The sequence below is a fragment of the Adiantum capillus-veneris genome, chromosome 19 (genome assembly GCF_014529385.1).
Source record: "Adiantum capillus-veneris isolate H3 chromosome 19, ASM1452938v2, whole genome shotgun sequence".
NCBI classification, from domain to species: domain Eukaryota; kingdom Viridiplantae; phylum Streptophyta; class Polypodiopsida; order Polypodiales; family Pteridaceae; genus Adiantum; species Adiantum capillus-veneris.
The window spans coordinates 111,984,393-112,056,481 of record NC_140949.1 but is presented as its reverse complement, the minus strand read 5'-3'; the positions used below and the strand labels follow the sequence as shown (position 1 = coordinate 112,056,481).

At 42.2% G+C, this 72,089-nt stretch overlaps 1 protein-coding gene across 2 annotated transcripts; it reads right to left on the bottom strand.

Moving 5' to 3' along the window:
• Positions 1–29,739: 29,739 nt before the first annotated feature.
• TPR7 (Tetratricopeptide repeat (TPR)-like superfamily protein) lies at positions 29,740–69,548 on the bottom strand. Of its 2 annotated transcripts, XM_086491119.1 has the most exons (12): positions 69,287–69,548; positions 32,779–33,009; positions 32,621–32,677; positions 32,385–32,513; positions 32,236–32,313; positions 32,017–32,087; positions 31,875–31,939; positions 31,610–31,805; positions 30,554–30,932; positions 30,327–30,470; positions 30,056–30,211; positions 29,740–29,914 (listed from the first exon to the last, which is right to left on the bottom strand). In XM_086491119.1, the coding sequence occupies exons 1-11, from the start codon at positions 69,368–69,370 to the stop codon at positions 30,065–30,067; spliced, it is 1,581 nt and encodes a 526-aa protein (XP_086347245.1). In that variant the 5' UTR covers positions 69,371–69,548; the 3' UTR covers positions 29,740–29,914; positions 30,056–30,064. The 2 variants fall into 2 exon arrangements, with proteins under 2 accessions (XP_086347245.1, XP_086347246.1); XM_086491120.1 differs by having other exon boundaries at positions 29,740–30,211; positions 69,287–69,543.
• Positions 69,549–72,089: the final 2,541 nt, after the last annotated feature.

Sequence of the window (72,089 nt, the reverse complement as noted above, 5' to 3'; positions counted from 1 at the left end):
CTTAAGTAATCTTTGAACAATCCCAATTTGCTAAACTAATTGTGTAAATCTCTTACATGTGGCTAGGCCAAAGAACCCCTAAAAAAATGTTGTGGTAAGAGCTAAGTCGCATCAAGGATAAGAGGTGAGTGGGAAGAAAGCAAGGCTTTAGGGTAGAGGAGCCAGTAGGGGGACGGGTAACTTGGGGAGCTTGAATCTCTCTCCTCCGAGCTCATTTTTTTGCGTTGAGTAGCTCAATTTAATCGCCTTTTCACAAGCTTTCAGAAAAAATAATTTGGGATTCGTCGGGTTTGAGAGTCGATAATCGCGGCGTGATTTTTGGAATCAAGTGTATCAAAAATCGGCATGAATAAGAACACCAATGGGGGCCAAAAGAGGTAAATTGTAGCCACAACGTCTTGAACCCAGGCCCTAACCAATGAGAAGGCTTTATTTCGAATGAACTAGCCGTTTCAACTCCACTTTTTTGTGCTTCTTTTGGTCCCCAAACATATTAAAATTAGGGGTTCATGTGTCTTTTCACTGGGGGCCATACCACAACTGGCCCCTCTACCCTAGGTCGCACTCTTTGAATCAAAAAGGAAAGGTTCAGCTGTGAGAAAAACATGGAGGAAAGGTGGCAAGACTATTGGTTCTCTCATTTCACGAGCTAAGGAGAGAAATGAGTGAATGTACAAATAGCATAATCCCTCCAATTTCACTCAGGCTAGTGGGGTTTCTATTTTCATGGAAAGTGTTGGAAACTTTACTTTTCTCCCTTTACTCCCCCTAAGTGTGACTCGGCCCTAATGTATCCTCAATCACACCAACCCACCAACCTCAATCACACCAACCCACCAATCGTACAAGTGAGCCTATAAAACGATGTCAAGTTGAGACAAATCTCACATGAGAATATACGTTACTTTAGTCGGGGCCTCTGGTTACACAAAATGTGAGAGACAAAAAAACCAAGTATGTGTGCCCAATCTTTGCAAGCAGCTCACATTACCTGGAATCTGAGAAGATGCTGTGATGCGTACGAAGGAAAAAAAAGGGAATGGTGCACGTGGAGGAGAGAGGGGGAGAGAGAGGAGTGGAGTGACACTAGTATGGCGGCGGACGATGATTTTTTTTTAATTTTGTGTAGGCTAGCACTGACACGCCGAATCTTTGTCTCTCTCTCTCTCTCTTTGACAAGGAACTTTGCACTCTTGAAATCCTAAAAACATTGTGCGTTCAATAAAATAAAACACAAATACAACACTATTCCTCGCTTGCTTGGGTTTTCTCTTAGTGGCTCTTTTCTATCTTGCCAAAATTCCCTTCAAAATACCCACATTGACTTCGAGCTTCCTCTTCTGTTGAGAGTGCTTCCTCTTCTGTTGAGAGTGCCCTTCATACTGACCACATGGATTTTGAGTTTCCTCTCCTATTGAGAGTGCCCTTCAAAATCTTCCCCACATAGGCCTTGACTGCCCTCGTTTGTCTTGGAAGCCCACTTGTGCTTGATTCCGGCTTGAGAGCTTTTAACCTTTGAATTTCACATTACCCACCTCTTATGGCTCCAACACCAAGTGCCCAAGAGATTTGTCGATAGAGAAAATGGGGTGCCCAAGAGCTGGTGCCCACAAGTTGGTCCTCAGCCCAAATGGCCAAAGTATAAGCTCCAAGGTAGTGTTTTGAAAAAATGCTTTATCTCAACAAACACAAATCCCTTTAAGGCAATCCCAAATGGGATTTTTTTAAACACTTTTTTTTTTACAAAATTCAAACAAAATTTCCTCCTCAATTTTCGTTAAACTACCTGTAATAAATTCCTATCTAGCTCAAGGCTGAGCTAAGACATGTTTCCCCCGAACACTAGTCACAATAGTCCTTAAATGCCCTCATCTAGCTTGGAAGCTCACTAGAAAGACCTGCTACTCTGTGTTTGATTCCCTCACTCTTTAATTCTCTACTTCCCAATTTTATACCTCCACTTCATCCCCAGGTTCTTCCTTCCTTCATGCTTGGTCATTAGCTTGGTGCTCTCTTTCTTCGCTTCTTGCTTGTTATGAGTGTATTATGTTAAGTATGGAGCCTGATTTAGCCCTTGTAATTTTTTGTATTAAAAACGCACATTTGTAAGGCCCCCGTTATGAGGAGAAGCCATCGTGAGTGAAGAAAAAATCGCTCGCCAAAAATAAGAAACACTCGTCGAAAACCAAAATTTTCACGACCAACCTCGAGCAAAGCTCGAGATTGGCTCCGCCGGAATATTATGGCCGGACGACGATCGAAGAGTGGTCGGAAAACGATCGATCAGTTGGCCGGTGGTGGCCGGTAGTCAATGGCCAATGGCCGGTGGTTGGAAGTCAATGGCCGGTGGCCGATGGCCGAATTTAATGACCGGTGGCCGAATTCAAAAGCGGACTTATCTTCTCAAGGGCAGCCACACATGGGTGGATTGGAGGGTCCGATTTGGACTTATCTACACAAGGGCGGCTACACATGGCTGCCTCTGATAAGAGAGGGCAACCCTTTTGGCCTATAAAAGGAGGCCTCTTCTACACACAAATGGATTGTGAAGCATTGTGGTGCATTGTGAAGTTGGTGTGAGGTGGTGAGAGTGAAGCAAGACGGGAGCTCTATTAAGGGTATAATCCCTTTGTAACCTACTTCTTGTTTGAAGTACTAAAACCATTGAGTGGTTGCTTTCCTGTGGATGCAGCCCACATTGGGTGAACCATGTATATATGTGCTCTCTCTCTCTCTCTCTCTCTCTCTCTCTCTCTCTCTCTCTCTCTCTCTCTCTCTCTCTTCTCTATAATCTCTCGTGTGTGAAAATTTATCTCTCCCCGTTAAGTAATCTACTCAAATATTTATTTAGCTACATTATATTTCCTAACAATTGGTATCAAATCAAGGTTTTTTCGTAGCTAAATTATCTCAAGGAAAGGATTCCTTGAATTGAGTGGGAGTTATGGCGGAGGAAGGGAAGCTCAAGATTGAGAAGTTCAACGAAAAAAACTACCAACATTGGAAGATGCAGATTGAAGACTATCTCTACCAGAAGGACCTCTATTTGCCACTAGGAGGTCTTGCAAAGAAGCCCGCAACGATGGAAGATGAAGCATGGATTGTCCTTGATCGAAAGGCACAAGGAACAAGCCGATTAAGCTTGGCGTCAACGGTGGTCTTCAATGTTTTGGAGATGAAGACCACGGAGGACTTGATGAAGTCACTTGACGACTTCTACGAGAAACCATCGGCATCCAATAAGATATTTCTCATGAAGCGCTTGTTCAATCTAAAGATGGCAGACAATGATTCAGTTGCAAAACACCTAAATGACTTTAACACAAACATAACTCAACTTTGATCGGTGAACATCAATTTCGATGACGAAGTGGGAGCTCTCCGTATACTATCATCTCTACCGGATAGTTGGGACAGCCTTGTGATGGCTGTAAGTAATTCTATCTCTGGCATAAATACTCTTAAGTTTGATGATGTTGTGGGTGTTCCTAAGCGAAGAAATACGAAGGAGAAGCACAAGAGAATCATCAAGTGTTGCACTATCAGTGGAAACAAGAGGAAGGCATAAGGAGAGGTTTAAAAACCAAAAGGGTCATGATCGCTCAAGACAGAGCAAGTCACGCACAAAGTCAGTTCTTGAATGTTGGAATTGCGGCAAGAAGGGCCGTCAAGAAGGATTGTTGGTCCAAGAAGAGGAAGGAGTCAGAGTATCAAGACAACAAGCCAACATCTGAAGCCAATGTGGTAGGTAAAGTAGAGCAAGATGCTCTAATTCTTTCATTAGACAATGTGTCTAATTCCTAGATAGTGGATTACGGGGCTTCATTCCATGCGACACCACACAAGCAACATTTCCAAGATTACACTAAAGGTAATTTTGGGTATGTATACTTGGGAGATGATGAAGCTTGTGAAATTGTCAGAAAAGGTACAATTTGTGTCAAAACTGCTAATGGAAATGAATGGAAGCTTAAAGATGTTAGGCATGTTCCTTGTCTTCGCAAAAATTTGATCTCTACAGGACAATTAGACGATGAAGGTCACAACATTGCATTCGGAAACAAATGGTGGAAGATCTCAAAGGGATCTTTGGTGGTTTCCAAGGGAAAAAAGGTCGGTACACTTTACTTGTGTACTGTTAGCACACAATCTTCAACTTGTGCAATAGCTACGAAAGTCGACAGTGCAGTGTGGCACTATCGGCTTGGGCACATGAGTGCCAAAGGAATGCAAATCCTTCAAACAAAGAAACTTCTACCAGGTTTGAAAGAAGTGGACTTAGAGTTCTGTGAAGATTTTGTTTATGGTAAACAAAAGAGAGTAAAATTTCAAAAATCAAGAAATGAAAGAAAAAATAAAAACTTGAGTTGGTTCATTCTGATGTTTGGGGTCCTGCGAGTACATCATTACTTGGTGGCTCATTGTACTATGTAACATTCATAGATGATGTGACTAGGAAAACATGGGTTTATGTAATGAAGAATAAATCCGATGTGTTTTCCATATTTCAAAGGTGGAAAGCCTTTATGGAGAATGAAGCAAGTACCAAGGTTAAGCGACAATGGAGGCAAATAGTGCAGCCAAGCGTTTGTGCTAGCAATGGCATTTGGAGGCAAAGGACAACCCCAAGGACATCTCAACAAAATGGGATTTTGGAAAGGATGAACGGTACAATCATGGAGCGAGCACGAAGCATGTGACTACATGTAGGCCTACCGCTTGAGCTTTGGGCGGAAGCAGTAAGTACGTATGTGTACTTAATCGACCGATCACCCTCAACGGCATTGGATAGGGGGGTTCCAGAGGAGGCGTGGACATGTAAAGCGGTGAACTATTCATTTCTCAAAGTGTTTGGGTGTGAGGCTTTCATACACATAGTTAGAAGTCTAAGGTCAAAGCTAGATGCAAAGTCCAGTAAGTGTTTCTTCATCGGCTATGGAGAAGGTGACTTTGGGTATCACCTATGGAATCCTGAAGATGGTAAAATCTTTAGAAGTAGGGATGTAATTTTCAAATGAACAATATATGTACAAAGATTACTTGGAAAGAAAACAAACAGAAGAAACAGGTGATGAGTACATGGAGCTTGAGGACGGTGAAGACTCAAGGAGTGCAAATGGTGACAACGTGCAACAACGTCAACCAAAAGAGGAGCCTTAACCTATTCCCCGAAGATCCACAAGAGCAAGTAGACCTCCAGGAAGGTTTGTTCCTCCCTTCAACCTCTCTTGATCTCAGATTCCGGAGAGTCAGAATCATACGAAGGAGCTATGCATCATGAATCCAAAGAAGAATGGATGGAGAGCATGCAAGTGGAGATAGACTCACTACATTGCAAACCAAACATGGACTTGGTTGAGTTGCCTAAAGGTAAGCGGGAACTTCAAAACAAATGGGTGTACAAGCTGAAGGAAGAAGAAGGTGGGAAGAAAAGGTACAAGTCTAAGCTTGTGGTAAAAGGGTTTCCTCAAAAGAAAGGTATTGACTTCAATGAAATGTTTTCTCTTGTTGTAAAAATGAACTCAATTAGACTTGTCTTAATCCTTGTGGCTGCTCATGATTTAAATCTCGAGCAAATGGATGTAAATACAGTATTCCCTCACGGTGACTTAGAGGAGGAAATCTACATACTTCAACCAAAGGGGTATGAAGTAAAAGGTAAGAAGAAAATGGTTTGCAGATTAAAGAAGAGCTTGTATGGTTTAAAGCAAGCATCCAGACAATGGTACTTGAAGTTTGATCGATGGATGTTGGATCATGGATTCACAAAATGCAACTCGGATCACTGTGTCTACACGAAGAATTTGGGAGATGGGAAGTTCATCATCCTAATGTTGTATGTTGATGACATGCTGATTGCAAGTGCTAACATGCAGGACATTAAAGACCTAAAAGAGGAGTTGTCTAAATCTTTTTCAATGAAAGATTTAGGTGCTGCAAAGAGGATACTTGGTATGAGAATATCAAGGGACAGGACGAAGAAGACAATAAAGCTATCTCAAGAGGATTACATCAAGAAGGTACTAGAAAGGTTTGTAATGCAAAATGCAAAAACGGTTTCTACACCTTTGGCTGGTCACTTTAAACTAACCAAGGATATGTGTCCAACGACACAAGAGGAGATAGCCTATATGTCTAAAGTTCCATATGCTGCAGTGGTAGGTTCTCTAATGTATGCTATGGTCTAGACAAGGCCAGATATTGCACATGCAGTGGGAGTTGTGAGTAGGTTCATGGACAACCCATGTAAAGAGCATTGGCAAGCTGTGAAGTGGATACTTAGGTATCTAAAAGGGACAACAACAAATGCTTTGTATTTTGGAGGAACTGATATTTCTCTTCAAGGGTATGTTGATGCAGATATGGCAAGTGACAAAGATATTTGAAGGAGCACTACTGGCTATGTCTTCACATGGTTGGAGGCACAGCAATAAGCAGGGCTTCAAAGCTGTAGAAAGTGGTCTCACTTTTTACCATGGAAGTAGAGTATGTTGCAATGACGGAGGCAAGTAAAGAAATTATGTGGCTTCACAGATTCTTAGAAGAGCTTGGATTCAAACAAAACAATTGTGTCTTGTATAGTGATAGCCAAAGCGCTATCCATCTTGCAAAGAACTTAGTCTTTCACTCAAGGATAAAGCACATTGAGGTGAGATATCACTTCATACGCAATCTTTTGGAAGAGGGACAGCTAAAGCTAGGAAAGGTGCATACAAGTGAAAATCCTGCAGACATGTTTACAAAGGTGGTCAACAAGGAGAAGTTGAGCTTTTGCTCATCTTCAATCAGCATTCAAGGATAAGAAGCCAGGATGGAAAGCAGTCATAGGTTTGGTTTGGAGATCAGTCTCCAAGTGGGAGATTGTTAAGTATGGTGCCTCATTTAGCCCTTGTAATTTTTTGTATTAAAAACGCACATTTGTAAGGCCCCCGTTATGAGGAGAAGACATCGTGCGTGAAGAAAAATCACTCACCGAAAATAAAAATCGCTCGCTCGAAACCAAAATTTTCACGGCCAATCTCGAGCTTTGCTCGAGATTGGCTCCGCCGAAATATTATGGCCGGACGGCGGCCGAAAATGGTCGAAAAATGACCGATTGGTTGGCCGATTTGCCGGTGGTGGCCGGCGGTCGAAACTCAGTGGCGGTGGCCGGTGGCCGAATTCGAAAGCGGACTTGTCTTCTCAAGGGAGGCCACACATGGGCGGATTGGAGGGTCTAATTTGGACTTATCTACACAAGGGTGGCTACACATGGCTGCCTCTAAGAGAGGCTGGCCCTTTTGGTCTATAAAAGGAGGCCTCTTCTACACACAAAATGGATTGTGAAGCATTGTGGTGCATTGTGAAGTTGGTTTGAGGTGGTGAGAGTGAAGCAAGGTGGGAGCTCTATTAAGGGTATAATCCCTTTGTAACGTACTTCTTATTTGAAGTACTAAAACCATTGAGTGGCTATTTTCTCGTGGAAGTAGCCCACATTGGGTGAACCACATATATCGTGCTCTCTCTCTCTCTCTCTCTCTCTCTCTCTCTCTCTCTCTCTCTCTCTTCTATAATCTCTCGTGTGTGAAAATTTCTCTCTCCCCATTACATAAGCTACTCAAATATTTATTTGGCTACATCATATTTCCTAACATATTAGTGGATTTAGCTTCTTCCAAACTCTTGGAAATTTTTCTCGTTAGTTTCATACGTCTTCGTTTTATGAAATTCTTTCTAAATAAATGTTATGCTTCTCACATAATCATTCAAGGACTCCATTTGATTTTTTTTGCATGTGATAATCAAATGCTTTATATTCTCTTTTGTTGATGCACCAATGGCCGGTGCCATGCCTGAGAAGGTCTTTGTGCATTTATAGCTACAAGGGTTTTGTCTAGTTCCACATGTAAATATATTACATTCATGAGGACTATAGATCTCATAATAGGTCCTATATGAGCTTGCATGAATAGACAGACACATAGATGACAAAAACATTATGGACAACAAAAAAGGGCCTTTGTTTATGAACAAGTCCAACACGAGGTTCTAAATTTGTGCAAATACGCGTCTTGAACCTTTGATTGCTCACTTTTTAATAAATCAAGCTACAAATTGGAATGAGAAACTAGATAAAGTGAATTTGTAGTGGTTTTCATGCAGTTTACAAAAATAAACTACAACACAGAATGGAGGGTAGATTAGAGGAGCAACTTGCAAAAACGATCTACAAAAGAGTCCATGTATAAATATTTCCTTGTAATTATTTTATATCTCCACATTGTGGTATCACATTGCTAGAGGACACGATATAAGTTCCAAATTGTAATATCACTACCACATTATAAGCCACAATTATTTCTATAGAACATGTTTTAGCTCAAAGTCCTTGAGTGACTGGTTCTTGCTAAATATAAATGGAAAGTGATGAATTATGAAGGGTAAATGGAAGTATGAACCCTAGGATCTTGTGAGCTTGTGCCTATTAAGTCATCCATATTCTTCCTACTATCCACTTTTTATTAACACTAACAATCTAGGTTTACCTATTACTTGAAAAGTAAGTGTGTGTGTGTGTGTGTGTGTGTTTGTTTTTCTGTTTTTTTTTATTGTATTAAGATATTACTTATACACAAAAGAACATTTTGTTCAAAAGACAACTGGCTTTAAACATTAGAAAGGTGGTTTGCACAAAAACGATTCTACATTCGACTCGTTTTTGTACAATATAATCAGAATGAAATAACATTCCAATTATCATATACATTAGGACTAAACCAGTAAATGAGGATGAAATATGCCTTCATCTCCAAGGTTGGACTGCAACAACGCTAAACCTTTTTAAGCAAAGATAGAATTCTCACCTGCATCCATATAGTCAAGAACACAGATTTTGTTACATATGGCATGTGTGAAAGAACCTATCCATTATTCTCCATGTCCTACTTAAAAAATATTAGACTAGCTACTGTTCTAAAAATGCAGAAGTAATTCAAGTACACATTTTTTTATTGAAAAATTTGCCAAGCATCACTTTACTTTAAAAGTATTATTTCATTTTAAATCCTTTTTACCAGCCACAGTCTGTTATAAAAATCCAATGAGTTCATGCTTGAACGATACCAAAAATACATCAACCAAGACCAACTAGGGACTGACCATACCAAGAAACTTGGGATTTGTTTATGCAACTCACCATAGAGTCTTAAATGTTTCAAATCCCATACATTGCTAGTGATTTAAATCCAAATCATCCACTAGCTAGTCACCTTATGCAAAGCATTAGTCTATCAATAAGTAGTTAAAATGTGACCAAAGACTCTCCATTCAAGGGCCATAGCCAAAAAGTAGAAACTATAGATCAAAATTCCTTTCAGTAACAATCTAAAGTACTAGGTTTCAGAGGAGCCTTAAGTAGACAACCTGTATGTAATCACTAGGAATAACATCATTTGTAAGCATAAAAATGCAGGTAGGTATTTGGATAAGACATAAGATAGATTAATGCCAAGCACCATCCTCATTAGGTGAAAATCCTTAATAGTATGCACATAATTTAAACCAGATACATGATCCAATTAGGTGTTAACCAGTATCCACCTAGTCCAAAATCTAGAGCCATTTAGTGAATTGGGAACCACTACCATCTAGGTAATGTCTATTAACTCAAAAATACCAAATCCAAGAGAAAACCACCAATCCACAAGCTTGGTATTAATATAATTCAAGATTGCAAAGAGTGAGATATATGCAATCAAGTTAGTATAGATCCAAGAGCACGTTAGGATAATCTCATAGCATAATTAAAGAAAAAAAGGAGTCAAAATAATTGAGCCTATAATCATACCTTTTTCTCGGCTTGAACCATAATAGGTAACACAACAAGGATTAAATTCCATCACAAAACTATCATAATGCAAAACCAATCAAAAAGAGAACAACCATCTTCGGCTAAATCATCTAGATGACCACTACCTTAGGTAGACCTTATGAGAGTAAATGTTCAAGCTATGCCAGAGTACAAAACTAGCAAAATAAAGAAGAATATGCCAAAAATTTCATTAGAGGGCATATCATTTATAAAAATTTTAAGATCAGAATAACATATCAGTGCCAGTAAGAGTGGTAGAAAGGTCAATATCTAGTACACTACTCTATAAAGCCTCCCTCTTCATCAAGAACTGTAGCAAAAAGATAACAGATAGATCAATAACCAGTTAGGCATTAGAACTCAAATAGTAGTACAAGCCACAACTTTTAGTTTTTATAAAAATCTGAGTCCATCCCTAATATTTCAAAAAAATAATTAGAGTGCTAGGACAAAGTTAGTAAAGATCATTTTTTGGTTTGTAGATCTTCATTCAAAACATGTCATAAAGTCGTAGTATAGCATTGGACTTACTAAGAACAAACCCCTAACTTTAACAATCAAAGCCACCATAATAGGAAGAGTTAGCAGGAATAGACAACCAGTTTTCGTAACCTTGCATGGACACCCAGCACCATATGAAAGCACCAATATCCAAACAATTCCTTTTTATGTAGTAGGAAACTTAGGTAGGTAATGAAGACACAACCCTTTAATTTTATTCTTTAAGAAACTCAGATGAACAAAAGTCAGACAACTTCAAGGTCAGCCACAGATTGTCAGTAATAAAATGCAGAAACTAGACTCAAAGGACCATTGAATGCCCGAGGCAAACCATAATCCCAAACACTATCAGATCAATTCAACAAAGTATAGAGAATATCCAACCCGAGCACAACTATGAGTGTGTAAAAAAGAAGCCACCAAGGCAAGTAGAATCCATCAGTCAACCAAAATCTTACATCTTTAGAAGTGTCGATCAAAATAAGAGAATACCGGATTCATAAGTTAACCATTCCAAATGAGACCAAACAATATTCAATCCTCAATTTTCTCAAGTGTAGGACTTTTGAAGCAAAATGAACAAATAATAGAGAACTAGTGAAGAAGAGGTATTCTTAATAATTTCCAGGGCAGCAAGGGAGAGCAAGGGAGAGCAAGCCCTCAACACTCCATAAAAATTAAAACTTCTCACAACTCTCTTCCATAGACCAGACAGTGTAACCAAGACTGTTAGCAGTGGCTAACACAAGCTACACCAATTATGCACCAAGCTGTGGATGTGCTATAGAGCACAATATTTCCTTTTCATTGTATAGGGCCTTGGGCTCATTTAGGAGTTCCAAAGTTGTATGAGTCTAGGCCAAAGAGCTCAACTTTATCCCATAGGTGAAGGGTTTGAGGCCCAAAGCTATAAAAGAACCCTATGCTTAATGAGAAGTCATTCTTGGGTGAGTTTTCCTCTTTGTAGAGTGGATGGTCATGAGGCTCATGGGCTTTCCCATGTAGCTCTTTATTTCTAATAATCAATTACACTTTCTTCCTTATTAGTATTCTTTGTTTCATTATGTGGAATGAGATTGTAGTAGTGTGATGGTAGATCTCCTAATCCCTTTTTTGAGTTAATCTATTATGTCCACACCATTGGCCATGGTGTGTGAGGGCTATGCCTTCCTTCTCTTCATATCTCTCTACAAGGTGTGCGGTTAGTGTATGTGCATACATAGTCGCATTGAGGGGTTGTGCCGGAATGGACACACTAATGTGGAGTAGGTATGTTAATTGCATGCTTGTGTAGTTGTGTGATTAAGAGTTGTGAATAGAGTGATTGATGTGAGAGGTTAATTTCAACCACATGATTGTGTGCAAGTGATTGGTAAGTAGGAATGTGTGGTTGATTAGAGGAAGCCCTTTCCATGGCTTCTCTCTATGATGAGTAGAAGGATCCCTTGAATCCTCTATGTCTATACATCCTAGGCTCGTGCTTCCATGCCCTAGCCGGGTTACCGATCCACGAATTGACAATTTTGTGGGTTGCGATTAGGTCGTGCTACAACACCTTTCCACATTTGGCGCCGTTGCCAGGAATCGATAACCTAAGCTAGTGAGTTTAGGATGTGTAGAATAGAGTAATTTCATTACTAATTTCTCGGTTTTTGAGTTTGTGTAACTTAATTTTGGTGTGATTTGATGATTATTGTGCAATAAATTGATGCTAATGTTGAATTATGAATATCCCAAACCCCTAATTTCACTAATTTCATGCTAACCCTTGCTAATTCGCTTCTTTCCACGCTAATTTTACTAATTTTATGCTAATTTCTACTAATTTTGACTAACCTTGCTAACCTAACCACTAACATTTGAAGTGTAAATTATGTGAAATCCCCTTGCAAGAGGTGGAATCATCACCCTAATCAAGTTAATTGTACCAATTTATGCTTAATTTGATGATTTGGGTGTTTGATTTTGACCTACAAATGGTCAATTTTGGAGCCGATTTGATGGTGCACACACTTGTGTGTGCAATGATGCGACTTCACGTGGAGCAAAGGAATAGCTTGGAGTGTAATTACGATGTAAGTGCACTCACTTGTTATGTCAATTCTTGATTGATTAATGAAATTCAATGTTGTTAATCATTTACTAAAATTAAGTGTGTAACACAAATTGACCTACACTTTGCACCTAATTTGATACACTTGGAATGAAATTGATAGTCAAATTATGAACTTTGTGTGTATCCAAATAATGCTTAATTCTCATCAAAAATTCACGTGTGTGCATAAAAATCATTGTGTGTGTGCACACAATGATTGTGTGTGTGTTCCCTCTTTGGTGTGTGTGCACACACCAAAGAGGGAAAAAACTGTCAAAAATTTCAAGTGTGTGTGCACCTAATTTTTAGTGTGTGTATGCATATAAAGTGATGGAATTGATGATACATGAGTATTCAATCATGTAAATGATGTGTATGTTAGGCTAATTCAAACATTGCATAAGCTTAATTGCCAAAAAAATGGGCAAAGATTGAGTGTGTGCGCCCATCCAAAACCACTTGATTTTCAATGATTGATGGTCAATTGGGGCACCAAAATGATTTTTGATTGTGAATTTTGCATGAAAAGTGTGTGCAATCATTAGGTATAAGCTTAAATTCATTTCCAATTGAACCAAATTTGATCTTTTGTGCTTAATTTTTAAGTGTGTGCATTGTTTGATTGGGTCAAAATAGTGTTAATTTTTTAGAAATTGAGCATGCATGCATTCACTTATGCTTTATTGAGTTTGTAATTTGAGCATTGCAATGAGGAATTGATGTAATTTTTTCATAAAATTTTAGCCTAAATTTGGGTGTGTGCGCCTACTCAATGGCATGTGCAATCCGGTGCTTCAATGAATAATTGGTATTTTTACCAATTACGATGATTAATTTGGTCAAATAATTGAAATGTGTGTCACAATTGGTTTGAAGATTGAGATAAAATTCACTCAATTGATGCTAAATTGTGTAGATTTTTAGTGTATTTTCATGCTAATGATTGATAATTTAATGAACATGGAAAAAATCCACTAATGTGTGTGCCTATGCAATGGCGTGATCTACCAAATGAGAAAGTGAATGATTGGTGCCACTACTTTCATGATGATTGAAAGACCTAAAAGGTTGATGTGTATGATCAAATGACTTGGTATGACTCAATTGTATACAATTGAGGATGATTTTATTACTATTGCTACATATGCTAATTGGATATGCTACTTTATGCATGCCATATAAATCGAAAGTGTGTAGCAATGTGATGACAAACCAACTTAGGTTTGGATGATTGTTATATGGGATATGAGCAACTTAAGGTTGCAATGATTGAAAAAAATCGGATTTGAATGAGCCAAAGAAGATTTGATTACTCATCTTGTGTATGAATTGATGTATTGAGAATCAATTTTAAGCATAAATGGAAAAATGGGCGAGAGTGGATTGATAGCGTGTACAAATTGATGAGAATTTTGACTATTTTTTACATAAAATACGTTTTGCAATACCAAATTGATTGGACATGGACACTCACCACTCAATAAAGTCAAGAGAGGATCAATTACCAAGGGATTAATGTGCGTGTACAATTGGAATTGATTGGAAACATAAAGTATGTATGAATTCGATTAGGTCAATTTTTGCGTATCATTCTTTTTAATGATTTGTTCTCGAACTCACATACATGCATACTTAATTGCTAGTGAAAAAAAACTCACACTATCCCTCTACCTCTCTCTCTTGTGACTTTCAATCTCTCTTTTCGAGTGAGGACGCCAGAACCCTCTCATAAGGGATTTTTTCCGGAAAAAAAAATTACTCGTAATTTGGCCTTTGTGGCTCGCTACAGTCCACAGCCCACCGAATATGGCACATGACTCACGACACCCCACTTGCCTGGCAGCTCGGCGCTTGCGACCCTACACACACACAACTTGGCTCGGTCGTGTGCATACCACCACACTCAACACACACACACCCGCTGCTTCAGGCCGACTCCCACACGCAGAAAGCTACATTTGCTAATTTTGGCCCATGAGCGCGCGCACACACACTATGCGTTGCCTAGCTGGGATCCACTTTCCCTGGCTCGCCGTGTAAAGGCCTATTTTGGTGCAAGTAAAAGTGTCAAACATGATGCAAGTTGATGCAACACCTATTATCTAGGCAGCATCAGCCCGTTTCGCAATAACTTTGATATGCTATCCTGGACCTAGACATGTGGATCACCATGTTTGGCAGCTAGCATATGGATTGCATAAAGACGCCACTGATTTCCTCACACACCCATTTGCATCATTTGTCCCCACTCCGCCTGCCAACCAAAAGTACCTTACAGGTAGTTCACAGGTGGAAACTGTCTTAAACTATGTAGGAAACAAGGACTTCTAAAAGTTGTTGTATGCCAGCCCAAAGTACCTTATAGGTAGTCCTCAGGTGGTTTTTGTACATAAAAATCTGTTAAGTTTTTGTATGCCAACCCAAAGTACCTTACATTGTAATTGTCTTAAATTGGGAAACAATAACAGAATCAAAAAAATAACACTTCAATGCTTGGACACTTAAACAGTCTTAAACTACTTGAATCAGAAAAATAACACTTCAATGCTGGGACACAAAGAAAACGCATCCAACCAGTTGGAATATATTACATCTTCATCAATTTGACATCAAGTCATTACATGAGTTACAATGGCAATCAAAATGAAGCCAAAAACTGGTTTCCACATGGAAAGTAGCATATAAATATACAAGGTTCTGGCACGGGTTTAGTTTAGTTACAAAAGGTACATAAAGGATCTGTCATCCTAAAAAAAGCAAGGGATGTCATCGTCGCTTGCACTCTATGGGCATCAGTTGTGGCCCACATAAGTACGCATCATGTTAGAAAATAAGACGTAGCTAAATAGATTTTTGAGTAGATTACTTAATGGAGAGAGATAGATTTCACACACAAGAGATTATAGAGTAGAGAGAGAGAGAGAGAGAGAGAGTACACACGATATACGTGGTTCACCCAATGTGGGCTACGTCCACGGGAAAGCAGCCACTCAATGGCTTTAGCACTTCAAAAGAAGAAGTAGTTTACAAAGGGATTAAACCCTTGATAGAGCTCCCGCCTTGCTTCACTCCCACCACCTCACACTCACCTTGTTGCATCAACTTCACACTATGAAATGTGTGTAGAAATGGCCTCCTTTTATAGGCCAAAAGGGCTGCCCTCTCTTATGAGAGACAGCCATGTGTAGCCGCCCTTGTGCGAATAAGTCCAAATCGGACCCTCCAATCCGCCCATGTGTGGCCGCCCTTGAGAAGACAAGTCCGCTTTTGAATTCGGCCACCGGCCACCGGCCATTGACTTCCGACCACCGGCCACCAGCCATTGACTTCCGACCACCGGCCATCGGCCATTGACTACAGGCCACCGGCCAACCGACCGGTTGTTTTCCGACCACTTTCCGGCCGCCGGCCGGCCATAATATTCCGGCGAAAAGGAATATTCCGGCCCTGATTCTTGTCCGTCAAAATTTTGGTTTCCGGTGAGTGATTTTCCTTCACGCACGATGGCTTCTCCTCATAATGGGGGCCTTACAAATGTGCACTTTTACCACAGAAAATTACAAGGGTAAATCAGGCTCCATACTTAACAATCTCCCACTTGGAGACTGATCTCCAAACCAAACCTGTGATTGCTTTCCATTCTGGCTTCTTATCCTTGAATGCCGATTGAAGATGAGCAAAAGCTCAACTTCTCCTTGTTGACCACCTTTGTAAACATGTCTGCAGGATTTTCACTTGTATGCACCTTTCCTAGCTTTAGCTGTCCCTCTTCCAAAAGAGTGCGTATGAAGTGATATCTCACCTCAATGTGCTTTGTCCTTGAATGAAAGGCTGAGTTCTTCGCAAGATGGATAGCGCTTTGGCTATCACTGTACAAGACATAATTGTCTTGTTTGAATCCAAGCTCTTCTAAGAATCTGTGAAGCCACAGAATTTCTTTGCGTGCCTCCGTCATTGCTACATACTCTGCTTCCGTGGTAGAAAGTGAAACCACTTTCTGCAGCTTTGAAGCCCAGCTTACTGTTGTGCCTCCAACCGTGAACACATAGCCAGTAGTGCTCCTTAGAGTATCTTTGTCACCTACCATATATGCATCAGCATACCCTTCTAGAAAAATATCAGTTCCTCCAAAATACAAAGCATTTGTTGTTGTCTCTTTTAGATACCTAAGTATCCACTTCACAGCTTGCCAATGCTCTTTACCTGGGTTGTTCATGAACCTACTCACAACTCCCACTGCATGTGCAATGTCTGGCCTTGTCCAGACCATAGCATACATTAGAGAACCTACCGCTGCAGCATATGGAACTTTAGACATATAGGCTATCTTCTCTTGTGTCTTTGGACACATATCCTTCGTTAGTTTAAAATGACCAGCCAAAGGTGTAGAAACTGGTTTTGCATTTTGCATTGCAAACCTTTCTAGTACCTTCTTGATGTAATCTTCTTGAGATAGCTTTATTGTCTTCTTCATCCTGTCCCTTGATATTTTCATACCAAGTATCCTCTTTGCAGCACCTAAATCTTTCATTGAAAAATATTTAGACAACTCCTCTTTTAAGTCTTTGATGTCCTGCATGTTAGCACTTGCAATCAACATGTCATCAACATACAACATTAGGATGATGAATTTCCCATCTCCCAAATTCTTCGTGTAGACGCAGTGATCCGAGTTGCATCTTGTGAATCCATGATCCAACATCCATCGATCAAACTTCAAGTACCATTGTCTTGATGCTTGCTTTAAACTATACAAGCTCTTCTTTAATCTGCAAACCATTTTCTCCTTACCTTTTACTTCATACCCCTTTGGTTGAAGCATGTAGATTTCCTCCTCTAAGTCACCGTGAGGGAATGCCGTATTTACATCCATTTGCTCGAGATTTAGATCATGAGCAGCCACAAGGCTTAAGACAAGCCTAATTGAGTTCATTTTTACAACAGGAGAAAATATTTCATTGAAGTCAATACCTTTCTTTTAAGAAAAACCTTTTACCACAAGCCTAGACTTGTACCTTTTCTTCCCACCTTCTTCTTCCTTTAGCTTGTACACCCATTTGTTTTGAAGTGCCCTCTTACCTTTAGGCAACTCAACCAACTCCCATGTTTGGTTGCGATGTAGTGAGTCCATCTCCACTTGCATGCTCTTCGTCCATTCTTCTTTGGATTCATGTTGCATAGCTTCTTCGTATGATTCCGGCTCTCCAGAATCTGAGATCAAGAGATGGTTGAAGGAAGGAACAAACCTTTCTGGAGGTCTACTTGCTCTTGTAGATCTTCGGGGAATAGGTTGAGGCTCCTCATTTGGTTGACGTTGTTGCACATTGTCACCGTTTGCAGTCCTTGAGTCTTCACCGTCCTCAAGCTCCATGTACTCATCACCTGTTTCTTTTGTTTGTTTTCTTTCCAAGTAATCTTTGTACATATTTTGTTCGTTAAAAATTACATCCCTACTCCTTAAGATTTTACCATCTTCAGGATTCCATAGGCGATACCCAAAGTCTCCTTCTCCATAGCCAATGAAGAAACACTTTTTGGACTTTGCATCTAGCTTTGATCTTAGGCTTCTATATATGTGCATGAAAGCCTCACACCCAAACACTTTGAGAAATGCATAATTCAACGGTTTACCTATCCATGCCTCTTTATGAACTCCCCCATCCAATGCCGTTGAGGGTGATCAATTGATTAAGTACACAGACGTACTTACAGCTTCCGCCCAAAGCTCAAGCGGTAGGCTTGCATGTAGCCGCATGCTTCGTGCTCGTTCCATGATTGTCATGTTCATCCTTTCCGAAATCCCATTTTGTTGAGGTGTCCTTGGGGTTGTCCTTTGCCTCCGAATGCCATTGCTAGCACAAAAGCTTTTAAAAGCTTGGCTGCAATATTCGCCTCCATTGTCGGATCTGAGGCATTTAACCTTGGTACCTGTTTCATTCTCCACAAAGGCTTTCCACCTTTGAAATATGGAAAATACATCGGATTTATTCTTCATGACATAAACCCATGTTTTTCTAGTCGCATCGTCTATAAATGTTACATAGTACAATGAGCCACCAAGTGATGGTGTACTTGCAGGACCCCAAACATCAGAATGAACCAACTCAAGTTTTTTATTTTTTCTTTCATTTCCTGATTTTTGAAATTTTACCCTCTTTTGTTACCATAAACACAATCTTCACAGAACTCTAAGTCCACTTCTTTCAAACCTGGTAGAAGCTTCTTTGTTTGAAAGATTTGCATTCCTGTGGCACTCATATGCCCAAGTCGGTAGTGCCACACCGCACTGTCAACTTCTGTAGTTACTGCACAAGCTGAAGGTTGCGTGCTAACAGTACACAAGTAAAGTGTACCGACTTTTTCACCCTTGGCAACCACCAAAGATCCCTTTGAGATCTTCCACCGTTTGTTTCCGAATGCAATGTTGTGACCTTCATCGTCCAATTATCCTGTAGAGATCAATTTTTTGCGAAGAGAAGGAACATGCCTAACATCTTTAAGCTTCCATTCATTTCCGTTAGCAGTTTTGATAGAAACTGTACCTTTGCCGACAATCTCACAAGCTTCATCATCTCCCAAGTATACATACCCAAAATTACCTTTGGTGTAGTCTTGGAAATGTTGCTTGTGTGGTGTCGCATGGAATGAAGCCCCGGAATCTACTATCCAGGAATTAGACACATTGTCTAATGAGAGAATTAGAGCATCTTGCTCTACTTTACCTGCCACATTGGCCTCCGATGTTGGCTTGTTGTCTTGAGACTTTGTCTCCTTCTTCTTCTTGGACTAGCAATCCTTATTGACATGGACCTTCTTGCCGCAGTTCCAACATTCAAGAACTGACTTTGTGCGTGACTTGCTTCGCCTTGAGCGATCACGACCCTTTTGGTTTTTGAACCTCTCCTTAGGCCTTCCTCTTGTTTCCACTGATAGTGCAGCACTTGATGATTCTCATGTGCTTCTCCTTCGCATTTCCTCGCTTAGGAGAACACCCACAACATCATCAAACTTAAGAGTATTTGTGCCAGAGATAGAATTACTTACAACCATCACAAGGCTGTCCCAACTATCCGGTAGAGATGATAGTATAAGGAGAGCTCGCACTTCGTCATCGAAATTGATTTTCACTGATCGAAGTTGACTTATGTTTGTGTTAAATTCATTTAGGTGTTCTGAAACTGAACCATTCTCTGCCATCTTTAGATTGAACAAGCGCTTCATAAGAAATACCTTATTGGATGCCGATGGTTTCTCATAGAAGTCGTCAAGTGACTTCATCAAGTCCTCCGTGGTCTTCATCTCCGAAACATTGAAGGCCACCGTTGACACCAAGCTTAACCGGATTGTTCCCAGTGCCTTTCGATCAAGGACAATCCATGCTTCATCTACCATTGTTGCGGGCTTCTTCGCAAGACCGCCTAGTGGCAAATAGAGGTCCTTCTGGTAGAGATAGTCTTCAATCTGCATCTTCCAATGTTGGTAGTTTTTGCCGTTGAACTTCTCAATCTTGAGCTTCCCTTCCTCTGCCATAACTCCACTCAATTCAAGGAATCCTTTCCCTGAGATAATTTAGCTACGAGCAAACCTTGCTCTGATACCAGTTGTTAGAAAATAAGACGTAGCTAAATATATTTTTGAGTAGATTACTTAATGGAGAGAGATAGATTTCATACACAAGAGATTATAAAGTAGAGAGAGAGAGAGAGAGAGTACACACGATATACGTGGTTCACCCAATGTGGGCTACGTCCACGGGAAAGTAGCCACTCAATGGCTTTAGCACTTCAAAAGAAGAAGTAGTTTACAAAGGGATTAAACCCTTGATAGAGCTCCCGTCTTGCTTCACTCTCACCACCTCACACTCACCTTGTTGCATCAACTTCACACTATGAAATGTGTGTAGAAATGGCCTCCTTTTATAGGCCAAAAGGGCTGCCCTCTCTTATGAGAGACAGCCATGTGTAGCCGTCCTTGTGCGAATAAGTCCAAATCGGACCCTCCAATCCGCCCATGTGTGGCCGCCCTTGAAAAGACAAGTCCGCTTTTGAATTCGGCCACCGGCCATTGACTTCCGACCACCGACCACCGGCCATTGACTTCCGACCACCGGCCATCGGCCATTGACTACCGGCCACCGGCCAACCGACCGGTTGTTTTCCGACCACTTTCCGGCCGCCTGCCGGTCATAATATTCCGGCGAAAAGGAATATTCCGGCGAAAAAAAAAGTCTCAGGGGCCTCCGCCCCCAAGGCCTCTAAAGTTGCCCCTGATTCTTGTCCGTCAAAATTTTGGTTTCCAGTGAGTGATTTTCCTTCACGCACGATGTCTTCTCCTCATAATGGGGGCCTTACAAATGTGCGCTTTTACCATAGAAAATTACAAGGGTAAATCAGGCTCCATACTTAACACATCATACGATGTCTTTTCAAACCCTTTTGCAATTGTTGTGAATACATACTTGTCGTCATCAGTAGGTTTTGATTTGCTGAATGTGTCTGCCAAGGCGCGGCAATCTGTAGCATGCTGCCACCCTTCTAGCCAGGCCTTTAGATCTTTTGACAAGTATTGGCTAGAGCAGTGCTCAATACTAGGCACTATGATGTAAGTACCACAGGGATTATAATGACATTTATAGGAACTGTTGTCAATTAAAAGGACATTGCAGGTATCATACCGCTGCAACTTCGCCAAAAACATAGAGGCCGACAAAAACATAGACACTGCGCTTATGAAACATAAAATCGACAAAAACATAGAGGCCGACAAAAAAGTTTCTTTTGCATTCAAAATCAAGAATCACAGATTCTTGTATTACAATTGAAGAGTCACAATTTCTTGCAAACTCGAAGCTTGGGGGGGTGGGTAACATTAGAAGGATTGAGGAGGGGAGTACTCTATCTGGGAGTCTTCTTCACGGCAGGAGGTGATCTAGGTGATTCCCTCTCTCCCATATCTCCATCTGCATGCTGAGCATGCTGCTTTGAACGTCTGGACTCCGAAGGTCTATGCTTTTTGGGACAAGATTTTGGACTTTTTAGCTTGTACAGTGTTAGAACAACATAATACAAGGCCATTGGTCAAAATTTGGGTTCCATTGGGTCCAAATTGGTACATGATAACTCAATTTTCAGGTTGCCAATTAGTCTATAGCTCTTTGCAAGGGTAGAAGCCAGAAATCTCATTTGCTGACTCACTTAGCTCAGATTGAAGTGATATACACAGACCAATCACAATAGTTAGCAAAAAATTGAGCAGTTTGAGCGAACGATCAAAAACTTGTCAAAATGGGATCGAGCATATAAAAGTGCAGTTCAAAACGGATTTTTAGTAAAATCAAGCCATTATCGTCGTTTCACACATGGAACTTGCGAACCGGGACACAAATCACATTGGATTGCAGGTTAGGTTATTCAAGGCCTAGATTTTCATCATTTCAAGGTTGAAATCAATTCTGACACTCTTGAGCTAGAGTTTATCAACTCTTGTGTGTCTAAGAGCAATCAGCTGCCAAAAGTACTTTGGCAAAAGTAAACTTATCAAACTCGAGCAGGAGTAATTCTGCTAATCAATATCAAGATCTGCTAAGAGATAGTTCTTAGAGACCAAGACAACATGGAGTCAAGTCGAGCCAAGGGTTCAAATGCACAAGAACCAAAGCTAACCAGTAGCAGTAGCAACACATGCACAACTGCAACAGAGCGAATTTTACAGCTATATGGCTACATTGGAGATAAGTTTTTGTATACAGATTCGAAAGGCCAAGATCCTATTGATCAAAGTGAAGCCAGATTCAGAAAACTCCTAGATGCTCACAGATTTCAGTGGAGCCAAGTATTGCAAGCTCAAAGATGAAGTGCAGATAGAAGTGCAAAAGATTGATCAAGTGGTTATCCAACAACCTGCACAAGCCAGCAAAGAATCCATTTAGTGCATATGCAATCAGGGTCATTGTACATGGATTACAGTGGTCAGATCTATTGTCAAAACTTCAAGTCAGTTGCTGACCCAGCTGAAACCTCTAAGGAGACACCCAGAAAAGAAAAGATATTTCAGCCAAAGTACTCAAGAAAGCAAAAGATAGTCAAGCAAGTGTTTGTTCCGAGCAATTTAGTCAAAATCAATGATCCGGTTTGGATTAAGGACACGGACTCAACACATAAAGACAAACACATAGGATGGATAGCATCACAATGGAGCTTAAAAGAACCGGAGTACTATAGAGATAATAGACATATATGGGTACCAAAACCTCAGGTAAGGGGATATGAAGTAACATCAAGTCCCTCCCAAGAAATAAGTCCCATAAGGTATCAACCTCGACAATATCCTAGGATACCTAAGCAGCAGGTATACAACAAAAAAACATCAAAAGTCTACCACAACTCTCAAGAGGATACAAAACAAAGACGGATCTCAAAGAATCTTCCTCTTGGACAAGGATTCTATACAGGTTATAGAGAGGTTTGGCTACCAGTCAAACACAAGCCAATTGCAACTACACCAGACCTGCATGAAGATCTCAAGAACTCAACAAAACCTAGAGTGAAGCAAAGTCAACAAAGGAGTTACAAAGGTCCTCAAGAGATTTGGATTCCTAAGTCTTTCAATGCTCCTAGTCAAAAGACAAATGCCAACAGTGAACAGAGGCCTAAAACAATTTCAAAGACTCCTATCAATAGGTCTAATTGGAGAATCAAACAGATAATGGAGTCTTCACAGTCAAAGAAGGACAACCCAACCAACACACGTTCAGATTTGAAGAAGATAAAACAGGTATGGCAAAAGAAATCTTCAAGGCCAGCTTGGTCATTCATTAATCCTCTTTTTGAGGATTCAAGCTTATTTTTACCTGAAGAAATTTTTGTAGTAAGCACAAGAATGTAAAAAGTCAAGTCGCCAGCATGCAAAAAACACTCTTTGGCAGTCAGAGTCGGGTTGCTGAGCCATAAAATGAGCAAAGCATTAGTCCCAAAGCTTCATGTCTTAATAAACTTTGTGCTAAGAGTCGTAGTTATTAGGCTTACGCTCAAGCTAGAAGAGATGAGCATATCTAAGTCGTGATGCTCATGCTAGATGAGATGAGTATAAGAGTCGAAGTCTATTAACTTACAATTGGTGGAGTGTCGTAGAGTCCAACACTCACGTACAATCCACAATAAGATGAGAGCACATATCCTCAACAACGAAAACCCTTCCTAAAGGGGTGCCAGCTTGTAAAGCCGCGTCATATGCTTCTATAGCTACACAATCTTTTTGAAGAACCCCTCAAAATCTTTCTTGCACATCATATTGTTTCCCATGCATTTCTATGAATGTATATAGGATGTCCCATCATTGGACATATGCATTAGACACTCTTTTTTTCTTCCACCTATGCACCTTGAGTGGACTACAGTAGGCAAACCAATGTTCCATCATGCTACCTTCATATATTTGCTGCCCTCTTATTTTAATATCTATTAGCAAATAATCCCTTAAGTATTTTATTAATATTTTCCATGTTAATCAGTACTTCATAATGCGCGTATCCCAAAGGCACTTTTTTTCACTAGGTTTTTTTCCTTTGGTCATCCAAGTATTAAACCCTAATTTAGAACCTCATCATTCTACTCTCTTTGTACATACTTTTCATAAATAAACAGCAGCCTCATCATTATGATATTACAATGGACAAATGCGACATCATCTTTCACACCAATGAAGATGCTACAGCAAATTGAACCTCTTCAACAAATTCAACGGCAAATAAAAACAATCAGGCCATCAACAACCAATGAAAACCTTCCATTGCCTCCACGGACACTTCTCAACAGTGTCCGAGGACGGGCACTAAAATTGGAAGGGAGGAAGATGTCAGTTAACAGGAGCTGCTAAAGATCAAAGCCTTATGAATGCACATCGAAGATGAATATGAAGAAGCAATGAAGATTGGAGTTACACATTTTTCACATTTTTTTCAAAATGGCCATGTATTGTAATTTCTCAATTTATTTAGCCATTGTGATAATTTTAATGTGTTACGGGTTCAATGGGAGTTCCAAGCTGTAAAGAACAAGTAAGTTAGTGTACCTAGGTTGCAGATACAATAAGTGTGGAGCCTCAAAGGTCTTGAGCACTGGACATTAGTCATTTTAGACCTTGGCTAAGGTATAAAAGCCAACTTTGTAAGGTTTTGATTAAGTTTTGGATAAGAAATACACAGTGTGAGCTAACCGCACTCACTTCTCTTCTTCTCATGCTTCCTACTCCCACGTCGGTTGTCACATTGCAGTGTCGTCTGTTGCGTTGCAACCGCAGGTAAGAGCTCTACGCATTGACGTAAACATATCATGGTAAATTGTAGCTTATGGCGTCGCCAACCTGCGGCCTAATTTCATCATAATTAGGAATTTAAGCTAAAAAATCACAAAGTAAGCATAGACAGGATATTGGGGCATTATTGCTGAACATTTAGATGCATTCGGGGTCAAAAACGACTAGTCACAAACTATCTGTTAATAATCGCAATTTTTTCACTTCATCAAAGGTGAGGTTTGATACTACAAGTATGTGTGCTTAAAGTCTTATATACTTGTCCTAAAAATTTCGTAACATTCAGATGTCGTTTGATACTGTAACGGTCATGTTTTGTTTGTCGATTAATGACTAGCTTTTGATGACTTTGGTCATTTGAGTGTAATTTGTGTTAGATGTGAGTTGTCTGTTGTTTTCCAAGAGATTGACACCCTCTTGTAGTTTCTATGCACTAGTCGAGTCAGCTTCGTCGTATGGATTGACAATTATGTTCATGGTGCTTGCTATGTCTCCAATAAGATAAAAGTGAAGTTAGAAACCCATCCCACATGGGTGCATATGTGTTGCCAGCAACTTACATTTAGATGCTCAAATAGCATGTACTCATAAGGGTGAATCCAAAAAAATTGTGTGTGTGTGTGTGTGTGGACACGCACACGCATGCACGTGCAAAGAGTATGGATATGAATGTTTGCAGTTCGACCTATGTGAGCGCTTATATTAATAGCAAAGGGGGAATAATATAAAAGCTCACATAGGTATGATATTAGATCTTTGATTTATAGTCTTAGCAAGAACAACAAGGTAAGAGGCTAAAGACTTTTGAAGAAGGGATTTTTTTTTAAGAAAAAAAGAAAGAAATTTTAACTTATAGTCTCAACAATAAAGGACTTTAATAGAAGGGTCTTACCCAGATCCCTTAAGCATCCAACTATACTAGGCGAACGAGATGATATTAATCATGTCAAAGAGAATGTGTGTGTGTGTGTGTGTGAATTGACGCTAATTTACACCAACCAGAGTTAGGTTAAAAGGAGGAATTCACATCCATAATATTATGAGGCACGGAATTGTGTGAGTAAATTCTATCATACAATCGATGGTCTACGAGGCAAATGTGTTAGAAGTGGTAGGGACCCGAGTCCTCATAAGGGTAGACGTATTGGGAAACAAACCCAATAGCCAATGACAGGGAGATAATTTATAGAGGGTAAGCTCATTAAGAGTGACATGCATTAGCAAAGGAAACACAAATTGATGCTTAGCTTACTTGTTCATGAAAGAATGTAAAGAATGAACAGACAGTTGAAGATAATTTCCCTCATTGATTTGTGAGTAGCGGGCCAAAAATGAGAATAAACCGCTTGTAATCACAGTGAAATATCATGCATATGTATCCAAGGGGGTCATGTGAGGTTGATTGTTAGTGAGGACTATCATCCTCACTATGTGATTTATATCACCTAAGCTAGAAAATTTGTTGGAGTGGGGTACAAGCATTCTTATTTAGCTTAAGGAAAAATTCTTTAGAAAAACCACTTATAATGGCAAATTCTATCATTGAGAATGTGTGTGTGTGTGTGTGTGTGTGTGTGTGTGTATTTTCATGGATTGTAATAACATATGTGTATGTGTGTTCATGAATTGTAATGATGTGTGTGCTTGTTTCAAGTTCTATATATGGACCTTAAAATCCTATGCTAGGAATTATGCTTATAGAATGCATCATTGGAACATCTCTGTTTTTTTTTATGTGTGAATGTTTTTGTGTATGGTGACTTTACCTTATTCTATTCCAAAGTAAGGATTCAACTACAAATTCAACAGCAACTAAAGCATTGAAAGAATTGCAATATCAATACACTCTTGTTTTGAAAACAAATTAAAACTTAATGTAAAAAAACAAAAGGGAAAAAAATGAGTTTTTCATCCTATCAAAGTAAAAAAGAACCTGGTGAGGAGCAGTCATTGCCAATGTAGTTGTGAGTATAAGCGGCCCAATGTTGGCACACCAAAGATGGTGCATAAACAAGAAATGCACAATTTACTAATCACACAATTGTGCTAATGAAAATATGATTAAGGATTCGAATGATGGAGAACAAACTGTTAAAGAGAGGAACATGGCTTAAGTATATTTTTGATTTTTGGAAGAGAAGGGGGAAGAGGGAGGGAGGGACATAAAAGAATACATTGTTTAGAATGTTCATTGAGAGAGGCTTATACATGGTTTTATACATTTGTGGTTTTGAAAAGGGGGATGGTGTTAATTATTGAGAGTCTTCATTGAGAGATGGTGTTGTAGCTTTCATTGTTTCAATGTGTGAGTGTGTGTAACAAAAATCAAGCAACAAAAGAGGATAAAGTGCCAAAATTAGTTCTATTTTCATGGGTGTGCAAGCCTTTTTTTCTTGTATGTGCACCTTGCACTTCATTACTTTCCACATGTGTCCAAAATGAAACCTAACATTTTGACCATCTTCAAGACATCCACGATTCTGTTTATTTGCTGAGAAAACCATGTGGACTATAAATTCTATAGCATTACTTTTGAGATATATTTTAATGCTCACCAGGTTTTGTTACTTTGTTTTTACTTTTGGAGAGTTATGTGAAGGCTAAGGGATAGTTTGCCCAATGGAGAATTTTTTGGATAATGAGGTTCACCCAAGAGTGAAAACTAAACTTTGTGCTTTCCATCATTTTGACAAAAGTGAAAATGTGCACGCTCATATGCGTGCAAGATCATGTGAGTGCAAGCACATCTACCTGTGCAATCCCTCTTTGACTCTTGCCAAATTTTAAAGTTTTGTTTGATTGAGTAACTAGGAGTAGCTATAGACTAGCTCTCATAGATGACATCTAAGATTAGCCTCGGAGTAAATATGTGCGCATGCCTAAGTCAAACACGTGGGGCTCCTTGTCCAAAGCCAAATCCATTGTCTAAAACTTGAAGGTTATGTGTATCAGCATTAACAGAGGCCATTATAGAAGATGCAGGCATGAACCCATGTACGAAACTGAAATCGGCCTAAAGCCGTATCTCGGTGAGAAAAGGGTATGAAGTTGTGAGGGAGAGTGAAGCTATCTGAGAGAATGAGGCACTAGTTTTTGTCCATGTAGATGCGTGCGTGTGCGTGTGTGTGTGTGTGTGTGTGAGAGAGAGAGAGAGAGAGAGAGAGAGAGTAGTGTTGAGCTATGCATGTTGCTTCTTGTAGCTATGCATGTTATAAATTCCATACATGTGTGCTTGTAGGTAAGTTGCAAGAGTACCCTAACGCTATGTGTGTGTACCATATAAATTAGTAGGTGGAATAGAAGGATGACATTCCCAGAAATTTCTTGTTTCATAAAGTCTACTTTGGATTTTTCGATCTACATAACTCTCTCAATTTACGTGAGATGCCATTGTGCCTTGGCAAGGTCAATATGGCTTTTTAAATTGACAATTTAATGTTAATCTCTATGTAGCATTCGATGCGCTACGATAAACACCATTTTTTGCAATGTTGAGGAAGGTATAGCCTTTGCTATGAAGCTGTTTGGAGTCTAGGTAAGTTTCTAAGTTCACCAACTTTTCTTCTAATTATAAGCTTTGCAAGCTTTCATGTTATCTAAGCTTGAATAAAGAACAATTAGATAGAGTAGTCACTTTGAAATGGTTTGTGAACTTTGACTAACTCAATGCGTTTGCTAGCCAAAATATCCCATACCACATGATACCTGACCTATATGTGTTTCGGCTTGATTTCTCTTTTTTATTAGGCTTAACACTTCACTAATTTAACATTACATTTTGATAATTTTGCATTCACTTCATACTAAACAGTGCTTATTATTTAGCGATTTTCAAAAGCTTAAACATAGACATGTGCATCAATATATTCATTCTTTTGCATTTTGATCATGGTTTCTTGCACGAGCTATTTTCTTGTGTCAATTAGGCCAAAATAAAGAAATCTAGACAAGGTGAGTACTCGCAAAAGCATCCTCCTCAAGCACACCATGCCATGTAGTTAACAAGGGGATTATTGCACTCAAAGACTGTTCAGAGGGTAGGGTCTTCCTCACTAATGCAAGCCCTCCACGACACAGACTATGCACATCACTACAATTGCATTGAAGCTTGTGGTCGACATCATCATGACATGTGCTACATGGATTGTGCTGCATCTTTGCACAAAAACATCAGCATATATGGGCCACTATCAGTGGGCAAAAAAGGAGCACCTCGGTTATTTCTAATTAGATCATGCCAAATATGATGCAATTTCTTCACTCATCTTTTTCCATATGAATGCACAGTTTCAGCAAGGGTTTTTGCGTCATTAGCGACTTTTTTCCCCTATTCTAAAGTGCAGAGTCCTCCAAGTTTCAACAAAACGAAAATAATAGCTGCAAAGAGTTTTGTAGGGTGCAACGTCAAGGATGTATGCATCACTATGGATTTAGCTATCAACTGTTTGTAACTAGTTTGAAATTTTCAATACCAAGTTTGTTTAGTCTTGCAATATATACATACATATTTATATGCAATACTACTGATTACATGACCGATATATTTGCAAAAATGTTGCATTCATCCACAATTCTGGTTTTTCTAAAAATGGTGCGTACAGATACATACCTTGAAATCTTTCCACTTTATTCACTCCTTTGTTTTGGTTGAGGGAGGGGGGTTCGACAGTTCAAAAATGCTTCATGTTAGCAGTTTCCATAATGGTACTGTTTCATGAGTGTGAACCAAACCCTGGGTGTCATTAGTGCACACGTGACGAGACAAACGGATTACACACAAGGATTTCGTATCTCAACTTCAAACATTGCTACCAAAAATGGATGCCATATAACAGTGGATTTCACTGGGTGCCCATTTTCAAAATCTTTCTGACATGCATGCTTCTATGGCTCGAAACTTGCATGGAGGCCTTTCAGATTAAGCAGATAAACCTACCTTTGCAATGCAATAAAGTTGTGGTTAAACAATTTGACATGAATGTCAGCGAAAAAAGACTCTTACACATTGCAACCAGAATTGTTAACGCTTTACCCACGAGCGGTGCGATCGATTAAAGCCTCCCAAGCTATTTATAGAAAAAGTCCGGACCTTAGTTTGGGAGTGGCAATACCAAAGCAACATAGCACTTGCTCTATCCCTTTTTACATTTGAGAGCCTGCAATACATATATATTTGAGAGCCGGAGTAAACAGGGCTAAGCTCACTGGATGGATCAATATGGACGCCCTTTCTTTTTTCAAAAGATGGATATAAAAAAGATGGATGCAGCAAGGCACAAGCAAAACAGAGTGCGCACCCATCACAACTAGCCACCAATGATACCGAAATAGTGCAATAGCACAGCAACGATCAGCACCGCTATCGCTAGTACTAGCCCTGCCTTTCCAAGAAGAAAGTTTTTCCCTCTCTTAGCAATTTGTGCCGCTTGTTGAGCTCTATCAGCCCACTTCATCTGGAAAAACATGAGATACACAGATAAGCAATACAACGGGCCTGAATACTTTCCTTTCTGACCCACCCAAAATATAAAAATAAATAAATAGGATTGAAAATCTAAACATGCATACCATCTTCTCCAGGACATCGGGACTCAAATTAGAGAGAGCTGTCTGCGCTTTCTCAGCTTCCTCCCGCGAAAGCTTGTAGCCCATTTGCTCACTCATTGCCACCATGCTTTCAGGTGACATGTTTTGGAGCATTGAGGCCATCATCTGCCATACCATCATAGACCAAAAACAATTAGCAAATTCCCACTTCTTACTCTCGGTAGGATAATGATCTTGTCAAATCAAACCTGCTTCATTGCAGGATCCTTCATTGTCTGTCGCATTTGTTCTTGCATCTCTGGAGAAATACTTGGGTAATTTTGACCTCGCATAGAATCTGAGCTACTAGAACCCTCCGTAGATTCTGCAGCAGAGCTTTGAGTTCTCTCCAGCTCAGACCTTGAGGCTGATGGATCGCGACTCAAAGATGGAGGTGGAAAAGGTGTAGGGATACTACCCTCATCTTGCTTCCGAGAAGGCATCATATCTAACATTCTTTGCATGTCCTCTGGAGACATGTTCTTAACCATATTTGATGCCATCTTCACCATTTCAGGAGTCATCTGGCCACCACTCATGGAAGCTATGTGCTCTGGGTTCATGTTGCTCATCATTGAATGCATGGTTCTGCATACAACGAATTAGAAGACTTGATAAAGGCTTTTAAGCAAGTATGGCTGCTAAACAGCTTATTAAGACAATTCCAAAAATTCAAGTCATATGGAGGCCCAACATAAAAAAAGCAATGCAGAGGGCCCTTAAATGATTTCATGTAGCTAAAGCCCCAACCTAATTAAAGTAAGTGAGATGCAAAATGATGCATGTTGCATGACTGATATCTTTTGCCTCAGCGTAATGCAAAATATGCACCCTAAAATTAAGAGAAAACCAAAACAACAGACTTCTAAATTGATCTGACATTCGCATCAATGAGGTGACTCCTTGTCAATACAACTCCATCCATTTACTCTTTTTTTTACTTTTTTGGCACCTATCTATTTATTGCAGCCTTTTCCAGAAAGTCATAAAGATGTGTACTTGCAACAGAAAGATACAGAAACAAGACAACAAGAATTCATCTATCACAAAGAGGATAAAATGACATAAACAAACAAAGAAACTCAAATTCATAAATGAGACAGCATTGACTTCAAAAACCAATCCCGCCATCTGTCTACAAACACCAAATACTCAAGAAGCCAAGAAAAGCAAATCCTCAAGCAACATTAGGAACAATTACAGCACATAGATTTGCAACTTCAAAACGCTTCCTACTCAATGACATCTTCAGGCTCAAGGGATACCTCATCATTTCTGGATTCTGCTTCAAGCTATCTATGGTTTGAGACAAACCAGAAGTATCAGGAAAAACTGGTGTCTGCTGCTCAGCTTCAGACAATGGCTGCAACGAAATTTCATCTTCAATGCCTTTCCTAGTATCAGACGTTGATGCATTCAAAGCTTCTGCCTCCTCATCAGTAATCTCTTCAATAACAGGACCTACAATGTCATAATGTCAACTCAAATGCAAGGCTGAAAATTTACCAATACTACAGTTCATCTGCGTACCATTTGCCAGAGTAAATTCCTCTTCAACTTCTTCTCCGTCCTTTTCCAGCTGCTCTTCAATTTGCCTGCACATCTTTCACCATGTCAAAAGAGGGCTATCCAGAAGACAGCACAACGCATCATCTTCCTTACTAAACTTTACCGTAAGACTTCTTTGACATGGGCGTCATCAGGATCAACTTTCGTAGCTTTCTTCATATCCCGAAAAGCTAACTGCTCAAAACAAAATTAGGTGTTCAAAAACCCATTGGAAGGCTTTTGCAGGAGCTGCATATTGCAATAATGCTACATGTAGGAGGCCTATCCTGTCTCCAACATCAAAGCAACACAACGAATGTTATCTTGCAGTAAAGGTACTCACTCTAAGCTTGCCAAGTTCTCTATATGCTTGACCCCGCCGATACAAGGCCTTTAAATTGTTTGCATCATTCCGTAAGACCTGCAAAAGGAGGTTTGAATAACATAATTCGTAAGTGCTTAAATGAACCACCACAAGAGAGCCATAATCACCTCTGTGCCTTCTGCAACTGCTTTGTCAAACTCCCCAGTCTTCAAATAGCATGACATCAAGTTCAATGAGCAAGCAAGCAGCAAGGCAGCAGCCTCTGGTGTTGTAACTCTCAGGAGATTCTCTTTACCCTGTAGCGATAGCTTGTAAGAAAGTATTCACATGCAAAGCCTTGGAAACTGGCAGAACAACTCATGCCCAAAAATATATATATATATTGTTTGTAAATCACACATACTCGAGAATACTTTTCTATTGCCTCCTTGTAATTTCCCTGTCCATGCAACTGATTCCCCTGTCAAAATTCAGTATGAATTATTACCATTCAATATTGAACACCCAACCCACTTGCACACAAGAAGTGAGCGTCCTTGAATCCAACTGCCCACTACTCACTTGATTTTTTAAACTTCTGGCTCCCTGTAGCTCATATGTGCGCTGAGCATCTGCCTGTACTCTCATTGATGCCAACTCTTCAGGAGATGCACTTGCCAGCCGAGAGCTCATTTCAACCATCTCCTCAGGCCTGATGTTTTTCATCTGTTGAGCAGCCATACGTAAATCATCGGATCTGAGGTTTTTCATACCTTCGCTGGCCATACGTATCAAATCTGGATTGCTCATCATCTGACAACAGGGTAAATCAAAAGAGAAACAAATCAAAACTGTTGCCATGATGTGCAAAAATAAGTACACAACCACAAAGAATGTTGATCAAGCATTCAACATATGTAGTGCACTGTACTGTTTTGCTTACATTACAAAACCAGAGCAAGCCAGTATCAATGAATGAGCGCTTTCAAGCTTTAAAATCACGATACTAAAACCTGAATATCCCCTTCTCCTCCAGATGTTGGGTGTAACAAGAAAGGGTGTGACGACCTGATGATGTGGCAGATGCTGACATGGCTATGCTGACATGGAAACGTACGGACATGATGACATGACAGTGCTGACATGGAAACATACGGAATTGCTGACACAGCCCTCCAACCCATGCTGGCTTATTTAAAAGCCCCAAGTGTCTACTTTTTTAAGCAGAGTGGCTGTTGTAGTAATCAGTCCTACTGGCAGTGCTTTTGGGGTTGTTTCTTGGCAACCAAGTATCATTAAGGATGTGGCCAGGCATCAGCTGGAAAACAACTTATGTGAGGGGGCTCGCAGAGCAATCGTATGCACAGTTCTTCAATACTGCCAAGGACGCCCAACTTGAGGACCTATCAAAGAGGAACTCGGTCTCTCTATGGACTTGGAGCACAATTTTTCCTAGTGTTAAGGTCGTGTTTCAGTTCAAGTTCTCTAATGTTGTAATTGAAGTTAGTTTTCAGTCCAGCTTCTAGTCAGTTTCCCTCGATCACAGCCTGGCACGTGGTGCCAACCAGTTACGAAGGGAAGGGAACAGAACAGGGAACAGCACCAACGTTACAAAACGGAAACAGGGCAAAATCTCACAAAGTGATGATGTGGCCCCAACATATAGAGGCGGCACACACACACAGAGAAGAAGAAGAAGAGAATTTTAACGTCGTAGGAAACTATCCCAAGAGACCTCAAAGATCTATCCAACGAGAGTTGAACTCGAGGCCTGTTATTCAAGAGGGAAATGAAATAACCAATCTACCACACTTGGGTGATAGATTGAGATGAAATGAAATGAAATGATATATTAACGTCTTCAAGAGGAAGCCGTTACAAACCGGTGAATCTGATACCATGTCTGGGTACAAAAAAATAAAATGAAACTGGAAGTACTACTAGCTGGAACTGTGTGGGGTATGAGTGATCACTAAATCCATCCTCATCTGCACTCTGCAAGTTTGTGATAGTGCGCGTGTGCGGAAGCGTGAGAGAAGAAGAAGAAGAAGAGAATTTTTAACGTCGTGGGAAACTATTCCAAGAGACCTCAAAGATCTATCCGACGAAAGTTGAACGAGAGAGAGAGAGAGAGAGAGAGAGAGAGAGAGAGAGAGAGAGAGAGAGAGAGAGAGACCACAATACGTAGGTGTAGGGAAGAGGGAGCGATCAGCTCCCCATGACTACCAGAACACAAGACCCGTACAATGCCAGATGATATCCAATGGGTACCCCCTGGCCCCATATATATGAGCGCCAAGGGAGTCCATACTGGGCGGGCGGCCGCCCCAAATCTGGACGGCCGGACAAAAGTGCAGCCTATACATAGATGGCCAGCCTGGAGACATACTAGCCGTACAAGTATGTCGTAGACCTATGTGAAGCAGCAGAGTGGTGTAAATCTAACACCCCCTCTCAGCAACTGATGCTGAACAAACCACATGATGCCGAAGATGTGAGGCAAATGATGAATATGTCTGCTGCGATGCCCACTGAAGGACAATACTCAGCGAGTGTAGCAGCAGTCTGGGGTGTTCCGACCGCCAAGAAATCTCCATGGAAAGATGACGTCACGGGCAATGTAGCAAACTGCTGTACTTAGCATATACATGGTGAAGATATTGCTTGAAGGTCTCGAACTGAGTGTGAAAACAACTCCTTGTCGTAAAAGAAGTGCCAATAGACCTACAAGTGTCCTGTCTGATAGGATCATACCAGATATAATACGCATATTTTATTTAGAATATGGGACATATCGTATTGAAACGTACAGTACGTCTCATAACGTTTTCTATTCTAGCGTTTTTTTCTCAAAACATATTCTATTCTAAAGTCTTTTGCTAGTTGATCAAGTGTGTTTGAGAGCTTCATGGTGCTTGTTTATGTATGCTATGATTAAACATATTGAGGGGGTGCATGACCTACTTCATTTGTCCTTATTAAAGTATCATATCTAAAAAACTTGACATATTTTATATTTGATTCTCAAAAATACGTCTAGTACACGTATTGTACACCACGTATTAACACTAGTTTGGAACCAAAAGGGACACTTTAGCGTCCCTTTTTCTTAATTTTCAAAAAAATCCCATGTGCTTGAAAAAAAGAATCTATACAATTCCGTTTTAAGAAGCATTTGTACACTAGTAATAGAGATCTTAAAAATGATCTCCTTACATATTTGAACCTACCAGGATAACCAAATTAACCCATAATTATAGTCGCACAAATCTGCATTCAAATTTTGCAAAGAATAGGCACCATAAGCGTCAGAAAAAAATCAAAGTCCTAGGAGAAAATTTTAGATTGCTCCTATATACCAATGCTATGTAATTATGTAGGCTTTTACCCAAAGAAAAAAAGTTTACATTTGTATTTAATTATGCCTAGCTATGTGGGTCAAACAGGCATGTTTTATAAACTGGGTCATATACAAAGTAAAACACATTATATACGTGCATTAAAGTCTTGACTGTGTTATATATACATGTATGATTCTAAATTCCAAGGGAGATTATAATTAAAGAGAGTTGAAGAAACTAAATGAGGTACTTTTCCTTTACTGTAACACTGCACAGCGAGCTAGAAACTCCATGTAATACTTGAAAATTGTTAGTCACTGTTCAGCAAGCTTCCTTCCGTAGAAGATTTATTGTGTCTCCTCTCTCAGGATGTGATATGATTTTGGGCATTCGATGGTTTCGTGAACATAACCCTCTCATTGATTTTGCAGACAATACGCTTACTCTAAATGCCAAAAGTGACTCTCCCATAATCATTCATGGTGAGGAGGGTCTTCATTCTTTACCTCTCATTTCTCATGTGCAAGCAAAGTGTGAATTATGAAGAGGAGCACAAGCGGCATTCATTTATGCCTCTCCAGTCACTCTGAAACTCAAGGCTCCAGAAAGGTATTCAAGTAGGTTTACCAACTATGAGCACCTCTTTTTGTAGGATGATCTTCCACCCCATCTCCCTCTTGAGTGGCCGGAGGACCATCGCATAGAACTCACGGAGGGGACACAGCCAGTTAGTATGGCTCCCTACCGTTTGAACAAGACTCAAGAAGAAGAGTTAGAGCAGCAACTCACAGAGTTGGTGGCCAAAGGATTCATATGTCCTAGTGTAAGTCCTTTTGTTGCTCCTATTTTGTTTGTCCGCAAGAAGGATGGTTCGTCTTGTTTGTGTGTTGATTACAAGGCTTAGAACAAGATGACCGTTGTTGCTAAATTGGCTTTATCTTACAGAAAAATAATTCTAAATGAATTATTGGATTTATAAGTGAGAGGGTTTTCTCGCTTGGAACACCAAGGAAAAATAATTCTAAATGAATTATTGGAATTTTAAGTGAGAGGGATTTTCTCACTGGAGACATCCGAGTACAGAGTATTCCTAGTGCGTCATTCAAAGTAATGACGGGAGCACTGAGAACGGGAATATCTGTAAGGCCACCAGGAACAAGTACTTCTGATGCGTCACATCGGATGGGTGACGGGGAGCATCGGAAAGAAGTATCCAACCATCCGGGAACGGACATCTCTGATGCGTCATAGGATGAGTGACATAGAGCATCGTGAAGGAGATTGTACCGTAAGTTCGGTAGGAAAGGACTAGGTGATGGGTATTCCTGATGCGTCACAAGGTGGGTGACGGGTGCATCGGAAAGGGAATATCCATAGTCGGGAGGAAATTCCGAACTGTGTTAGAATTGTGCACAAGGAAAAGCAAGCACTTGAATGAAGATGGGTTCATAGGAAACTTTGAGGAAAAACAAATGCTTTCTGAGAAAGCGGGATTGCTTTTCGGGAAAGCAGATGCTTTCCCGCGAGGAAGTCTATGTCTGCATTGCAACTGTGCATGTGATTAATTCCAGGGACGCCTAGGAAGTACTGTGAAAGCATTGTTTTTAACTTATAAGGTTTTATTGAGTTTTTGGGCAGGTTCATACTATTTTCAAAATAAGCCGGCCGCCCACTTAATAAGTGGACAGCCATCTGATAAATAAGGCAACAGATCAGCCAACGTTTTCTCTCTCTCTTTTTCTGGCAGAACAGATAAAAAAATATTTATTATTAAAATTTATTTATTTTTTTTAAAAAAAACGACCGCGATCTCTACGCGAGCAACTTTTTGTGCCCGTGGCTAGGAGCTATAAAAGCATCACATGCCCTCACTCAGAGGGGAGGACCAATCTTTGCAAGGAGGAGATGCTGCTGCAGATTTCAGCCGTAAAGAAGACGTTGCCGGTGATGCCCATGGCTGCCCCAAGTGTACCAGATGTCGCCAAGACCCAGTGCGCGAGTTCCCTCGCGAAGAAGTGCCTACGAAGCGTGTTTCCATCGCGACAAGTTGCTGTTTTTCTCTGTTTTCAGCCCATACACATCGTAGACGGGGCTGATTTACGAGAAGGAAACCGAGAACACACCTCTTTTGTGTGTAGGATTGGAAGAGAGGATTTTCTATGGAGAGATCTCTTCCGGGGAATTGCTTTTCGAGAACGAAGTTGCGTTTCGAGCGTCGAGACTTTGAAGGTAACGATTTTCATGTTATGAACTCTGAGTATTTGTTTGCAGGTGTACTTCCTCTTAGTGAGGGAGTAGGAGCAGAGGAAGGTATGAGCCTCTGCAGGAGAAAAGCGCTCTGAGGAACTAGAGCCAGATCAGCCCAAGGGTTTCGTACCCAAGTTTGGGAAGTAGATCCACGGATCGGAGAGAGGTAGTCTCTCAAGTTGTGATCCGGAAGTTGGGATTCCCAAGTAAGGACTTCGTGTCCGGGAAAGCAAAGTTGTTCTGCGGGAAGAGGACTCTGGAAAGAGAGTTGGAAAAGAGTTGCAGGGATGCCATGCCCTGAGTCTGGAAGGTGAGATCCAGAGGCGAGAACCTTGATTCTCGAGGAATTGGAATAAGGAACGGAAGTTCCTTGGAATAGGGTTTTGCCCTAGGAATCAGAAGCTGAGGCTTCCAGGAACCATCAAGTCTTATTCTAGAACGAACGTGGTAATACGTTCGGTTCAAGTGCTTGTATAGACTTCTCCTCAGTATAAAGATACTATTACGGGGGGGGGGACCAGCCCATCTTTTGGTCCCCAGTACTGTGTCGATCTTCTCACTCTCTATCTCTCTCTCTATTTATTTCTCTCTATATCCTCTGGCTTCAGTAATAAGTGATAAATCCTATTTATCCGAATGTATTTTATATTGTTATGCGCTCCCGTTTGTGACAGTGGTATCAGAGCATGGTCTCCTCTCTTTCTCTATAAAGGAGGACGACTCTGGGAAGATACGGGAAGAAGCCATGACAAGCCAAGAGAGAAGTAAGTAGACGGAACCCTAAGTCCTGCAAGGAAAAGCTCACAGAGTTGGAAAAAAAAATTTCTCTCATCAAGACGTCGACACAAGGCTTGGGATTCTCTGAGAAGGCGACAAGAGCATGATGCTCAAGAACCTCGAGAATCCAAGAAGCGGAATGCTCGAGATTCTTCAGAATCCAGAAAATATCCATGAACGTCAATCCAGAACTATAGCCATGAAATCCCGTCATTCCGGGAAGGATATGAAGAAGGTCTTTAGACCTCAGAACACTCCGGTCAAGTTTGATACTTTTGACGGATGGGAAGATGTCCCAAAAGCTAACGCTTTCATTTGACAGTTTGAAGTTGCCTTTGCAAACGGCAATTTTTGAAAAAGCGTCGAAGATGAGGCATGTGATTGAACACCTCAAGGGGATTGCAAGTACTTGGTGGTATACCAAAGCTCTGCAAGGAACTTACAACAAGACTTGGATTCAATTCAAGGCTGAATTTTTTTGACAAATTTTTTTCCTCTATGCTTTGAGGAAGGCATCCAAGAAGATTGGGATCGCTTTGCCCAATAGGAACACGAGTGAGTCAAAGCAAGTAGTGGTTCACTCTTGCCAAGGTAGCTCCATTCTTGATCCTCTCTGAGGAAGGAAAGATGAACAAATTTAACGAAGGACTTTTGCCCGAATTTGTAAACCCATCTGCAAGATACTTTGCAGCAGATGGTGGAGTCAGCAATACAAAGCTAAAAGTGTACACCTTAGTGTACATAGAATCCAATCCCCGTGGTGGGACGGGAAACATTGAACACAAAAAGTTTGGAGTAAGGGAATTAAATCTAACTCCTGAGTTCTTGAATAGCAGACCCTTGAACTTTAAGTGAGAGGGCAGGTTTTTAATCAAAGTTACATCTTTGAGGAAATCATATAGTGCATTATGCTTGTTTGCTCTTTTGCACGAGGTATGGTTGTGTCTAACCAGGACAATCACTCTCGAGTGTTTATGAGAGTAAGGTTGAGTCAGAACATTGTTTATACGATAAACTGCTTTGCTTAACCATCCTGAAGGTCCATGATTGATTTGGTATCCGGTAGTTCTCCAACAAATTACTTGCTATTGCGGGTAGGAAATTATGAAGGAACCATTTTGAGTTTTCAAGCAAAGAAAAGCTTTCATGAAGCTTGAGTACTCTTTAAGCCCACACCCCCTACCCGGTAAGGGAAGATATGGTAGTGCTTTTTGCACAAGTGAATGAACACTCTCTTTACGAGGGAAGGAACAAGCGATGACTACGGCCTGTGCTTGAGGAATCCAAGGATTAAAATCCTAGATTATTTGATGAGCGGGTTTTGCTCTAAGATCGAGCCAAGTGATCGTCAAGTTGAGCGTCTTCGCTCTAAGGATCTTACGAAGGGAAGGTAATTTCCCAGGTTCACCGAAACTATAACACGGCTTAAGAATTATGTACACTTTTGAGTACATGGATAACACACGAAGATACAGACCTATGCCAAGGTGGGTCATCTACCAGTTGAATTTTTTTCTGCTAAACAGAATGAGATGAACCAACTTCCTTTTCAGGAACTCGACGGGAGTTTGGTATACTCTCTTGAGCGCCTTTTTATGCGCAAGGATATTCCGACACGAGAATCTCTATTTGAGATGTGTTTGGTAGAAGGAATTTGAGTTTCTCTACGGAGAAGAGGTTTCCGATGGTCGTTGATCATTGAGTACGCTATGTGCTTTTACCATTACAGAAGCAACTTTTGGTTGCGGTATATGTTTCTCCACGAAAAGGTCAAGTAGCATTTACACGCTGCTGAAATAAATTCGAACTATTATGTTCGTAAGAATATAGTTCGCCAGCCGTTTCAAAATGGTAAGAATTACATATGGGAGAACAGCCCTGAGAATCAAAGAGGGTTCGCTCTATTGTGAACCGGGTTTGAACGTACGTTCAGAAAATGTTATGGCTAGAATCCTATCTGCCTGAGATTTTGCAAGTTGTCATTGATGTTTGCAAGGTGAATCATTTTTTATGATTTTGCAAGAAAGAGACGCTAATGGGCGTCGGGAAAACAATGCTAGTGGTAATAACTCGCAGGAGAATAAGATTGGAAGGAAGTGCCGCCGTGCACAAGGAATCTTCGGATTGGAACCGTCCGCCTACGTTGAGCGACGGCCCGAAACAAGAACCTTCTTTAAGGTGATCACAAACTTTGTTTGTGAAAGAAAGACATCGAGCTTAATGCTCTATGACTTGAGCATTCCCTATGTGGGAGGACACAAGAGGTTTAATACCCTCTAGACTAACAGCGCAGGATTATGCGCAAGGATGATACCTAGATTGATTTCTAGGAGGATTATTCTTCTCGGATTGAGAAGGTGGAATTGAGTTAACAGACTCTCAAATGAGTAAACGTTCGATCTTTGGAAAGACGCGAATGACGAGTTCTTCCACGGCTCGTAACTTTGATGATGGTGAAGGATATCCTCGAGGTACTAGAAGAAGGACATGAACCGGTAAGGTAAGTATTGAATTATTGAATTTTTGTTTAATTTAATTTGTAAGTTCTCTTTTGAGAAAGGACTAGCTCAACTCACCATTGAGCCAGATTTGAAATTTTCCGGTTTCTCCCCGGCAGTTCAGTTGGGCCTCTACAGTTGAGGACAACTGTTTATAAGTGAGAGGGATGTTGCTAAATTGGCTTTATCTTACAGAAAAATAATTCTAAATGAATTATTGGATTTATAAGTGAGAGGGTTTTCTCGCTTGGAACACCAAGGAAAAATAATTCTAAATGAATTATTGGAATTTTAAGTGAGAGGGCTTTTCTCACTGGAGACATCCGAGTACAGAGTATTCCTAGTGCGTCATTCAAAGTAATGACGGGAGCACTGAGAACGGGAATATCTGTAAGGCCACCATGAACAGGTACTTCTGATGCGTCACATCGGATGGGTGACAGGGAGCATCGGAAAGAAGTATCCGACCATCCGGGAACGGACATCTCTGATGCGTCATAGGATGGGTGACATAGAGCATCGTGAAGGAGATTGTACCGTAAGTTCGGTAGGAAAGGACTAGGTGATGGGTATTCCTGATGCGTCACAAGGTGGGTGACGGGTGCATCGGAAAGGGAATATCCATAGTCGGGAGGAAATTCCGAACTGTGTTAGAATTGTGCACAAGGAAAAGCAAGCACTTGAATGAAGATGGGTTCAGAGGAAACTTTGAGGAAAAACAAATGCTTTCTGAGAAAGCGGGATTGCTTTTCGGGAAAGCAGATGCTTTCCCGCGAGGAAGTCTATGTCTGCATTGCAACTGTGCATGTGATTGCATCCAGGGACGCCTGGGAAGTGCTGTGAAAGCATTGTTTTTAACTTATAAGATTTTATTGAGTTTTTGGGCAGGTTCATACTATTTTTAAAATACGTCGGCCGCCCACTTGATAAGTGGGCAGCCATCTGATAAATAAGGCAACAGATCAGCCAACGTTTTCTCTCTCTCTTTTTCTGGCAGAACAGAAAAAAAAAATGAAAAAAAAATATTTATTATTGAAATTTTTATAATAAAAAAAAACGGCCGCGATCTCTACGCGAGCAACTTTTCGTGCCCGTGGCTAGGAGCTATAAAAGCATCACATGCCCTCACTCAGAGGGGAGGACCAATCTTTGCAAGGAGGAGATGCTGCTGCAGATTTCAGCCGTAAAGAAGACGTTGCCGGTGATGCCCATGGCTGCCCCAAGTGTACCAGATGTCGCCAAGACCCAGTGCGCGAGTTCCCTCGCGAAGAAGTGCCTACGAAGCGTGTTTCCATCGCGACAAGTTGCTGTTTTTCTCTGTTTTCAGCCCATACACATCGTAGACGGGGCTGATTTACGAGAAGGAAACCGAGAACACACCTCTTTTGTGTGTAGGATTGGAAGAGAGGATTTTCTATGGAGAGATCTCTTCCGGGGAATTGCTTTTCGAGAACGAAGTTGCGTTTCGAGCGTCGAGACTTTGAAGGTAACGATTTTCATGTTATGAACTCTGAGTATTTGTTTGCAGGTGTACTTCCTCTTAGTGAGGGAGTAGGAGCAGAGGAAGGTATGAGCCTCTGCAGGAGAAAAGCGCTCTGAGGAACTAGAGCCAGATCAGCCCAAGGGTTTCGTACCCAAGTTTGGGAAGTAGATCCACGGATCGGAGAGAGGTAGTCTCTCAAGTTGTGATCCGGAAGTTGGGATTCCCAAGTAAGGACTTCCTGTTCGGGAAAGCAAAGTTGTTCTGCGGGAAGAGGACTCTGGAAAGAGAGTTGGAAAAGAGTTGCAGGGATGCCATGCCCTGAGTCTGGAAGGTGAGATCCAGAGGCGAGAACCTTGATTCTCGAGGAATTGGAATAAGGAACGGAAGTTCCTTGGAATAGGGTTTTGCCCTAGGAATCGGAAGCTGAGGCTTCCAGAAACCATCAAGTCTTATTCCAGAACGAACGTGGTAATACGTTCGGTTCAAGTGCTTGTATAGACTTCTCCTCAGTAATAAAGATACTATTACGTGGGGGGACCAGCCCATCTTCTGGTCCCCAGTACTGTGTCAATCTTCTCACTCTCTATCTCTCTCTCTATTTATTTCTCTCTATTTCCTCTGGCTTCAGTAATAAGTGATAAATCCTATTTATCCGAATGTATTTTATATTGTTATGCGCTCCCGTTTGTGACAACCGTCAAGAACAAGTTTTCGATGCCTCGCATTGAATATATTCTCAATAGGCTCAATGGGACAAAGGTTTTCAGCAAAGTCGATCTCAAAAGTGGATACCATCAAGTAAGGGTATTTAAAGGCGATATCTACAAGACCGCCTTTCGCACAGAGTGAGGACAATGGAAGTATGTGGTTATGCCTTTTGGATTGACAGGTGTCGTGGGTACATTCAATTGTCTCATGGTAGGTTGTTTTGGGGATATGATCGGCGTGTATGTGTTTATCTTTCTTGATGACATTCTCATATTCTCTAGCCTTGAGGGTGTAAAGCGGCTTGGGAGACGCCGGACGGACATGCAAGAGCAAAGTTTTGGAGAATCGGCCTTGCGAAATAGCCGTGGAGTGGAAAAACGGTTTGGAAGAGGCGAGGAGATTGGAGATCTTGCGGCTTGGGATTTGTTGCGGCCACCCTTGGAGTGCGAGAAGGTACAAGATTACCAAATTTTGCAACTTCAACACGGCCCCCCCTTGCTCGAGCGCCCGCAACGACAACCGCCAAAACAAACAAGTGGCTATGGATAGCGGATCCACCATCCAGTTAGCAGCCTATGCATAGGCACAGTTCTCAAACCTGACAAATTGCTTGGCTCGAGATTGTGAAGTCAAAGCAAATGGACGAGTTTGCTAGAGGATAGCGGCAAAGGCAAGCTCGACAAGGATGGCACTACCAGTACTCAGTTAGCTGCCTTTGTACCCACGAGGTACGACCACAATTGTCATGAATGTGACTCGACGCTTTGTTTGGCTCGGGAGTTTGAAGCCAAAGGCAAAAGCAAGAACTCACAAATAGACAACGACAAAGGAAAGCTGCAGAAAGATTACGGTAATAAAGATTTGACAGAGGAGATCGGCATGGCACACGTGGCGGCGGCCACGGTGGCCTCGGCGTCAGATTTCTAGTCAAAGTGCAAGTGTCACCTTTAGCTTCAGCTAGAGAGAGACTTGCGAGTGGCAGAGAGGGGCAAGGAGTGCTCCCTATAATTAATTTGGAACCTTGTGTTGGAGTTCAAGTTATCGGTGTTTGGAACCATAGGTCGAAGTTCAATGCACATGCATCTAGCAGGGAACCAATCAGACGTCTAAAACACTATGGATGGGCGCGTCAATTCATTGTTGTTGGTCGGATCATGGATAGGATGTGTTCCACAATTCGCTATCTTGGAGTTTTATATTTTGGACGTGATGTGTTCATAGTTCACAAATGGGGATGCTTGGATGTAGTGTGGTCTACAGTTCAAAGTTTCTAGAAAGGCAACGAATGCTCAAGATGGCATTACTTTTAGGTACAAAGTTGAGGAGAGCAACACCGAGGTGTATCCAGCACTACTGGGGTGTCCATGGTAGCTTCTTCATCGACTTGGTCTCACTATTGATGTCCACTATGAGCTACAGAGAGGGTGTTCGAGTTTTGGCATCTCAAGTGAACTGCCCAATGTGATCCCATTATTTAGTTTGGCTTTTAGGTATTTATTTTACTTATTTGTCAAAGTCTTGGGTAGGGCAATTTACTGAGGTTGCTATATAAGCAACCCCATTCCTCCATTGTATACACATTCAATTATTCATTGCCAAGGTTGATTGGTTCAGGATACTCTCTCTCTCTCTCGTTCTCTCTCTCTCGCGTGCTCACTCCCCTTGGTCTTTACGCTTCCGCATCATCGACTTTGACACAGAGGAGATGGGTATGATAGGTGAAGCAGCTTTGGCACGTCGAGGTCATTCAGAGCCTGGTACTCCCATTTTGGGGAAGCTTCGTCAGCATAGAGTTATGTGGATGCGGAAGAATTTCATATTTTGCCACTTGAGAGTTGTGATGTGTTATTGGGTATCCCATGGTGTTACAGGTTGCATGATATGGTGGATACTTACAACAAAAAGATTACCCTTGTACATAGAGGAAAGACTCATGTCCTTGATGTAAAGCTTAAAGGCGAGTCTGTTCCAATTGTTTCTGCCTCTGCTATTTTATTTGTAATAAAGAATCATCTTCTTGCATACTTGATCTTTGCAAAAGAAGTACCTGAAGTTTTATCTAATTTAAAGATTACCCTTGTACATAGAGGAAAGACTCATGTCCTTGATGTAAAGCATAAAGGCGAGTCTGTTCCAATTGTTTCTGCCTCTGCTATTTTATTTGTAATAAAGAATCATCTTCTTGCATACTTGATCTTTGCAAAAGAAGTACCTGAAGTTGTATCTAATTTGTCTACCTTAGATAAAGACAAGTCAACTTTTCAGAGTCGTTGCAATGATTGTTTTTTGGACTCTTTGCCAAGGGAGTTACCTCCTGAGAGACCTAAGGATCATACCATAGATCTTGTGCCAGGTTCTAGCCCCCGAATAGACCACTGTATAGGGTTAGTGCAGCCCAGCAAAAAGAGATTATGAGTCACGTCAACGAGCTTTTAGAGAAGGGGCTGATTCAGCCCAATTCATCCCTTTTTTGTTCGCATGTACTCCTAGTGTAGAAGTTCATGGCACATGTGCATTGACTATCGCATCCTGAATAAGAATACCATCAAAAACAGGTTCCCCATACGAGGATAGATGACATCCTTCATCGGCTTGAGGGAGCATCGCTATTTTGAGGGAGCGTCGCTATTTACAAGGATAGACCTAAAGAGTGGTTACCACCAGATACGCATTAGGCCAGAAGATGTCCATAAGACTGCATTCAAGACAACTTTTGGTCTCTATGAGTTTCTTGTCATGCCATTCGGTCTCACAAATGCTCCTACCACGTTCAATAGAATGATGGATAGAATATTTAGACCACGTAGAAACTTCGTTGGTACGTTCTTTGATGACATGATTGTCTACTCAATCTGCAAAGGAGCATAGGGATCACTTGACCGCAGTTTCAATGAGTTACGCAAGAACAAGCTACTCATTAATGCGAAGAAGAGTGAATTCTTTTTGGAAGAGATTCACTTCCTTGGGCACATTGTTTCAAAGGATGGGGTACACATGGATCCCGCCACAGTGGAAGCAATTAGATCATGGCCAGACTTGAAGTCCGTACATGACGTCCGAAGCTTTCTAGGCTTATGTTCCTACTACAGGAGGTTCATCCGACATTTTACTGAGATTGCTTCTCCACTCCATGCACTGCAAGGGAGAGGAGTTACTTTCAAGTGGACAGCCAAGGAAATTCTAGCCTTCAAACACTTGAAAGAGAAGCTAACTTCAACCAAATCTTTTGAAACCTTTTGTGGTTCAGTGTGATGCATGTGGCCACAAACTTGGTGTGAGTGCGCGTGTGCGGAAGAGAGAGAGAGAGAGAGAGAGAGAGAGGACAAAACGCTAGATGTAGGAAGAGGGGGGGGTCAGCCCCCCATGACTACCAGAGCTAAAGACCCGTACAATGTCAATCTGATAATGAAACGTGTACCCCCCTGGCCCCATATATATGAGTGTCCAAGGTGGGCGCTCAACTCAAGTGGGCGGCTGGCCCCAAACTCGGGCGATCGGACAAGGTACAATGAAACCGGCCCGTAGGGCGGTAGGCGTTGGCTTTCACCCGAAATTCTTTACTTTAGACACACACACAGAGCACTTTGCAAAGGAGACCTGTAACGGGAATTAACACTTAATCACACACACGCCTCGGAAGCTAGAATGCTCCGCGCAGACGCCGACAACCTGTAGGCCCCAAAATTGGCGCCTCTTCCGGTATTTCTTTATTCTTTAGGAGGGTAAAGTACAAAGAAGAGTCCTCGGAATCCTTTGACTGTATCCCACTAGATACCGCCTGTTTTGGCCAAATTTCAGTAGCATAACAATCCCTAAACTTGCGCGAAACCAATTCCCCTGCTGGAACTTGCTGGAACTCGCTTCTACTGGCGTATACCCTCTAATTCCTGCCCAAAAACAGTAAATTCAGCACGCTGTATTTACTGGTTTTTGCCCTGTTTTCAGCCCCAAACAGTCCCCTAACTGTCCTCTGCCACTGGTTCTGGCTTCCGTATGGCTGAAAAACAGTAAAATTACAGCGCATACACAGCGCTGATTTTGCACCCGTATGGTGAGGTTATGACACTCACCAGTGCCTGCTTTGGAGTAGCAGCTAGCTACCCCTGTTCCTGCTCAAGGAGGCTCTTGCCTCAGCACAAAAGCATGAACCCACACAGTTGTACATCAATCAAATGAGGAGCCCTCTTGTGGGGCATCACATAACTGCACGTAGGGGAGAGAGAGAGCAGTGTGTAGAGTGCATGGCATCACTCCTAGCACCACACTGTACATGACAGGGAAAGGAAGCACTCCATAGTTCTTAACCTGTGACAAAAGCTGAAATGAGGCCTCTCCCAGCTTAAAAATCAGCGCCCATTTTTCTACAAGGGGAAAGTTCATGAAAAATCGACACTTGGCGCATTTACAAGCATTTGCCCGTTTCGGGTTCGCCGCTTAAAAATATCCTGACCGGTTGCCCAGTTGACTTCGCGGCAGAGTTGTAAAATGTTCCCCTAGTCATACCGGAGGTAATGACGCAAACACATTTCACAGCCCAAAATAGCAGTTCCCTAAATTTTAGGAGATGCTTCCGTTGGGCTCCCACTGGTCTTCTGAGCATCTATCCTCATTGGGACCGCATCCAAAAGTGCAATGTGACCCAATTGTCGGATACTTTCTGTTGGTAGTCCCACCTTGACTTTACGCCTTAATTGAGTTCACTTTCTAGTATCCACCAACTTGCTAAGTGCGACGGGGGGACCTATATGATCTTGCTCTGAGCCTAGACATCCTCATACCATACGAATTCCAGTGCCGACCACTACCCATCTGCGGGTGAAACTATCGTTCACATTGGCCATGCAATGTCCGACCGTTTGCTACTTCAAGAAGAGGGTCTCAAAAACAAAACAAAACCCCTTGGAAAGAAATCAACAACTAAAGTTAGCAGTTGCCACGTCCTCGTGACATAGTTAACAGTTGCCACGTCCCCGTGACATACCCCCCTCTTGAAATCGCAAACGTCCTCGATTGCATACCATAAATACACGCCACTGATGGTCTTGTGCTATTAACACTCTTTTATCATCGCATGTATCCGCAAGAAAGGTCATAACATATAGATACAAATGACTTAATGAGGCCTTCATACTTTTGTCATTTCCATCTATTACACTGAATTCATATGTATGTTTGATGTACTAGCTCTATCATTACCCCTCCTTTGCACACGTTGGGTTGGGGCATAAGTAGGCTGTAACCCAAAGGCTTCAAGGTAAAGCTGCAATACATTTGGTGACTCTGACAGTTCATGCTCTTCCATCCACTTTGCATCCATAGGCGGATAGTTCTTGAACTTCACCAAATAGCGTCTTGCAACTTGTCCTTTAACTTTTCTGTCTTTATGTGCCAAAACTTGCTCAGGTACCAGGATCTCATCAAGTTCCTCAACTTCTGGCTGATCCTCATCTGGCATATCTTCTGGCACATCACCCACGAAGGGTCTTAGAAGACTCACGTGAAATGCATTATGAATCTTCCATGCATCGGGCAATTTCAGCCTGTAAGCCACATCGCTGATCTTGTCAAGCACTTGAAAAGGCCCATAGTAACGCATGCTGAGCTTAGTAAACAGTCGTTCCTTGCCCTTCATCTTCTTTAACCTTGCCTTTTCGAACCTTAACAGAACCCAATCACCAGGTGATAGTAGCAATTCACGACGGTGACGATCAGCAGCCTTTTTCTGCTTTGCTTGAGTCTTCTCCAAGGCAACTTTAATCTTCTTATACATCTCATCCATGTTCTCAACATATCGATCTGCCTCAAAAATCTTGTCCTTTGTATGCAAAATGGGAGGAACCTTTTTGCCGCCTTCAACAATCTCAAAAGGTGCTTTGCCAGTAGACGAATGCACCGTATTATTGTACGCATACTCAAGCATAGGCAAATAGTGTTCCCACTTGCCCTTATTATCTGACACATAGCATTTCAGCAGATCTAAGCCAGTAGAATTAGCCTCTTCTGAATGTCCATCAGTTTGTGGATAAAACGAAGACGAGAATTTGAGCGTAGTGCCCATGTTCTCAAACAATCCTCTCCAGAACAAACTGGTCATGCGAAGATCACGATCACTGATAATCGATTGTGGCATACCATGGTACTTAAACACATTGTACATGAACAAGCGTGCCATCTGATCAGATTTTATCTTCTTCCTGATAGGGATAAAATGGGCTTGCTTGTTGAACCTACAGATAATGGTCCATATACCATCATTCCCTGTTGGCGTCCTTGGAAGATCAAAGATAAAGTCCATAGCAATGCTTTCCCATGGCTTATCCAGAATCGGCAGTGGTTGTAACAACCTTGGTGCCTTTTGCCTGTCAAACTTGACCTTTTGGCAAACTATGCATGCTCGCACAAAGGCATCCACATCTCTCCTCAAGGTAGGCCAATAGAAGAATGTCTCTACCGCTTTCACTGTTGCATCAATGCCACGATGTCCTGCATACGGTGGGACATGACTCTCTTCCATGACCTTATGTCGCAGTGGCCTAGTGACACAAAGTCTGCCATGCATCATCATAAAACCATCCCTGAGGAGGTAGTGCTCGTGATGTTGCCCCTCTTGTAACTGTTCAAAGATCCTTGCAAAATCTTCATCAGCAGTATATTGTTCCTTCATGTCATCTAACTCATGATAGTAAGGAATTGACACATCTGAAATTTGTGGCTTTCTTGATAATGCATCAGCCACAACATTCTTCTTGCCTTCCACATGCATAATCTGGAAGTGGAACAAGGAAAGAATGTTTGCCCATCGCATATGCTTTTCGGATAACTTTGACTGTGTCAAGAAGTATCCCAAGGTCTGATGATCTGTTTGGACAACAAAATCAGCACCTAAGAGGTAGTGCTTCCAACTAGAAAGCGCATGAATCACGGCCAAGAGCTCTTTCTCATAGACTTGCATAGTCCTCTCTGGCCCTTGCAAAATTTGGCTTTCATAAGCTACTACCCGTCCATCTTGCATTAGCACTGCTCCGATGCTACTGCCACACACGTCACACTGGACCACAAATGACTTCTTGAGATCTGGCAAAACAATAACTGGATCTGAAGTCAACTTTTCCTTTAAGAGACTAAAATCTGAAATCTCTTTTTGGGTCCATCTGAAAGTGACCTCTTTCTTTTGCAATGCATGAAGAGGCGATGCCATCTCTGCAAAATTTCTGATAAACCTTCTATAGTAGGAACACAATCCCAAGAAGCTTCTGACATCGTGCACAGTCTTCAAGTCTTGCCATGTCTTGATAGCTTCGATCTTTGCGGGATCCATTCTAACACCATCCTTTGAGACTGTGGCCCAGAAAGTGGATCTCTTCGAGGAAGTATTCACTTTTCTTAGGATTGACAAGTAACCTGTGACTACGTAGCTCTTCAAACACAGTGGTCAAGTGACGCCTATGCTCCTCTTCATTCTTCAAATACACTATCATGTCATCGAAGAACGTTCCAACAAACTGTTGATGCAAGCGGAAATTCCGGTCCATCATTCTGTTGAACGTGGCAAGAGCATTTGTTGGCCCAAACGGCATCACTAGAAACTCATAAAGACCAAATGTCGTTCTAAACGCAGTCTTGTGCACATCCTCTGGCCTTAAACGAATCTGATGGTACCCACTCTTAAGGTCTATCCTGCTGAAAATTGCAGCACCCTCTAAACGATCGAGAATATCATCAATTCTAGGAATAGGGAACCTATTCTTGATGGTATTCTTATTCAACGCACGGTAATCAATACACATACGCCATGAGCCATCCTTCTTCTGCACTAGGAGCACTGGGGAGCAAAAGGGTGAAGAACTAGGCTGAATCAGCCCCTTCTCTGATAACTCCTCAACCTGGCCCATAATCTCTTTCTGATGCGCCGCACTAACCCTGTAGGGAGGTCTATTTGGTGGCCTACACCCTGGCACCAAATCTATCCGATGGTCCTCAAGTCTCTCTGGCGGCAATTGCGACCGTAATGAATCAGGAAAACAATCACTAAACTTTTGCAAAAATGTTGACCTTTCTTTATCTAACACAGATAAATTTGACTGATCACTATCTGAGACATCACGTGCAAAAATCAAGTACACAGAAAGATGATTCTTTATTACAGAAGTGATAGCAGAAGCGGATACAATAGGGACTGACTCTCCTTTAAGCTTTACATCCAAGATGTGAGTTTTGCCCCTATGTTGTACAGTGATCTTTTTGTTGTAGACATCCAAGACTCCATGCACTCGGAACATCCACGGGATCCCCAACAAGGCGTCACAACCTTCCAGTGGTATGATGTAAAACTCTTCTGTGTCCACATACGACTGAATATGCAGACGCAGCTTTCCAATGATGGGAGGGAACACACTCTGAGTGGCCACGACATGCCAACCCTGCCTCTGTTGTGTACCCCATCTCGATTCTCTTCAGCTCTGATGCCCAGCTTCATAGCTAACTCTAGTGAGATAAAGTTGGCTTTGGCACCTGGATCAAAGAAGATGAGTGCCGTCTAATCCCTAACTTTACCCCATGCCCTGCATAACTCACTGGCATCTGTGTTGGGCCTGTCACCCACCATGTCTGGCACTAAACCTGCCGTGGGTTTTGGCTTCTTGCCTTTCTGGTCTTCTTTATCCTCTGAGTCAGCTTGCCTTTTCCTTTGTGGACAATTGATAGAAAAGTGACCAAGCTGCTCGCATATAAAGCATTTGTTCTCAACCATTAGGACCTTCTTTTCCTCGAGCGACTTGCGCACAAAAGGCTTCCTTTTTTGTTTCTTTGCCTGCGCTCAAGAAGTCCCGGCTGAATCCTTGTCTTTGGTGGCCTTTTCTGACCCCTGTGATGCATCAGGAGCCGTTTTCACAAAGGGCTTCTTCACTGAATTTTTCTTTTGCTGCCCTCCTTTGTCACTGCTTGGAAATCCACTGTCCTCTCCTTTCAACAAGGCAAGACCAGTGTTCTTTGTACAGTAATCACGAAGCCCTTTAGGCATCCCACAACAGTACTTTTCTACCTGCTCTGTCAGTGGCACAAATCTGTAGGAGGTCACTGAGAGTAACGCTTTACAAAACCCCTATTGTACTCCAGCAAGCTCTTGCACGAAGCTAAAGTAAGCTGGTGCCAATCTGTCAAGACGTCGGCTTCAAATTCATTTGATAGCCAAGCAGATGCAAACATTTGCTTGAAGTAAACCCAAGTGGTGGGTGCCTGTCCTTGCATTAACAATGTCGTCCACCGTGTAAGCGCATTGTCCTTTAAAAAAGTGACAGCTTTCCTGACCTTCGAGGCCTCTGTAAAATTCCCTCCCGCATAAGTTGTATGATACTGCTGGAGGAAAGTGAGGGCCTTTGTCTTATCCTCGAAACCACTGAAGGTACTGAACTTTACCGCTGCACCACCTTCTTTGTAAGCCTTCGGCTTCTCTAGTGCCCCCAAGTTGTCATACGGAATGGTCTACAACATGGGCACTGTAGTAGGCATGATCGGCACGTCTTGGCCATTCACATTTTGCGTCAAAGGTGCGATATCTGGCTGCTGTCCAGAAAAACCAGCCATGCCAAAATGACCCTGCGGCACCCCAAACTGGCCCTGGTTGCAGTGGAAACCTTGTTGCATGCCGATACTACCATACATGGGGTTTGGCATGATGCCTTGCATACCCCCGAACACTGTTCCTGGCATGTACGGCTGACTTCCACGCGCATAACCAGCCATACTTTGGAACACTAATCCACCCCCGAAAAACCCAGGATGTACCGTGGGTGGTGGAAAAACTGAGTGCATAGCCTGGTATCCAGCTCCCTGTCCATTCAAGACAGCATGCTGGCTCTGAAAGGCGGCGGGCTGAAGTGGCATAACCTATGGAATAGGCGTTCTAGCCACTTGTTCAAGCACGGGAGGAACCTGCTTTGGAGCCCCCGACTCCGCAACATGCGAGTGTTCCCTTTCCTCCTGCGCCACATGTAAGTACATGCGCTTGAGCATCAACAAGCTCCGTACGCGGCGTAGGTTGCCTATTTTGTTGTTGCACTGGTGGCGCTTGCAAGAATTCCATAAACCTCGGATTCTGCACCAGCTGCGAAAAGACATTCACCGCGGCAACTAACTGAATCTTGAACGCATCATCCTCAAGTTGCCAGTGATAAAGCCCTGTACTACTGGAGGGACATTCACGTTGACAGGAGGTACAGACTGACGTGGCCGTGAGCTCTCGCCAATCTCAAAAACCATAGGAATCTCCTGCCTGTCCTTTGAAGAGGAACCCTCTTCCATAATTCCCTTCCCCTTGTCGGCCATAGTGTAATCCCCGCGTTCCTGCACTCTGTGTCTTTACCCTAAACAATCCAGGCTCACTTTTTAAGGAAAAAGTGATTGATGTCCCGGCAACGGAACCATGAAACCGACCCGTAGGGCGCTAGGCGTTGGCTTTCACCCGAAATTCTTTACTTTAGACACACACACACAGAGCACTTTGCAAAGGAGACTTGTAACGGGAATTAACACTTAATCACACACACAGCTCGAAAGCTAGAATGCTCCGAGCATACGCCGACAACCTGTAGGCCCCAAAATTGGCGCCCCTTTCGGTATTTCTTTATTCTTTAGGAGGGTAAAGTACAAAGAAGAGTCCTCGGAATCCTTTGACTGTATCCCACTAGATACCGCTTGTTTCGGCCAAAATTCAGTAGCATAACAGCCCCTAGACTTGCGCGAAACCAATTCCCCTGCTGGAACTCGCTTCTACTGGCGTATACCCTCTGATTCCTGCCCAAAAACAGTAAATTCAGCACGCTGTATTTACTGGTTTTTGCCCTGTTTTCAGCCCCAAACAGTCCCCTAAATGTCCTCTGCCAGTGGGGCACGATTCCCAAAGGTTCTGGCTTCCGTATGGCTGAAAAACAGTAAAATTACAGCGCAGTGCACCTGTATGGTGAGGTTATGACCCTCACCAGTGCCTGCTTTGGAGTAGCAGTTAGCTACCCCTGTTCCTACTCAAGGAGGCTCTTGCGTCAGCACAAAAGCATGAACCCACACAGCTGTACATAAGTCAAATGAGGAGCCCTCTTGTGGGGCATCACATAACTGCACGTAGGGGAGAGAGAGAGCAGTGTGTAGTGTGCAGGGCATCACTCCTAGCACCACACTGTACATGACAGGGAAAGGAAGCACTCCATAGCTCTTAACCTGTGACAAAAGTTGAAATGAGGCCTCTCCCAGCTTAAAAATCAGCGCCCATTTTTCTGCAAGGGGAAAGTTCATGAAAAATCGACACTTGGCGCATTTACAAGCATTTGCCCGTTTCTGGTTCGCCGCTTAAAAATATCCTGACTGGTTGCCCGGTTGACTTCGCGGCAGAGTTGTAAAATGTTCCCCTAGTCATACGGGAGGTAATGGCGCGAACACATTTCACGGCCCAAAATAGCAGTTCCCTAAATTTTAGGAGATGCTTCCGTTGGGCTCCCACTGGTCTTCTGAGCATCTATCCTCATTGGGACCACATCCAAAAGTGCAATGTGGCACAACTGTCGGATACTTTTTGTTGGTAGTCCCACCTTGACTTTACGCCTTAATTGAGTTCACTTTCTAGTATCCACCAACTTGCTAAGTGCGACGGGGGGACCTATATGATCTTGCTCTGAGCCTAGACATCCTCTTACCATACGAATTCCAGTGCCGACCACTACCCATCTACGGGTGAAACTACCGTTCACATTGGCCATGCAATGTCCGACCGTTTGCTACTTCAAGAAGAGGGTCTCAAAAACAAAACAAAAACCAACAACTAAAGTTAGCAGTTGCCACGTCCTCGTGACATAGTTAACAGTCGCCACGTCCCCGTGACATACAACCAATGCCATGGGTGGCCAGCCTGGAGACACTAGCCGTACAAGGAAGTGCCCTAGACATGTGTGAAGCAACATAGTGGTGTAAATCTAACACCCCCTCTCAGCACTTGATGCTGAACAGACCGCGTGAAGCCGAAGATGTGAGGCAAATGATGAAGATGTCTGTTGCAATGTCCATTGAAGGACAACACTCCGATGAGCTCCGCAAGTGTAGCAACAGTCTGGGGTGTACCGACGGCGAAGAGATCTCCATGGTAAAGTGTCGTCACGAGCAATGTAGCAAGTTGCTGTACTTTGCCGATACATGGCAAAGATACTGCATGAAGGTCCCGAACTGAGTGTGAAAACAATTCCTTGTCGTGAAAGAAGTGCCAATAGACCTGCAAGTGTCCTACCCAAGAGGATCTATGGTGTCTGTAGTCAAACCGTCTAGAGAAAATGGGGAAGCCCAAGAACCATCATGAGAATGATCGGAAGCCTGTCAATGCATGAACCTGCGACCCAGTGTAGCCAGGTGGCTAAGCTGTGTAAAACTCGAGGAAGGCCAGATGTAGCGATCTGCGCCGTAAACGTCCTTCGAAACAAGGAAAGACGGAGTAAGCAGTCTGCATTGTAGAAGCTACCGTAAGCTGCAGCAGTCACTGATAGACCGCACGAACCACCACCGGATGGTGTCCTGTCAGTAGGTAGGGTAATCCAAGATGAGGGGAAAGCCAGACTCAACAGTCTACGCTGTGAAGGGCCTCTCACAAGAGGTGTAGTCAGACCAAGCTGTCTGCACCGTAATCATCTTGTAGAAGTAGGGAAGCCAAACTGAGAAGTCTGCGCTGTGAAGAACCTTTGAGAAGAAGAAAGGCCAGACCAATCTGTCTGCACATTCTTGCCTATATATCCTACCTCCAATCCTCCAGTGTCAACCAAAATAGAATCCGCGCCAACAACGCCACAAAACCACATCTCGGTGTGGCTCTCAATGTGAATGAGCTTGTCGGGGGATAAGTCTGCTGTAAGGTTACCAAGGGTGAGTGTAAGCAACTCTGAAGGTCTCAATTCAAGTGATCAGGAGTGTAGAAGAGCAACTGCACTACCATCCAAGCCAAGCTCCAGGTGACTTCGGATGTACTTGCGGGATGCCTGATCTCCCGCATCTCGCGGGTAAACTCTCCAAGAGAGTCCAAAGAACTGAAGTCCCACTCCAGTCTGTAGATACAAGCAATGAACCTGTCCAAGAAGAGATCCAAGATCCTCTCCCTAAGTCCATGTAGATGCTCCTGTGTAAGCAAGTGATCTAACGTGTTGCCGTCAAGTGGTAAGTGTTTGTCCACCCAAGATGGTGGTGTCTTTTCTGGGAATGTCGGAATCCCATATGCCATGAGCATGGCCATATCTCGTGTGAACCATAGTAACAGGAAATGGCCATTTTTAGGTCTCCGTTCCCCGTTCCCATCCCAATTTCCTGTTCCGGATTCCCGTTCCGTGTTTCAAACGTGAGTATCAGAAACAGGGAATGGCATTTCATGCATGTTGTCGTTCCCCATTCCCGTTCCGATTTCACGTTCCGGGTAACTATGGTGTGAACTCCTCTGATGAGTGCATAAGTGTGTCCATGGAAAACCCCAAGTCACCACCCCCTCTGGAGTGCGCCACCGCCAAATGAGGACTGGAATGATCTCCCAATGTCACGTGACACATCCAATCCTGTGTGTCCGTGGACAAGCTACAGCATGACAAGGGTTCAGTTCAGTCAAGTGAGTCTTACAAGATGGTGAGCGAGTTTGTTCGAGCGATGAAAAAGGCGAGCGAGTCCCTCAATAAAGTTATTTGTGAATTAGAGACATTTTTAAATGTGATAAGGGAAAAGAGACATAATAAGTGAAGTGTCTTAGGATGTGGTCAAGAAGCTTGGTGTTTGTAGCTCTATGATGTAAGGCTTCTTGCAACTCCTTAGGCTCCTTATAGATACAGAATTTGCATCTTACATGTACAAAATTTGTGGCTCTATGATGTGGAGTTGCCTTAGGATGTGGTCAAGAAGCTTGGTGACATCTCTTGTAAATATATGACGCTACAATGCTCAAAACTAGGTGTAGGGACTTTTTTTTTGGGGTAGAGAGCCTTAGGATGTGGTCAAGAAGCTTAGTGTTTGTTTTTGTAATTATATGATGCTCACAGGGCTCAAAACTAGGTGTGGGGACTATGGTTAACCAATTCTGACCAGTTAAGTGCAAACCCTAGCTTTTTAAGAGGAATACAATTGTGTGCTATGATCTTGCCACAACCCTTTTACTAACTCTTCTTGAAATACCTTGCAACTTCGCTTTTGTCTTGGACTACTCCCTTTAAATATGTTCTAAGACCTCATGCATGTCAAGCTATGTTCACAAATCCAGAAGACAACAATCAGTTACCACAAGGTTAGGCAGATCTATGACAGATAGATATGTTAATAGCCTCTCAATCAATTTAACTGGCTTGTATAAGCACCTGCTAAATTCTTGGAAATGAACTCCATTTTACTTAGATTTTTCACTTTTGTGGCTTTAAGAGGCTTCTATAAAAAAATAATTTAATAGTTATTTAGATGTCCAAACAAAAAACCCTCTTAGGGAAATCCGCACAACACATAGTATGAGTTGATAAAAAAATGTCAAGAAAATAAATCAAGGGTTGAAGTTGATTTTCTGCATGGCCATCTCTAAAGACTAATTTAATAAAATGCATATAATTTTATTGAATTGATTCAATGGTAGACCTATTTGTTTTTGAATTACAAACTCACACTTCTTTGAAAATTCCCTCAATAAGTATATAATGAGCCTATCACACTTCAGTGTTGCTTACATAAAGACACTCATGCCTTGGACACATCCTAACAAGATGCTCAAAGAGTTTCATGAAGTTTTTATGTCATATGCCAAAGTTATGCTTAAAATACTAGAATCTAGGCATGAGCCACTTTAAGGGCACCACCCGCTTTTGTGGCCCACTACAATACTAGTGTTAATTACATGGATAAACTGTTAGTCAAGTCTGGTAAAAAGTAGTAGAAAACTCATACCTCGATACTCTGGTTGAGATGGTCATGAGGAAGTTGGGTTGCTTGAGCTCATCATGCATTGGGCACATCACTTCATCATTGCCATTGCATACGTCGTCATCGATGTAGTTGCAGTGGGTGCATCCACAGCTAAAGGGTCTCCACAAGTTTTGGCAGAAAGAAAAAAGAGGAAAACAGGTTTGGCCCATTGGGATAAATAAAAGACATTGCGAAAGCTTAGTGAGCGATGTGTGTGGAACAAGGCAAACGAGTGGGCAATAGCCACGGTGGTCAGTCGTATGCATGCAGTCGATTCTTTTTGCTGCATTGTAAGGATAAGGATCTTGTGTCAGGAAAGTGACTTTATTAGAGAAAATTAAAGGGATCTTGCTGGAGTGGCTATTTAGCACAACAAGTTTGGGCTTATACAGAGAAGTTAAAATAGCTACATTTGTCAACTAGCAATGTTGATGCTAAATTAGTGATTCTCTCATGTATGAATTCTGCATTGGGTCTTCCTAAAGCTCAAAAGGAATGTGTAAAGCATGGAAACTTAAACCTCAGTGCATGAGGTTAAATTGTAATGGAACCAAAAGGATAGTGTGGAAAAAGGACAGCGTAGCGTTAAAAAACTGTCTTGTTCCTGCTCCGCCGCCTGCGCCACAACTTGCAAGCATTGCCGGTCCGCTGCTGAAACCAGTCCGCGCCGGCGCGGACTGGTTTCGCGGACTGGTTTCAGCAACGGACCGGCAATGCTTGCAAGTGTGGGAATAGGCAGTAGTACGACGTTATCACAGGCGGTACAGAGTTCGAATGAGCAGCGAAAACAACCTGTAGCTTACTGGCAGCATCCCGCAATGCGTTCGCAGTTCATAGCAGTCCCTCAATGTCCTGTTCTGAGCACATCAAAGGGCGACTTCCTCATTATAGGTGTAACAAGCTGCATGACGAGCTATTAGGGCTACCCAGCTAATTGCTAGCTCGGGCTGATTTTTTAAAAAATAATACAAAAACTGCTTTGTATAGCGCAGAATAAGAACCTTCTACATAGTGAGCTGAACTTGCTCAAACCAGTCCGCGCCGGCGCGGACTGGTTTTGACAGGTTCACAAAGGCCCTTCCTTGTATAGGCAAAACAAGCTGCATGACGTGTAATAGGCGAAACAAACCGCATGACGAGCAAGACCAGCTCCTGCAACGTGAAGCCGTGATTAGAAAGGAGCTGCTCATTCTCAATGACGCATGAGGAGGATTGAGTTTGGACAACCTCAATTGCATTCCAGGCTCCCTCCTCGTCGATGAGGACCAGATCGCTCGTGCTCGCAACCTGAGTATGCTGAATTGCGGATTAGGTGTGCTACCAAATAGGTTTATTTTGCTACACTAAGTGTTGATTCCATGCTGCGCATATGTCTGCAAACAAAATTGTTGGTTGCTATTGAAACGTGCGCATAATTTTATGCCATGTAGAGGAAGTAGTAGTAGCAGCAGGAGTTCGAGGAGCACAGAGTTGGGACCAAAGGCATTGAGTTTCAAATAGACTTAGTGCATGGGCATACAAACCCTTATGACAACACCCTACTCAAGCTATCTTTCGCACGTACAATAAGAGGTGTGATCGGAAAGAAGCTGAGGGATTTGCTCTCCCCTTTCCGTTTCTAACCATCGCAATATTATACTGGCTATGGTGACGAGGGTGGCGAAAAAATGTGTGAAGAGACAGCTAGTGGGGAGGAAGACAAAGTGGGACCCCATAGCCAGTCCAATTATAAAGTGCGGTAGGTGGTAATAAGGTCCTGGAGCTCCACATAGCCTTATAAGAGATGGCGTTCTGACGTTGTCCTGCTTGTAGAATAAAGGGTCCTCTTGATGCTTTGTACAGGAGTGCAATACCTAACCTTAAAGAACAGTTTTCTCAAGCATGCATCAAGAGCATCTCGTCCAATGAGGTATGCCTCATAGGTATGAGATCTTGGAGGCATGTAGGCTGCTTCACCAATAGCAGGATTGGGAGTAGCAAGAGCATGAAATGCTAAGTGGGTAGCAACTAAAAGGGGTAGGGTCTATGTGGGTTGAATGCCCACATTAGGTTTTGCAGCAGCCAAGTTCCCAAGGAAGACCTCGGTGATGGTTGCATCACCATCAGCATCGGTGTCTACAACATGGCATGTCAAGGAGGGTCGAGTAAATTTTCATGCAAGAAGGGTCTGCACTTTAATGGAAGAGCAAGGTATGGTTTGAACAGTCGTGGGGCCACCGGCCTTGAAATTGGGATACCTCACCATAATAGAGGATCCATAGAAGGCTTGGTAGGCTTATTGCAAGGCATGTTGTGATAGCAAGGGAATATTATTTGCAGAAAGGCATGGTGGGATCACTCCTCTCGCAAGTGTGTTAGGATCATTGTAGGTTATTGCTCCGATGATACCATCATAGACTGAAAAAGAAGAATAAGAGGAGATTGATAGTGACAGAGGAAACATGCAGAGGCCTAGGCAAGAAGGCAATGTATACAATTGATTCCACAAGTATGGTTAGGGTGGGTTCATAGTAGGTGGCAGAAGGAGAGTATTGAAAAGCAGTCAATAATTGCAAGCCATGTAGGAAAAGGGGCTCACAGCATATCACGACAGTGACATAATTTCATGCCAACTCACGGTAGAGAATTCCCTTTTCTTCTTCCGACCCCGGCCCCCCTCACAATGTCTCACCCTTGCAAAGAAGACAAAAACATATACATAGACAGCTCTCTCTCTCTCTCTCTCTCTCTCTCTCTCTCTCTCTCTCTCATGTAATAATTAACCACTTTGAATATGCTTCTGTGACTTGGGATTTTGTTAGGGCCTCAACATGTAAAGATGTTTGAAATTTTGATGCTTTCGTTGTTTTGTGTTCATTTTCTGTTGAGATGCTAGTTGAATCCAGTATGACATGATTATTTTCTTCAATATACCTTGCTCTAGCATCAATTTGTCAAGGGTGTTGCACATATTTGCTCGAAAACTTGCTTCGCTCGTTTTTAGTTGCTCGTTGAATGGAAAGCCCCCAGTCAAGTCAGTCTAGAATAGGAAGTGATCTGGAACTTTTGTGAGTCTGTTCGCAGACTGTGCATGTCCAGACACTTAGAGTAGATGCATATCCTCTGGTTGCACACAGCATGACCATCAGATTTCCATCAGGAGCATTTTTACAGTGCATAGACCTATTTTCCCTATTTTTGACATTTTTCACTTATTATTTTTAAGTGACTTTTGTTGGAAAGTAGGTAGGGCAAATTTACTAAGTTTGTATAAGTAGAAACCTAGCGCTAGCACTTTCTGGCAAAAGAGGCAGCAGGAGCACACGTTCAACAGGAAACTTCTCAGCAAAACCCCACAGAGGCCTAGCATTTTGCAAGAGACTGCAACACCTAGCATTTTTGGACCAGATCAGCCGGCGTTTTTGATCTTGCAGGTTTTTGGCGACAGCAAGAAGCAAAAGACTCCTAGCGTTAGCAGATTTGCACAGCGACAGCAGATCAGCCCTAGCATTAGTAGATTTCCACCACAAGTCAGATTTTCAGCCCTAGCGTTTTTGCATCTGCAAGGCACTTCAGCGTTTTTGCAGATCTTCGCGACGGAATCCCCACAAGCATCAACGTTTTCAGTTTTCAGCAATCAGTACCCGCAGTAGAACCCCCCAACCTCGCAGATCTCACCTTCCCGCAGCAAATCCTCGCCACATGGTCAGATCCCGCGAAGTTTGCAGTTTCAGCCCGGAAAGCGCAGATTTCAGCATCTGCGTTTTCAGCGCGTCGTCGTCGCATCGTCGTCATCGACATCGTCACCGACATAGAGTCAGAATTCAGCAGATAAAGATTTGCAGATTTCAGCCCGTCTCGTCGTCGTTCTCATCGTCGGCAAGTCCAAGCATTGTAGAGATTTATGCAATCATAAGTAGACCGCTCTCGCCATAGAGAGTGGGGCCCTTGGAGGAGGATTTGACAACACCTCGGGTGTCGTATTCTTCTCTGTCTATCTCTCAGTCTTAGCACCTTCATTCACAGTGTTCACCACTTTGTTTGTGTCCATTGCACTCTCTCACTAAAGGAACGGAAGGCTCTCCCTTCGTAAGTAAAAGGAACCCTCGAGCACAGTTCGGAGCACTCATCTTGAGCAAAGTTCAACATTCACTTCCGCTGCACCTTACATTGATATCAAAGCTTTGGCAATGTTCTGTATCAGTCGAGGAAAGAACCACAAGAACCACATAATGTTTTTTGCTTGTTGCCATCGCACGTAACCCAAGACCTCTTGGGCGTGTCGATTCCTAATCGTGTTTTTGAAGAGTGACAGGAAACCCAAGAAAGAAGGGCTTCTCCAACCTCCCCTTGTTTCTCTTTTCACTCATTGAGGGCGGACCGTGCACTTAGCGGCCGGCCAATCGACATGAGGTGGAAAAAAGCAACCTTGGTGTGAGCGCAAGGCCGCCAAGGGGGTGCGCCCGCGGGAAAGAGCAAAACTCGGGTGAAGAGAATTTTCTCAAGATTAGTGATCTTTATTGCTCAAGGTTCCTTTTAGTTCTTAGGGAAAGAGAGAGCTTTCCGTCTTATGTAGAGTGCTGTGATCACGAACAAAGTGAGTGGATATTGTGTGTGCAAGTGAATGAGACTGAGAGAAGGAGAGAGAAGAGATACGACACCGAGAGGTTGTAAAACCCTCCTCCGAAGGCCCCACTCTCGTCGGCGAGAGTGGTCTACTTTGATTGCACAAAGGTGTACAATGAGAATGCAATGGACTGATGCAACTTGGACTATGCCGGTGACGACGACGGTGGTGACAACGATGACTCGATGGCTGAAACCTGTAGTCTTCTATCTGCTGTTTTTCAGGACTGTTTCGGTGGCTGAAAATGACTGTTTTGGCTGCGTTTTTATGGCTGAAAATGGGGGAGCACCTACAACCAACTTGGGGGCTGATCTGCTACTGTGCATAAGGCTGGAAACGTTGTGGTCTAATGCAGATTAGGGCTGTAAACAAAAACGCTGGCTGAATCTATCTCTTGCCAAAAACGCCAGGCACTTCTGGGTCAGAGAACCAAAAACGCTGGGCCTTGGGGCTGAAATCGCTGAGGATTTGCAAGGGGTAGCTAGCGTTAGTAGAAGCCTGTTGCTGCTGTAGGTAAAGGGTAAAAATGCCAAGCACTGGATGATGATGGCGATGCTTCTGGAGATGGAAACGCCAGGGATGAGGGAAGGATGGCGATGGTCTACTGCTGGGGGGGAAGGGGGGGGGGGGGGGGGGGGGATTTACTGCTGAGAAGTTGCCTGTTGAGCGGGAAACTCCTGCTGCCTCTTCTGCCAGAAAGTGCTAACTTGGGTTTGCTTATAATTAACTTAGCAAAATTGCACTACCTACTTTTGTTGGAAAGTCACTTAAAAATAATAAGTGAAAATAACCAAAAACAAGAAAATAGGCTAAATGCACTAGAAAATCCCCCTAACTGATGCTAATGGATTTTGATGGGAATACCGATGATCATGCTGTGTGCAACCGGAGTATATGCATCTATGCTAAGTGACTAGGCATGCACGGTCTACGAATACCGTCGAATAGACTCACAAAAGTGTCAGATCACTGCTAATCTAGACTGACTAGACTGACTGAACCCTGCTGTGGTGTAGCTTGTCCACGGACACATAGGGTTGGGATGTGTCACATGACATCCTCTCCTTTTCAAAGTGAGGTACTGGTACCGAACTGTATGGCGTCCAGGGAGATCGCCAACAGCATCCGGAATCCTGGAAGGGACTCTTCGCCGGCCCACTCTGATGTGTGGGTCGTGCGGTACTTCATAAAGGTCTGCAATGCTTGCGTCTTTGGGCCACGCCGAAAGCGACTCAAAGTCTTCTATGGCTCCTTCGATGCTTCAACTTCGTCTAGAGTCCTGCTTCTTTCGTCTTCAAGAATCTCCATGGCTGAAAATTCCTGAAACCATCTCCAACACAAAACCATGAACATACCCATTCCATGTAAAGTGAAGGAAAAAAATCTTGTCTTCTCTAAAGACTGTGTATGCAATGTAGATGAACATAGAGACGGAGTGACAATCCGTTCATCAAACACATGCAAACAATAAGATCGAATCTTTTCTGTTCCCATGTTTCAATCACTTCCATATGACAACTTAACGCCACTGGAGAGGCCAACTCCATACAAAGAAGGTGGCAAAGGTGTGACATTCACGACCTTTACAGGGTTTGATGACAGGAAGAAGGCTCTCTCATTCCTCCAGCAGTTTGACAAGGCCTATGCAGGGGGAAACTTTACAGAGGCTTCAAAAGTCCGCAAGGCAGCCACTTTCTTGCAGGGAATGTGGGACAATGGTGGACAACTTTATTGCTTCAAGGGCAAGCTCCGTCCACATGGATTTACTTCAAGCAGATTTTTGCAGCAGCATGGTTATCTGATGACTTTGAAGCAGATGTCATGACAGAATGGCACCAGCTTAATGCTGCCACTTGCAAGAATCCGGATGACTAAAATCGAAAGTTTTGGAAAGCCCTACTTCCAGTAACTTCCTATAGGTTTGTGCCATTGACAGAACAGATTGAAAAATACTGTTGTGGCCTACCCAAAGGATTGAGAAAGTACTGCACCAAGACCAAAGTCACTACTTTGACGCAGCTCATCGAGGTAGCAAACACTGGCAATGGTTTGCTCAAGGGAGAAGATTGTGAATTTAATACTGGCGTCAAGGAAGAATCAACCAAGAAAAATCTAGCGAAGAAGGACATTCCCAATGAGGTTCCTAAGGGGACTTAGGAGCCAGCCAACGCAGGGAAAGGCAAAGCTACGGCTGAATCAGAAAAGGGACCAGCAAAGAAATGGAAAAGACGTTTACCTCGCAAGTCGGAAGAGCAAAAGAAGGTCCTGAGGTCCGAGAACAAATGCTTTATCTGTGAGCAGCCTGGCCACATTGCTTACAATTGTCCTCAAAAGAAAAGGCCAGCTGATTCTGAAGACAAGGAGGACAGGAAAGGAAAGAGGCCCATGGCTGGTCTAGTGCCAGATATGGTGGGCGACAAGCCAAATTCAGATGCAAGTGAGCTTTGCAAAGCATGGGGAAAGGTCAGGGATCAAACAGTGCTTATCTTCTTTGGTCCAAGTGCCAAAGCCAACTTCATTTCCCCAGAATTGGCTTCAAAGTTGGGAATCAGACCTGAAGAGATGGGGTTTACACCAAAGGCAGGTTTGGCATGTCCTGGCCATACAGAGGCTGTGACACCCATCATCGGAAACATATCCAGTCCTATGTAGATGCTGAAGAATTTTACATCATGCCACTGGACGGATGTGATGTGTTGCTAGGTATTCCTGGTTGTTTCATGTACAGGGAATCATGGATGCCTACAACAAAAAGATCACTGTACAGAGCAGGGGAAAGACTCACATTCTGGATGCAAAGCTTAAAGGGGAGTCTATTCCCACTGTATCAGCTTCTGCTATTACTTCTGTAATGAAAAAGCATCTTTCTGCGTACTTGGTTTTTGCACGTGAAGTGTCAGATTGTGATGAATCAAATTTATATATGCTAGATAAAGAAAGGTCAATGTTTTTACAACACTATAGTGACTATTTTTCCGATTCATTACCGTCTCAATTACAGCCAGAGAGACCCGAGGACCATGCGATAGCTTTGGTGCCAGGCAGTAGCCCACCAAATAAGCCTCCGTACAGGGTTAGTGCGGCTCAACAGAAAGAGATAATGAGCCAAGTACATGAGCTATTAGAAAAGGGGCTGATTCAACCTAGTTCATCTCCATTTTGTTCTCCAGTGTTGTTGGTGCAGAAAAAGGATGGCTCATGGTGTATGTGCATCGACTACCGTGCACTGAACAAGAATACCATCAAGAATAGGTTCCCTACACCTAGAATTGATGATATTTTGGACAAATTAGAAGAAGCAGCTATGTTTAGCAAGATAGATCTAAAGAGTGGGTACCATCACATCCGTATTAGATCAGAGGATGTGCACAAGACTGCTTTTAGAACAACATTTGGCCTTTACGAATTTTTAGTGATGTCCTTTGGTCTCACAAATGCTCCTACTACGTTCAATAGGATGATGGACACAATTTTCCGTCCACATCAGCAGTTTGTTGGTACATTCTTTGACGACATGATAGTCTACTCAAAGAATGAAGAGGAGCATAGGCATCACTTGGCCATTGTGTTCAAAGAGCTACACAGCCATAGGTTGCTCATCAATGCAAAGAAAAGTGAATTTTTTCTGGAAGAGATTCATTTTCTCGGACACATTGTCTCAAAGGATGGTGTCAGAATGGATCTTGCTAAAGTTGAAGCGATCAAGTCATGGCCAGATTTGAAGACGGTGCACGATGTCCGAAGCTTCTTGGGACTATGCTCCTATTACAGAAGGTTTATCCGAAATTTCGTTGAGATTGCTTCACCTTTACATGCTCTTCAAAAGAAGGCAGTCACCTTTAGATGGACACAGAAAAAGATTTCAGCTTTTAATCTCTTAAAGGAAAAGAGGACTTCAGATCCAGTCATTGTGCTACCAGATCTTAGAAAGTCATTTGTGGTCCAGTGTGACGCTTGTGGTAGTAGCATTGGTGTAGTGCTAATGCAAGATGGCAGGGTAGTAGCCTATGAGAGTAGAATCTTGCAAGGGCCAGAAAAGACTATGCAAGTCTATGAAAAAGAACTGCAGGCCGTCATTCATGCGCTCTTAAGTTGGAAACACTACCTGCTAGGTGCAGATTTCGTTGTCCAAACGGATCATCAGACCTTGCGATACTTCTTGACACAGGCAAAGTTATCTGAGAAGCATATGCGATGGGCAAATATCTTGTCCATGTTCCATTTCCGGATTGTGCATGTGGAAGGCAAGAAGAACGTTGTGGCTGATGCCTTGTCAAGGAAGCCACAAATTTCAGCTGTGTCAATTCCTTATCATCATGAACTTGATGATATGAGGGAACAGTATGCAAATGATGAAGATTTTGCAAGGGTCTTCGAGCAGCTAATGGATGGACAACGTCATGAACACTATCTTCTCAAAGATGGGTTCATGATGATGCATGGCAGATTGTGTGTCACAAAGCCATTGCGGCGCAAAGTTATGGAAGAGAGTCGTGTCCCACCGTATGCAGGGCATCGTGGTATCGATGCTACAGTTAAAGCGGTTGAGACATTCTTCTACTGGCCTACATTGAGAAGAGATGTGGATGCCTTTGTGCGAGAATGCCTAATATGCCAGAAGGTCAAGTCTGACAAGTCTGACAGGCAAAAGGCACCAGGGTTATTGCAACCACTACCTATTCCAGATAAACCATGGGAAAGTATTGCTATGGATTTTATCTTTGATCTTCCGAGAACGCACACAGGAAACGATGGTATTTGGACCATCATTTGCAGATTCAGCAAGCAGGCTCATTTTATTCCTGTCAGAAAGAAGATAAAGCCAGGTCAGATGGCACGCTTGTTTATGAGCAATATTTTCAAGTATCATGGCATGCCACAATCGATTGTTGGCGACCGTAATCCACGCATGACAAGTTTGTTCTGGAGAGGCTTGTTTGAGAATATGGGCACAATGCTCAAATTCTCTTCGTCATTTCATCCTCAAACAGATGGGCAGTCAGAAGAGGCAAATTCTACTATCCTAGATCTGCTGAAATGCTATGTGTCAGAGCATAAAGGAAAGTGGGAGCAGTATTTGCCATTGGTGGAGTATGCATACAATAATACAGTGCATTCATCAACTGGCAAGGCACCTTTTGAGATAGTTGAAGGTGGCAAGAAAGTTCCTCCCATACTGCATACAAAGGACAATATATTTGAAGCAGATAAGTATGTTCAAGACATGGATGAAATGTACAAGAAGGTCAAAGTGGCCTTAGAAAAGACTCAGGCAAAGCAAAAGAAAGCAGCTCATCGTCACCGTCGTGAAGTGGTATTTTCACTTGGTGATCGGGTGCTTCTACGCTTTGAAAAGGCAAGGTTAAAGAAGATGAAGGGCAAGGAAATACTGTTTCCAAAGCTCAGTCCTTCAGCAAGGAATTGTGCTCTCTACAACACTAGAGTCCTCGACTCCTCCAGTTCAGTTGGCCAATTGGCTTTTCCTTTTTGGTGCTCTTCTTGCAGATTATTTGGTGATGGTGGTTGCTTCTTACCTCTCATCTCGGACATCAATTGCTACCCTTTTCACATTATTCCTTGGGTCTATGGTTGCTAACATTACTAGTGGGCAATTTCAGCCCAACTTCGAGTTGTTGCTTTGACACTTGTGCAATTGTTCCTTTATGGCACATTGTTGGTGCCCTTTTGTCCCTCGTGGGTTTTGGAGTACAGCTACAACCTGTAGAGAGTACTTTTTCTGTGAAGTGCCTATCTTTCAAAGGCAACAATCATCCTCTCTTCGGTGGCCAGGCATCTTTTACTCTCCTTCGGAATGGTTTTTTCCGCCGGCCTTTTTTCAATCTTTAGTCTTTGCAGTTTCCACCATATCTACCCTGAGGGCCCTTTCACCTTTGTGGGTGCCCTAGAATCAGCACCATTTGGGCGTTCAAAGGGCATATCCAAGTAATAGAATCTGCATGACATGATGACCTTACTTTGATGTTTCATCATCTTTTCTAGTGTAACAAAACTTCAAGTCAAGAGATGGAAGAAAATAGGAATAAAACCCAGAACTCATGAAAAAGAAGTTAAGCACACCAAAAGAAAGTCGAGATTAAAAAAAAACTAGATTAAAAAAAAACTAAACATATAGAAGGATAGCCCAAATCAATTACTCATCCCACCAAAACAATAGTTTGGATTTCAATACGCATCACTCACAGGTTGCCAGAACTTAACAGTCCAGTATTATTCAGAAAACCTCAAAATAAGTCAATTTTCAGTTGTCAATAATACATACAAGAAGGCCAAGACAATGAATAACAAACTCTCCGTCACTGCCACAAATGGGTCCCCGATGGTATTACTCTGATATAAGAAGCCCGGTAGAAACCCACAATAGAGAACTCCATTAAAGTGGCGCATAAAGGAAGCATTTGCTCGAGAAGGCATATGTAGGGATTACGAAAGCAGAACGATAACACAGAAGAAGAGGGTTTACTTGTTGTTGCATTTTCATGAACTGATCGGGAGGAATCCGGCTAATCTGTTCCTGCGCGAGTCTAATCATCTCGGGATCCATCATCCGTGCTGATGTTGCTCCTGCAAGCGGCGAGGTATCAAGTAGAAGGGGGAGACGCGCAGATCCAGACAAACGTCTACAAAACTCGTGGGCGCAGACGGACGAAGTAGCGATGGCGCTTGCCTGTGCTTTGCACAGAGTGTGTGTGCTTTTTTCTTTTTTGGCTTGCCCAAAGGGCAAAGGCTATAGAGATCACTTCTCGTTTTGCTAACTAAAATATTTTTTGTTTATTTTATGTTCATTTTGTGGTTTTTTATCAAGCACCGCTTTGTGGCATGATTAAAGTGACTGGGAATGTGGCCACTATGCGCACAAAATGGGTATCCTAGGTGGTTGGTAGGAGTAGGGATATGGATTGCAGCAGTGTAGCATTTTAATTGGCTTGTGATGATTTTTGGAGGGATGGGTCTAGGTTTTCGAAGAGCGCATTTCTTTCTCGTCTGCAGCCCACAGTGGCAGAGGGATGGTGAGAGCTCGATAGGGTTGCTTGGGTGCGCATCCTTGTGCAGACCCCTTCAAGGCGGTGATGACCAGAGCGTGACCCGTTCAAGGCTGAGCGTTTGCAAGCTCGGCAGGGTGCAGCGCCATACCTCCCTCTCTCTCTCTCTCTCTCTCTCTCTCTCTCTCTCTCTCTCTCTCTCTCTCTCTCTCTGTGCTTTGACATTTGGGTCTTTTCATGTATCAGGTACGGGGCATTCTTCAAGAGGTATCTCATGGGTTGCCCAATTGCGGTCTCCATGGATCCTCAGCTCTCCAAGTTCTCATGCTAGCCAATCAGCGAAGTCTCTTGCAAACGCACAACTGTCGTGAGTTGATACTGCTCGCGAGCTTGACAGTTTGAGCGTGACCTCGAATTTGGTGCAGAAGCTGCATGTGGATACAATGCAAGAGCACATCTTGGCATGGTTGATGTGCAGATATATTGCAGAGGTAGGTGCAGTTATTTTTCCTTATATGTGCTATATTTCTAGCTTACCTTGCTTTTTATTACTTGTATTTTCTGTATCTAGCTTCGGATTGCAGGTATCGAGGTGGGTTTGCTAGGATGCAGCCGTAAGCAGTTGGCTGAGAGGGGCTGGGACGCAGTGCAAGGTATCGAGGTGGGTTTGCTGGGATGCACCCGTAAGCAGTTGGCTCACAGGGGATGGGACGCAGTGCAAGCATTAGCACTTGGAGATTAGTTTAACTAATTATTGGCTTCAGATAATGTCGAGGTTTCGGGTATGGACTGGGGCCGGATAGCCTTGGCTATGCTTCATGTCGTTTTCTATATTTATTAGTTGGTGTGGATTGGAATCGATAAGGGGTCCGATAGTTGATCGTGACGCAAGGAGAAGCTTTGTCTGTTCTTAGTGTTGAAACTGTTTAGAGTATAGTCGATTTCGGTGTTTATTCATGTTGTCTATGATAACATCTTTCTGATTTGACTTTGCAGATCCGCTGATGACTCCTTCCTTTGAGTACCTACACACATATCTATAGATCGTAGGCCCTCATTTTGGCTATTTGTACAACCCTGACACCTTTTCAATTCTGGTTTGTGGTTGCCGAACAAGCCCAAGGCCTCTCCTTGTATGCACCAGTTGATGTTCACTGATGAGGCTAATATCTAGGACTGTTTCTCTTTAAGCTGAGTGAGGAAAAGACTTTTGAGTGCCCTAGAATGTTTTGCTACTTTCATCTGCTTAGGTTCGCAAGGCAAATCTTGGAACAGTGTACTTTGCTTTTTATACTCCCGTGATAGCATCCTTGATGCTTGAGATTGGTTATGTTTTTTTATATTATTCACTCTTTCCGGTAATGTGAGAATTAGCACCCTTGTGTTTCCATCCCCTGTTGTCTTGTGCTTAAGGTCAGTGTTTTGTATGTAGTATTTGTCAAGTTCTTTGTGTCCTTAAGTATTTCTGTTATGCCTCTACAGGCAAACCAATAGAGCCTTTTATTTGCGACTTGCTCTCAGTTTATTGGGGATTTGCTGTGATGTCTACTCATTTGCTATTCATCTCTAGATGAATAGAGATGAAATAAAAAAAGACTAAGAATTAAAACGAATGGTATACTCATCTACTGGATAAGCTGTGATGATGAGTATATGCCCAACTATGGATTCACATCCTTTATTTTGTTGGGTGTTCTGTTATGAGCTTATGGGAGAGGGAAAGACAAATGTCAAGGCGGAATTTAATTGCACTCGTGGATTATTTTGTTTAATAATCTCTTTAAATCTTGTTTTGTTGCTAATTTGTTTGCAAACTTATGATAAATTTTTTTGTAAAATAGTCTCTTTAGTCATCATTTTCCATTAAATATTTATCAAAATTAAGAAGATATTATTGTACGCAAACTTAATTTCAATATAATAAAGCAAGAAGATTTATATTATTTTTGAGAAACATATTCTATCCTTATTAAAAATAATAGAAAGTTGTTTTGCACAAGGTTTTTTTATGGAGTCGAGATGTTTTAATATTTAAAATAATAAGTCCAAATTGAGTTTTTTTTAAAAGTTGTTGATAATATTAAAATCTTAGGAAAAAAACAAGTCGCCCATGATAAATGCATCATCCTAGTAGATAATTGTTAACAATAAATTATGCTTTTTTATTCCGATTTATTGTGAGATGATCAACTCACTCTTTTAAAAACAGAAAAATAAGTACTACTTACACTTTCATTGCTACCAAGCCATGTTACAGTCACCCTCAAAAAATGTGCATTTTAC

Excerpts from the sequence above, each read along its gene's own strand:
- TPR7 (XM_086491119.1), bottom strand. The coding sequence starts at position 69,370 with ATGATGGATCCCGAGATGATTAGACTCGCGCAGGAACAGATTAGCCGG. Across the intron at positions 32,314-32,384 it reads CAGTTGCAGAAGGCACAGAG|GTCTTACGGAATGATGCAAA; the intron begins GTGATTATGGCT and ends CTCCTTTTGCAG. Across the intron at positions 30,471-30,553 it reads AGGATCCTGCAATGAAGCAG|ATGATGGCCTCAATGCTCCA; the intron begins GTTTGATTTGAC and ends ATGGTATGGCAG.